At 40.9% G+C, this 72,089-nt stretch overlaps 1 protein-coding gene across 1 annotated transcript; it reads left to right on the top strand.

Annotated features, from left to right (window-relative positions):
- Window positions 1-16,887: 16,887 nt before the first annotated feature.
- On the top strand, window positions 16,888-48,221 carry LOC148039556 (CMP-sialic acid transporter 5-like). Its single transcript, XM_087691882.1, has 14 exons — window positions 16,888-17,364; window positions 20,165-20,281; window positions 21,066-21,122; window positions 22,125-22,202; window positions 22,398-22,442; window positions 22,629-22,688; window positions 32,737-32,856; window positions 33,359-33,436; window positions 33,542-33,611; window positions 34,080-34,187; window positions 47,208-47,341; window positions 47,535-47,608; window positions 47,697-47,745; window positions 47,828-48,221. The coding sequence occupies exons 1-14, from the start codon at window positions 17,170-17,172 to the stop codon at window positions 47,879-47,881; spliced, it is 1,239 nt and encodes a 412-aa protein (XP_087548008.1). The 5' UTR covers window positions 16,888-17,169; the 3' UTR covers window positions 47,882-48,221.
- Window positions 48,222-72,089: the final 23,868 nt, after the last annotated feature.

The raw sequence follows: 72,089 nt of genomic DNA on the forward strand, positions 1-72,089 counted from the left end.
AGTTGTTTCCATGTGAGCACATTTTGGTGCCTATTTTTGCATTGATTTGGGGGTCATCAGGGTGACAAAAACAATATCCATCAAGCTAAAGGAAACAACACCATTCGGGTGGAGCTTTCATCGAACCACATAATTAAGGTACAAAAGGTTTATTATATTCCAAATTTCAAGAAGAATCTTCTTAGAATCAGTGAGCTCACTTCTCAAGCCTCTCTCCACTGCTCACTTCCTTAAGAACCATTGTATCCTCTAGCTTATTTCACCTTCTATCAAAGTCACTTGTCCCAAATTAGGGAGGCTTTACACTCTTGGTTAATCAATCCTTAAACCTTCTGCTAATGCTTCCATTGATTCCACATCACTCTCCTCCACAAGCTAAATGGCACTTTTATTTGGTCATGCCTCTCAACATATACTCTAGCAACCTATCCATAAAAGGCTTGTCTTGGGCATCCCATCATCTCTCTCTTATCTTCTCTTTTGTCAAGCTTGTGCTTTTAGCAAAGCCACTCATTGTCCTTACTCTAAATCTCACTCTATTACATCTCAACACCTTCAACTCATACACTATGACATTTGTGGTCCTATCAATCCCACTCCTCTCATAGAAGCAAAATTTCATGGTATTAATAGATGATTATTTCAGATATACTATAGTATATTTTATTGCAAAGGAATGACAAGTGTTTTCAAAGTTTTGAGGGTACAAAGAAGTGGTGGAAAATAAGCACGGCTTACAAATTAAGGCTTTATGGACATATAATGGAGGAGAGTACACCTCAAATGACTTTTAGGCCTATTACAAAGATTTTGGAATTCATCATGAACTCACCATACCATATCATCCACAACAAAATGGAGGCATTGAACCCTTTTAAGTGTAGCAAAAGCCACGCTCTCTGTGGCATGTCTTAACAAAGAATATTAGAAAGAAGCGATTGTGACAACAACTTATCTCCAAAACAAGTTGTACTCTGCCTCTCTTCACAACCACACTCCTTATGAATTATGGTTTGGCTAACCTCTTGATTATCACATCTCAAGATATTTGGATGCACGGATTTCTAATTAATATTGATCGAAAAGCAAAATCTTCACCCAAAGCCACACAACTAGTATTCACTAGATATGGTGAGCCTTATGGCCACAAATCCTACCCTCTTGACTTATCACGTCTCAAGATATTTGGATGCACGGATTTCTAAATAATATTGATCACAAATCAATATCTTCACCCAAAGCCACATAACTAGTATTCCCTAGATATGGTGAGCCTTATGGCGAAAAATCTTGTAGATTCTTTGATCCTCTCAATAAAATATTTGTATATGATCAAAGTGCAATATTTTATGAGTTAAATATACCGTTGAGATCCTTAGCTACCACTCATTCTCAAGAACCTTATATCTAGTTGCACCACTTGAATCCACCACATCTCTTACCTTATATCTAGTTGCACCACTTGAATCCACTGCATCTCTCTTTATATCCACCAACCACCGCAATCTTAATCAATGGTCTTGCGTGGCATATTCATCTCCAAAATTCCAAATTTCATCCAATGCAAACTTACCTACCCACCAAGCCACATGTGATAATGCTCTTTTACATGGACAAAAGAGTTTAAGTCTTCAAAGGTTTAAACCTACTCATGCCATGTTCACACTCCTAGTGGCACAAATCTCCCTATGCCCTATTGCCAAATCTACGTTTTTTGCTCCTACAATGCCTCATCATCATTCTTTTGAGCATAATGATGCTAGAATATCATCAATCTCTCCTTCTCCACACAATGAAACCCATAAATGGTGCCATATCCAACAATCCAGAAACATAAGGCGGCAACATACTCTCCTCTTGTTGCTATTAAAATGACCCTATCTTCAACTCAAACAAAGCCATCTTCATTAGCTTCAACTTCTAGAACCTCCATTCCAAGACTAGCAAAAAGTCAAAGTAGTAAGAGGTCAAAGCAAAAGATAGACATCTTCATGTGTCAAAGTTCCCAGGAGATCAACCCACATTGCTACCATGTCTTCTACCAACAACATTACACCGCTTGCTGCTCTCATTGTCAAAAGCACCCATCCTCCTTCACCTATTTCTTCATCTAAACCCATTGTCATTCTTAGTTCATCAGATTTAGATTGAAGAAGTGTTTTCAACACTTTCCCCGTACTTCAAAAGCTTGGATGATCTTTTAGTCAAGCAAACATTACTATTGGTCAACAAGCCAAAGATTCTCTCAATGCTAGCATATCTAAACCTCCCTTTTTCCCATCAATACCTCAAGCTCTTCAAAGTCCTAAAGCTCATCATTGGCAAGTTTCCCAGTTTAAAGCATATCAAGCTCTACTCCAAAATCACACATAGACTTTGGTTCCTTTGCCTCCTAGACAATCAACAATAAGTTGCAAGTGGGTTCTTCAAAAGAATCTAAAAGGTAAACATCTTGCCATCCCTTCTGCCTTTAGCAATCAACTTGTAGCCACTTCCATACTCTTCAATAAAATAGCCATCTCACAAAATTTTAAAAAAATGATAGCAAAAATGTATTTATTTGCACCTTCTTGAAGGTGCAGTGCTATAATGCCAATCCAGCATTTCATCCCTTACACTAGGATCTATATCCAAAGCACTTGGATACCCTCATCCAACTTCCATGGACACAAACCATATAATCTACACTTTATCTAGAATAAGTTCTTCCAATGTCCAAAGATGTCAGGCCACAAAGATTCTTCCATCTCCATCCTAGACCTAGCATGGGATGTCCCTGACCTACATGCTATTTTAGGAGCCAACCTTGCCTACTGTGGTGGTCTTCTGACCACTTGAGACCTTTGGTCAAAGTATCAAGTAGTGCCCATCTAGTTTTGCCTTTATTGGCATCTTTTCTATGGTGCAATTACAGAGGCAATCCATCCTGCATCAAACCCTCACCCCATAATCCCTCAAAGTGAGTATAGCTCTCCCACTTAGGGAATTCACAAAATTCAATCAAGAACAAGGCAAGTAACCTATCTCAAGTAGGAAATCGTCTTTTTTCCAAAACCAATACCCTAACTTCTTAACAACTCAAAAAAGACATTTTCAACATTCCCAATTGAGGAAAATAAAATCATAAGTCCTCCTCTAAAAGATAGCATGACATTGTATCAAGTACATTTAATTCCTTATTGATAAAATCCAAATGCTAATTAGCACACAAATAGTTGCTAACTAGCACATGCAATTGCTAATAGACAGTCACTAATTAGCAATTAACATATTGATGTTAATCATCATACAACTACTAATTAGCATATAAGTAAGCATACATATAACTGGTAACTAGCATATAGCTGCTTATAAATATACAAGTTACTATAAATAGAACTATTAACTAGCATTGCTAACTAGCATACATGAGATTGTTAACTAGTGTACAATGGCTTTAAATGGAAGTATTATTGATATGAGATGACAATGATATGATAGTAAGCATCTCAATAAAGATATTGTACTTTAGATATCCTACTTTGCACATGAATATGATTGGTCAAAAGTGCTCCTACTTTTCAACCCTTATTTTTTCTCAACTACTAAGCTTCCTAGAATAATACAAGCTTCCAGTGCCAATAACTTCAGATCCAACCATTAACTTATGTTGATGTTAAAAGATAAAGCATTCCTAAGATCACTCTCCATAGTATCATTATCAAGATTAAGAAGATTCTCATTCTATGCTGAATTATAGACATTCCAACCTTGGCTATCTACTTTCCCTATATCTTACGAACAACATGACATACCTAACTTGGAGAGCAAATTTGGAAAAATCCAAATGTTGGATCGAGTTGGTCTTGGTGCACAGATCGGATGTCGTATGCGCGTGTAGTGAGCGTCAGAAGGTCCCCAAGAACAAAAGAACTCTACTTTATGCACAAAAAACAATGAAGAAGGCTTGCACGACACGAAACAAGAGACTAATTGGGTGCAATCTCCCCCCATGCCTTGTGTGAGCGCTTCACAAAGCATGTATTTTATATATTATTCATTCTCAAGCTAAAAAAATAGCCCAATTTACAATTAGCACGCTTAAGCTTTTGTGTTTGCTTTTGTGCCACTAAAGAATTAAAGCTATTGAGCGCCTAAGGAGTCAGGCGGTACCCAAATACAATGTCCAATACAAATATTTAAATCATGCACCCATGCGCATACAAAAATAATAAATAAATATCAAGCGCTTTAGTAAATAAGCGCGACAAAATATGGACGTCATGCTTAAGATACGCACCCATAAAAAATTGATGATAATTTGAATACACACTATCCTCCAATGCTTCCCAATGCCACCGCTGCTTGCTCTACACATCAACTGAAGCATTCACAATTGTTAGAAAAATAATACAATTAAACCAACAAAAGTGAATACCTAGCAGTCTTCAGCTACAAAAATAAATTGGTTAGAACTCAATCCTAACCTTAATTTATTACGAATGCGCACTCTAAACTCATAAACATTTATTAATTTAAATATGTATTTTACGGAATCACTCACTATGGAATCACCCACTTACACATTAAATTAACAAAACACCCGAAAAGGATAGGTGTCCCCATCGACTTTTCGCACAAAGAATCCACCTTGTGTATGAGCCCCAGTAATAAAATTTTATGGAATCCACTGACCTCATGGAATCCACCGTGGAACATGCCTCCTGGCATCATACCCCCGGGGTGGGATAGCAATTGTCCTCAATTGCTATTAGCTCAATGTGGAGCTAACAGTGTGGGGAAAGCACTTAGGTCTCTAGCGTGCATCCATTGGGCCTCTTCAACAGGATGATTTTTAAACTTGACCAAATATCTAGAATATCTATGGCCAGTTCTAGTGGTTATAAAGTTAGTATCTATAATAGTTTCAGGCTCAAGGATTTCAGTTTCATCATCTAGCAAAGGAAGGTTTTCATAGACAGGGTGTATAGGTAATTGTCCTCTAAAAGATCATAATAAACTAATATGGAAGGTGTTGCAGATTTTCCAATGTTGTGGTAATTCTAGTTTAAATGCATTGTCATTGATTTTGTGTATGATCTTGAATGGTCCATAAAATCTAGGTGCTAATTTGACAACGGGGTGTTTATCTACACTTTGTAATTTACATTTTTCAATTCGTAACCAGACATAATCATCAACTTTAAAATTCATAGCCTGTCTTTTCTTGTTTGCTTGTTTTGTGTATGATTGCTGGGCTTTGGCAATCATATCTTTAACTTCATTAAAAATAGTAGCATTCATATTAGCAATATCATCAGCAGTTTGAATTTTGTTTGATAATGATGTAACAGGTGTAGGCAATCGATATCCATAAATAATTTCAAATGGTGCTTTCTTTGTAGCTGTATGTGGTGTGTTATTATATGCAAACTGAAGTAAATGTAGATATGTATCCCATGTATGTGGTTTTGAAATTGTGTAGGCACGCAAAAGATCTAAAATAGTACTGTTAGTAGCTTCTGTTTGACCATTTGTTTCAGGATGAAATGCAGATGAAAAATCAATCTTTGTTCCTAAGTTAGCAAACAAAGTAATCCAAAAATTATTGCAGAATCTAGAATCACGATCAGAAATGATGACTTTTGGTAAACCATGGTTAGTGAAAACAATTTTCAAAAACAATTGAGTAGCTTGAGATGCAGTTAAGGTTTTCTTGCATGGAATAAAATATGCTTGTTTGCTAAACCTATCTACAACAGTCCAAATCATATCATGATTAGCTTTAGTGTTAGATAGACCAGTGATAAAATCCATTGAAATCTGTTCCCATGGTCGATGGAATGGATAATGGCATTGGTAAACCATATTGTTTACCATGGTGTCTTTTAACTCGTTAACAAATTAGACATTCAAATACAAAATTAGATACATCAGTGTCCATATGTGGCCAATAAAAGTCTTCAATCAATGTACGCAAAGTAGATATAATTCCTCTATGACCTTGATATGGGGGACAATGAATTTCATGTAAAACAAATGATCGAAATGGAACAGTCGCACATAATCTTTTTTCATAAAACATAAATCCATTAGTGTAAGACAATGAATCAATAGGAATCCAATTATTTGCAACTAGTTTATTCCAATCAACTTGAAAAGTAGGATCCTGATGATAAGTATCTTTCATAGAAATAAGGAAATCAAATGATATCACAGAAATATTTTGAATTGTCGGTCTTCCACTCAAAGCATCAACAACAACATTCTCTTTTCCACGTTAATATTGTATAAGGGGATGAAAACTTTGAATAAAAGCAGCCTATTTAATGTGTCGGTCAGATATTTGTGGTTGACTAAGAAGATGTCTAATGCTTTGTTGGTTAGTTTTGATCATGAATTCAGATCCCATTAAATAATGTTTCCATTGACGTAAGGCTTGTACTACAGCTAGCAATTCCTTGTCATAGGTAGAATATTTAAGTTCACATAGTTTGAGTTTGCAGCTAGAGTAAGCTATGGGATGAGAATCTTGCATAAGGACTGCTCCTATTCCAGATCCACTAGCGTCAGTAACTACTAAGAAGAATGGTCTATTGAAGTCAGGTAATTGTAATACAAGAGCATGAGTTAAAGCATGTTTCAGCAAATCAAAGGACTTTTGTTGATTGTCAGACCAATTATACACGATACCCTTCTTTAAGAGTTTTGTCAATGGTAATGCAAGTAATGAGAAATTCCTCACAAATTTTCTGTAAAAGCTAGCAAGACCGAGAAAAGAACGTAATTCATGCACATTTTTGGGTATCGACCAATTTAAAATTGCTTCTATCTTTTAAGGACCGACTTTAATTCCTTCTGATGAAATAATATGTCCTAGATATTCAATTTCTGTTTGGAAGAATTTACTATTTTTTGGATTAGCATATAATTGATTGTCTTTTAATAACTTAAAAACTAAAGACAAATGTTCATAATGCTCATTCTCATGTTTACTGGAAACTAATATGTCATCAAAGAAAACAATGACACAATGCTGATGTTTCAAAAATATGCAATTCATCATACGACTGAATGTCGCTGGTGCATTAGTTAAACCGAAAGGCATTACCCGAAATTCACAGTGTCCAAATTGTGTTCTAAATGCAGTTTTGAATATATTAGGTTTGTCCAATCTTACTTGATGATATCCAGATTTAAGATCTATCTTATTGAATATGGCAGATCCTTGTAGCTTATCCATAAGATCATCTACCCTAGGAATCGAGTATCTATTCTTAACAGTAATTTTATTAAGGGCACGATAATCAATGCACATGCGATAAGTGTTATTTTTCTTCTTCACTAATAAGACAGGTGCACCAAATGGAGAACTACTAGGTCTAATTAATCCTCTGTTAAGCAATTCATCAATTTGGTTTCGAAATTCTTTCTATTCAATTTGGTTATGTCGATATGGTGCTTTACATGGTGGTTGTGTTCCAGGAATTAAATCTATCTTATGATCTTCAGGATGTGAAGGTGGTAGTCCAGGTGGTAAATTAGCAGCAAAACAATCTTGGAATTGAGCAAGAAATTGTGCATACCTAGGATGCATCTGTTTTTCTTTAGCTTGAATTTCATTCACCCATATTAAATAGGATTTGCTACTTTTACGTAATGCATGTTTAGCCTGAGTATGAGTAAGCAATGGAAAATTGTTGGAAGCGTGCATACCATGCAGTGTGATTTGTTTTCCTTGAAAATAAATTTTAATTGAATGCGTAGAGTAATCTATATCAGGATTGTATTGATGACGCCAAGGCATTCCTAAGATAATGTCACTAGACTGCAAAGGCACAACTAAGAAACTTCTTCGTTCAATATAATCACCAATTTTAATTTCTAAATTATGCACCTCTTGTGTTCCATTATATCTTGTACCTAGGAATGCAGCCTTGATGCGATAATGTGTAGAAACAGTATGTAAATTCAATTCTTTAACTAATTTTACAGAAATAAAGTCATGTATGCTCCCATCATCATGTAAAATAGTCTTTTCTTTACCATGCACCAAACATTTCATTGTTAATAAGGAATGGGGAGTTGGCATACCTGGAAAAGTATCAGAAGTAGTACCAATGTCGTCATCTTCTTCCGTAAAGTCTAGCATCTCTTCACATTCTTCATCTTCTATTGCTCCCAGATAATTGATATGAACAGATGGCTTTTTGGATTGACAATTGGCTGCTAGATGTCCAGGTTGATGACATTTGTAACAAACTATAGGTTTTGCTTTAGATACATTATTGGTAATGGCAGGAAGTTTAGGAATGTTGGGATTTGATTGTAGAGATGGCTTAGGGTTCGAATTTGTGTTTGATGGCAAGGCAGGTGGTTATGTCCAAGATTTACAGAATGAAGATGGAAGAAAACGACTTTGATTGAATCTTCGAAAATTTGAATTGAATTGTTTGGAACCAAAGTTACCATTAGTTGGGAATTGTTGTGGTCGCTTGTCTTGTCCGCGAATTTTGTCTTCAGGGTCATGGGCCAAGGAAATTGCATCTTCAAGGGTTATTGGCTTGAACATATTGACCTCCGCATAGAAATGTCCAAGTAGGCCAGACATAAACTTGTGTTTATGAGTTGCTTCAGGTACATCTTCGAGCATTCGTAGTTGCAATAGAGCATTCCAGAAACGTTCAGTATATTGTGAAAGAGGTTCGCGATCCCTTTGTTGTAGAAGATCCCATTGTTTGATTGCTTTTTCGTGGAATTGGGGAGGAAGGAAATTCTGCAAAAATTTCTTTTGGAAAGTCTCCCAAGTAGTGGGACAATCAACGCTTTTGCGGACCACAGTCCACCATAAGGATACTCGGTCAACTAAATGGTTAGTGACACATTTAATTTTGTCTTTCTCAGCATATGTTTTTTCATGGAAATAATCATCAAATTGACTAATAAAAAGCAAAAATAGTCTTTCCATCGTATGATCCATTGAAAGTACGAAATTTGAAGTTTCTTTTACTTATCTTTATTTATTTCCGAATAGTTTGGGCTTCAAGTGTTGCATCGATAGTACGTCGTATAAGATCTTTAGATTGCAATCCATCTTGGTCGGTGGTAGATCGTTGTAGATTGGCCAATTAAGCTTGCAAAGCTTGTCGTGCTCTTCGTTCCTCTTGTAGCTGCATCATAATCAAATCTAACTTTTGCTCCATTGTTGGTTCGGGTAGATCACCTTCAGCCATAAAATCTTCCATGGTTTGATCAGTCATCCTGCAAAATTCCAAAAGACCTCACACACTCGAAACGTTGTTAGCGGGATGAGCGTAGCTCAAAGGCGGGTTTACAAGGCTTGTGTATATATATATATATGCATGCATGCATGCATGCATGTATATATATATATATTAGTTTGGCTTTTGTAGTATATCTTCTTTACCATTGCGAAATTCGATGTCACAACCGTCTTCCAAGAAAATAATTGTGCGTATAGACTGCGTATAGTCTGCGTGTTGATGATTGTTTGCTATAATCTGCATCTGTCAGTTCACAGGTGTGAACAGAGGTTTAATTCGACCTAGCAGTTCTCCATTCGGTGCACCTGTACTTTTAGTCAAGAAAAAGAATAATACCTATCGTATGTGTATTGACTACCGAACTTTAAATAAGATCACTGTAAAGAATAGGTATCCTATACCTAGAGTTGATGACCTTATGGACAAACTGCAAGGATCTTCTATATTTAGTAAAATTGACCTTAAGTCTGGATATTATCAGGTGAGGCTAGATAAATCTGACATATTTAAGACTGCATTCAGAACACAGTTTGGCCATTACGAATTCTTAGTCATGCCATTCGGATTGACTAATGCACCTGCCACCTTCAGTAGAATGATGAACCGTATCTTTTTGAAATATCAGTACTGTGTGATTGTTTTCTTTGATGATATTTTGGTCTTTAGTCACAATGAGAAAGAGCATTATGAGCATTTGTCATTAGTTTTTCAATTACTGAAAGAAAATCAATTGTTTGCAAATCCTGACAAGAGTGAATTCTTTAAGACAGAAATTGAGTATTTAGGTCATATTGTATCATCTGAAGGAATTAAAGTTGATCCTAAGAAAATTGATGCAATATTGCATTGGCCTGTTCCTAAAACCGTGCATGAGTTACGCTCATTCCTTGGTCTTGCTAGTTTCTATAGGAAGTTTATACGTAATTTTTCATTACTTGCTTTACCATTAACCAAACTTCTAAAGAAAGGAATTGTTTATCAATGGACCGAAAATCAGCAAAAATCCTTTGACTTACTAAAACGTGCATTAACCAATGCCCCTGTTCTACAGTTGCCTGATTTTAATAGACCATTCTTTCTAGTTGTGACCGATGCTAGCGGATCAGGAATAGGAGCCGTACTAATGCAAGACAATCATCCTATAGCATATTCTAGTTGTAAGCTGAAACCCCCTGAGCTGAAATATTCAACATATGACAAAGAACTACTAGCAGTTGCACAAGCATTCAAACAGTGGAAACACTACTTAATGGGTTCAGAATTCATGATAAAGACCGACCAGCAAAGCATTAGACATTTACTTAGCCAACCCCAAATTTCTGACCGTCATATCAAATGGGCTTCCTTTATTCAAAGTTTTCATCCTATCATTCAATACCAACCTGGAAAGGAAAATGTAGCTGCTGATGCATTGAGTAGAAGACCTGCAATTCATAATATTTCTATCATATCTTTTGATTCTTTGATTGCTATGAAAGATACATATCACCAGGATATCACTTTTCATTCTGATTGGCATAAACTAGTTCAAAATAATTTCATTCCTGTTGATTCATTGTCATATAATGATGGATTTATGTTTTATGAAAAGAGACTGTGTGTTACTATTCCATTCCGATCTTTTGTTTTGAATGAAATTCATTGTCCCCCATATCAAGGTCATAGAGGTATCATATCTACCTTACGTATGTTAACAGAAGATTTTTATTGGCCGCATATGGATGCAGATGTATCTAATTTCGTTTCTGAATGTTTGATTTGTCAAAGAGTAAAAAGACATCATGGTAAACAGTATGGATTACTAATGCCTTTGTCTATTCCATCTAAACCTTGGGAACATATTTCTATGGATTTTATTACTGGTTTAACAAATACTAAATCTAACCATGATATGATTTGGACAGTTGTAGATAGATTTAGTAAGCAAGCATATTTCATTCCATGTAAGAAAACTTTAACAGCATCACAAGCAGCACAGTTATTTTTGAAAACTGTTTTTACTAACCATGGATTGCCAAAAGTTATCATTTTAGATCATGATTCTAGATTTTGTAACAATTTTTGGATTACACTGTTTGCTAATCTTGGCACAAAGATTGATTTCTCATCTGCATTTCATCCAGAAACAAATGGACAAACAGAAGCCACAAACACCACCATTCTAGATCTTTTACGTGCATATACTATCTCTAAACCTCAGACATGGGACACTCATTTGCATTTATTACAGTTTGCATATAACAATACACTGCACACATCTACAAAGAAAGCACCTTTTGAAGTAATATATGGATATAGATTGTCTACACCTGTTGCATCTTTGTCTAATAGAATTCAGAGTGCTGATGATATTGCTAGTATGCATAATACTATTTTTGATGAGGTTAAGGATATGATTGCTAAAGCCCAGCAATCATATACCAAACAAGCTAACAAGAAAAGACAAGCCATGAATTTCAAAGTTGATGATTATGTTTGGCTGAGAATAGAAAAACGTAGACTGCAAAGTGTAGATAGACATCCAGTTGTCAAATTAGCTCCTAGATTCTATGGACCATTTAGAATCATTCATAAAATTAATGATAATGCATTCAAGTTAGAATTACCATCTCATTAGAAAATTCATAATACATTTCACATTAGTTTATTGAGACCATTTAGAGGCCAATTACCTATCCACCCTGTTTATGAAAACCCACCTTTATTAGAAGAAGAGACTGAAATACTTGAACCAGAAGCTATCCTAGACACTGACTATATGACCACTAGAACTGGCCGAAGGTATTCTAGATATCTAGTAAAATTTAAGAACCATCCTATAGAGGAAGCACAATGGATGCACGCTAGAGACTTAAATGCTTTTCCCACTCTGTTAGCTCCACATTGAGCTAATAGCAATTGAGGTCAATTGCTATCCCACCCCGGGGGTATGATGCCAGGAGGCATATTCCACGGTGGATTTCGTGCCACGGTGGATTCCGTGCCACGGTGAATTTCATGCCACGGTGGATTCCATGCCACGGTGGATTCTGTGAGGTTTTACGGTGGATTCCGTAAACTTAGATGACCGGGGCTCATACACAAAGTGGATTCTTTGTGCGAGAAGTTAATGGGGACGCCTGTCCTTTTCGGGCGTTTCATTAATTTAGTGTGTACATGGGTGATTCCATAGCGGGTGATTCCGCAAAATGCATATTAAATTAATAAACGTTTATGAGTTTAGAGTGTGCACTCGTAATAAATTAAGGTTAGGATTTATTTCGAACCAATTAATTTATTTATGTAGCTGAAGACTGCTAGGTATTCACTTTTGTCGGTTTAATTGTATTATTTTGCTAACGATTGTGAATGTTTCAGTTGATGTGTAGAGATAGCAGTAGTGGCGGAGGAAAGCATTGGAGTCTAACGAGTATTCGACCTTTGGATTATATTTTGATAGGCGCCACGCCTATATTTTGTTATGTCTATTGAGGCATCGATTATTGATTATTATTTTGTATGCGCCTATGTGCACGGATATGTTATTTCTATTTGGACATTGAGACTGGGCGTGCCAGACTCTATGGGCACCGTCCATTAGCTTTATTTCCTATTTTTGTAGAAAGCAAACTCAAAAGCTAAAAGCTTGTCATATTTTTGTAAATTGGGCTATTATTGAGCATGAAGATGGAAATATACATAAAATATATGCTTTGTGAAGCGCTCACACAAGGCATGGGGGGAGATTGAACCCAATTGGTCTTTTGCTTCTTGTCGTTCATGCTTTTACATTGTTTTTTGTGCAAAAAGGTAGAGTTCATTGTTCTTGGGGACCTTCCGGGATTCACTACGTGAGCATACTGCGACCGATCTGCGCACCACTATTAGCATACGACTTACTCTATGCTAAACAACACTCTTAACTAGCATACAAGAGACTATTAACTAGCGCACATTGGCTTTAAATGGAAGCATAATTGACATGAGATAATAATGATATGATAGTAGGCATCTTAAAAAAGATATTCCACTTTAGATATCCTACTTTACATGTGGATATGATTGGTCAAAAGTACTCTTACATTTCAACCCTTTAGTTTTCTCAACTATTGAGCTCCCTAGAATAGTCCACCAGCGTTCTAAGGCCAATAACTTCTGATCCAATGATTTAACTTTCGCTCATCTAAAAGGTAAAATGTTCTAAGATCACTCTCCACACTCTTACCATTGGGATTAAGAATATTCTCATTCTATGCCAAATTATAGGGGCTCCAATCAACTATCTACTTTTCTAGTATTTCAAGGACTATAAGACATATCTAACTTAGAGTGCAAATTTGGAAAAATACAACCATTGGATCAAGTTATTATCTTCTACAAAGTTGTTCTTCTACTCATGGTCTATATCTTAACTATTGGGATTGTCAAGATCTTACTCTAGATAAGTTTGAATCAATATTTACTAATCTACAATGTTCATGTAGAACACTAGTTTACCAAATTTACTGCTATATATATTGAGTTAGTCTCAATGCATTGTATGAGGGGACTATATGTGAGAGATAAATAGTGATGAATTGTGAGTAGACCTGATTCATATTTCTTATCATTGTGCTTCTCATATTCCATCAATACATTATCCCTTTGAGTGTGTTCAATCACTTGTATTGTCACTACATTGTTTGCTTCTATTGCTATCTACTTCATTGTGAGTTCATTCCAATCAACTATCTATGTCACCTACTTACCATCTACTTTGAACTACATGAGTTGAAGTGTTGGGTACCTCATTCCCAATGTTTTATCACTTATCACAATTGTAATGCATAAACCTTTAAGGATTTTCTTGGTTTTTATTTCATCATTGGACTACTGACTCCCTTGTAGTCTCATCTCATGTTTTCAAACCATAACTTGATGACATTAGATTCTAGCTATTGTTTAAGATATTTCCAAGAGAATCTAGGATTTCTTCTCTTTCCAAGTTGAGGTTCTAAACTAAGGATATTAGGATGAGAAACATTATCATAGATTCCTTTTGAGATTAACAAAATGATCATTTCTTAAGAAACAAAGTAGTTAAAAGCTCTTTATTTTCCTTTTTTAGAAGACAAATAATTTAACTTAGCATTAGAAGTGCATGCTAAACCCAGTACAAGTATTTTGATAGTTTAGCGATGTAATCAAACCCCTTATACTAGATAATATACATTTCTACATGATTATATTATCGAGTTACATCCCTTACTCAGTATTTTTAAAAAAACTTGATGTGAGAGCACTTGGTGAGATTGAATAGGATTTGGGGTTGTGGATCTTACTCCCATTGCATGTCTCAAAGCCAAAGCACATCTCTTGGGTGTCATCTTGAATTTGGCCTTTATCCCCTTTGAGGAGTGCTCCCATCATTGGTATTTATTCCACTTGAGCAGTGCTCCCGTGTACTTAATTAAAGCTTCGAGAGCTTGTATGAGCAAAAATCCAAAACCTCGTGTATATCACTTGCCCTTCTAATCCTCTTTTTGTTGGATGAATGAGTCTCAAAAGAGATTGACACATTCTCTCTCTTGCTCTTTCTCTCTTCTCTTTCCTTGTATCTCTCCTTCAACACACACACACACACATTTTTGTAGTGTGTTTGAAGAGAATGATTATAAAAAGGGAAGCCAAAAAACTTTCATTACTAAAGCTTGTAAAGCCTTAATTGCCTCACACTATTCATTCCTCTCTCTCTCTCTCTCTCTCTCTCTCTTACTATCCTCTCAACTTGTCTCTCATGGCTTCATCACAACCTTGTTTGTATTAGTGAGATAGTTTTGATGTACTCGAGGAAGCATGGAGATGATGTCAAGAATAATGGCCTATTTGTCACTCAATTCTATGAGGATGACATGAAGATGATGATTAGTCACAGCAAAAATTTGTGATGAGAATGAAGGTTTTTTAAACCTTTACTTTAATTTTTTTTAAAAAAAAGCCCCCATTATTATGCAGTACTTGGGGATTTTCAGCTCAAGTTGTTAGTTCTTATGTCTCCAAATTGGGATGAGGCCTATCAAAAGGGAAGAAGCCTATGGGTGAGAGTTCAGAAAATGAGTCTATGGATTATGAGTTTGGGATACCTTGACTCCAGGTATTAAAAGTGTAGGAAATAAAATATGTACCACCCCATGGAAGATCAATTGAATTACCTTCGAGTGCACCTCGATTGAGAATATAAAAAAGAGTAAGACATCCAGTTGATAGGTTGACATAGAATGGCTTTATGAAATTCATTATGCTCACATGGTATCTTATGTGCAACATGTAGAAGTAGTTGAAAGCAAAGATCGAAAGAAAGCCATGGACGAGGAACAATATGCTTTGAACAAGAATAAGACTTGGGACTTAAATGGGCTACCTTATAGCAAAAAGCAAGCAATTGGTTGCAAGTGGGTGTATAAGATCAAGTGCAAAGGATAGTTCATTGGAAAGATAAAAAGCAAAATTTGTTGCAAAGGGTTATGCATAAACATATGGATTTGGATTATTAGGAGCATTTAGCCTTATTATTATAAAGATGACTACAATTAGATGAGTGATTGCCTTGGCTTTGATTTATGGCTAGAATTTATATCAAATGGATGCCAAGGATGGCTTCTTGAATGGAACTTTGGAAGAGGAAGTATTTATGGAAGAGCCTGAAGTGAAGCATGGTTTGCATAAGGAGTTTGACATCAAAGATCCTGGATTGTTGAGGTATTTTTTGGGCATTGAAGTAATTGACACACCACATGAAATTTGGTTAGTGCAAAAGCAATATCTTGGGAGAAGTATGTAATGACACCATGTAAACCAATTATACACTAGTGGACCAAAATATAAAGATGGTTAATGATGGAAAGTATGTTGAGCATATTACCATGTTCAAGAAGATGGTTGGTAGCTTGATCTACTTAACCATCGAATAATTACTTTTTGAATGAAATACACTTCTAAAGAGCGCATTACAAAAAAATAACCGAGAACGTTGTGATATTCAAGGCTTGGAAAACGTTATGCTTTAAATTTGAAAGGTCTTTTCCATTTAAACATTTGGCAACTTAGGGTGGGTTCAGACTTTGACGGCTGGCACAATTGGTAATCCTTGTGTTTTCCAAGAGTATGGTCAGATTAAAAGGAAGTCATCTTCTTTTCAAGGATATGGTTCTTGGCAAGGTGGCTACGCGGGACTTTCTTATTGGTTAAAGTTTGTTAGCGAGGGTTCAACCCGTATGAAATTCACTTTTTAAAGTTGTCCATCGGCCCAACCAGTGCGAAACTCATTCAAACAGCTAAGTTTCACAACATATTTTATGGGGTGAATTGAAACTAGACACATCTACAAGTGTGTCCTTTTTCTCATTTCCGAGCGTGGAGCCTGAACCCACCCTTCTTTCACGATAGACCCCGGTTTTCCGCGAATGGGGAGTGGGGCTTTGGGATTTGGAGATCGACGCGCAGCCGGTTGCGACGACGGGGTGACCGGCACGGCGGGCGAGGGACCTTGCGTTTGGGACTTGCGAGTCGGACAGCGGAGTTGGTCGGCGCGTCCTCGCGGCACCGAAAAGTGCTCAAGTGTCGATAGAAGGAAGGAGCCAGCTGACAGGCGATCGCCGGTAGCGCCTCCCGTCACAGAAAAAAAGAAACAAACTGAAGCACTGTGAACGAAGCTTACACACACGTCTAGACTCTAGTACCTAAAGGCTCGAGCTCCCATTCGATCATTTCCTTCTTCCTTCACAAGGTCGTCTCGTCGTCGCCGCGTTCCATCCCCTCCCTCAGGAGCACTCGCCCTGCCACCATCCATGCCTGCTGGAGCCCAAGACGGTGCACCTATCCCTGGCGCATCCCTCAGATCTGCGCGCTGAGGATTTTGCCCGTGCCGCCGCTTTTTGCGTAGATCTCCATGGCCAAAACCATGAGAAATGGCGTTGTCGAATGCCAGGTCTGCGGCTCCAAGGTGGATCCTTCCGCTAACCACCGGACTGTGTCCAAGGCCTACGACAAAGCTTACGATCGCCACAGGAGCGACTTGTCCTCCAAACTACGATTTCTCAATGTGCTGCTTGTGGTCTCAGATTGCTGCCTCCTTGGCCTGCAGGTATACTTTTATCTGCGATCCATGTCTTCTCCTATTTTTTCTCCCGAGAGAACAGTTTGTTATTGCGTTACTTTCCTCGATTGTCATAGGACACAGTCTCTAGACGTCATTGTTGTGAACTTAGTCACCATGGACCTGCGGTTTGTTACAAATTGGCGTGTAAGTTGACAGTTTTCAAAGCATTGATACACGAGAGTATGCTGTATTTCAAGGTTAGAGTCGATAGTGCCCGGAAAACATGTCCATCTAATGGCTTTTTGTGGAGCTATTGAAGGTGCCATGAAGGTCATGTGATAAATGCTTCCATTTTACAGCTGATCAATCCAGAAACTGAGCTCCGGACTTTCCAAATGTGTATCACATCTGCAAAGATTCTTTGTAGTGAGGACTGAAGCACAATCGCCTTGGAAATTGACTAGAATGCAGAGCTGAAACAACCGTTGGATGATTTGGCGACAAAATTTCACAAGGATGCTACCTTGTATTAGGCATAAACTGTTAAACTACAAAGCTAAAGCACTGCAAACATATACTCGATATGGGGTGTGAGTTGTGCAAGCTGACCATTTTGTTCACCAGCCTGGACTTCTTGAAAGTCTGTAATGCATGACAAATGGTTCCCCACTAACCTGTTTATAAACTAGGTGTGGAACTAAGCAATTGACTATGGCAACCCATTGTAATAGATCACGTGGACTATGGCAGTCCTTGCCTAATGTCGAAAGCACCATTGAAGAGCATAGGCATGGGTTTATTTATGCTATACGAATCTGCCAGTGACACTCCAAAAGGATGATGCCAATAAACTAGAGTCTATTGTGGATAGATCCAGTAGTGTGGTATGCTAGGTTTGACAAACAAAGTCAGTAGATGGCAAACATTTTCTGGTGCGTCAGAGAAATTAGAACTCTCACCTTCTTATGTGGACTCTCTAAGTGCCCTGTGTAGCTTCCTCTGACTTCACCTTTGTAAGCAAGGGGTAAGCTAGGATCCTCAAGGCTCATGTAAGTTCATGGATCAGCTCATCATCCACATGGATTGGCATGGGCATCTTCCAGGAATGGTGGGAACAGTGGATTGAATCAGTCTTAGGATTGATTCTGTATAGAATGGAGGATGGTTGACAACATGAGTTCTGGGAGCATTGAAGCATGAGTTTGTGTCTAGTGTCTGGTTGCCAAGTCACTCTCTTTCATTTACTAGGTAGTTCTTGAATTAATTTATCCTTGAATACGATGGTCATTGTCTCTCAACCTTCTAAATATGCTAGCTAAGGCTTAAGCTCTAGTTGTATTAATGGTCCGGGAGCCACTTTCCTTTATTCGGGCACTGTTTCTAAGACTCTAGACCCCCAAAAATGCACAACACAAAAGAGAGGAGATCCTTACTGCTCCCATATAGCAACAATTATGAGTTATGCAAGGAAAACTTAAAAGGCTGCACAACAATGAACCCTTGTTGCAATCCACCCTGTATACAATCCTGCACACTTGAGCACTCCATATCTATGGAATATGCCCGTTCTCTGTCCAGGATAGATCGCCAGTGTGAATTCCTGTTACTAATGTGAATACCTGTCAAGGAAGTGCAGCAGAGGTTGAAGAAACTGGTAATGCTGACTTGGGTTTGGGGGGCGGGTGAGGGGGGGAAAGAGAAGAGTGACCCTTTGTAGGAGTATGATAATCCAGTCTGACCATTTAGTTTGATTGGCTGTTTGACTGGGACTGTTGCTTGCCACATGGTTGTTACTTGCATAAATCTCGACTGTCTGTTGCAGTTTGCTTGAAACTCATGCTGTGCACACCTGTCATGCTGCATATCTGCAATGTCATTGGCCCTTCCTTCACCTTGGCTGATGGAAGACCACTTTGGTATACGTGGTCCTGGTCCATTAGACCATTATTTCCTTCGTGCTTCAATTTTTCAGCCCTGCACCAATTTCAATCCTCATCATATCGGCTATTCGAGGCAACCTTTGGACCTTGGAAAAAGAGTCAAAGCTAAACAAAGGAGAAGTTTCCAGCTTGAAAGGCCATAAAGCCTATCTAATTGCTTGTAGCTGTTGACTACAGTCAGTGTGATGGATGCTGGTTATTACCTGCTGAAGGCAGAATCTCAAAATCTAAAATCTGAGTGAGATTCGGGCTTTGACTGTTCTTAACCTGAGTGGTGCCTTTTGTAGGTAGTCACGTTATATTTTGTTCTACAACTTAGCCACTATCTTCCTGCACTCTTGTAAGGTTTCTGTTGCATGTGTGCTGGGTTATTAAGGATTTTCCACAGGCACTGGAGTCTGGCCTGTTGTTTTAGATATGTAAGAGACCACCAAACTGCATGCCTGTGTCCCAAAGACTGCCCGACCCTAGAAATTTTGAAGCTGTCACAGTTGTAAAGATGAAGGTTTTCTGTGACCTGTTGGGATTGTGAAAACTAAGACATGGATGATAGATTGTACATTCTGGGTCCCTCCTCTGAGAAAAGGATACAAGAGGTACTGAGCAGTTTTGGGAGGTGGTTACAGTAATCCTATACATGAAAAGTTAATAACACCCACTTGGTCTCATTAATAAGCTTTTGAAGCTTTTTTGAATCATTTTCCAAATTCTTTTTAAATAAGTTTAAGGCAATCTGCATGAGTGCTTTTTGCTCAAAGGTGTGAGTTTATTTCTTGATCTCCATCGTGCTTTGTTTATTATGCACATTCTGTTTTTATCCATTTAAAATTCAGTTATACTCGGGATTATGATGGCATATTCTCTTGTTACTGTAAACTTATACTGAAGCTCTATATCTGATCCAGCCGATTTTGGTCTACATGTCGAAAGTAGATGGAAAGTTTTTGTTCAGTCCAGTCAGTGTGAACCTCCTCACAGAACTAGCGAAAGTGACATTTGCAATATTCATGCTGCTGGTTCAGGTTTGTATTCACTATGCTTTCATTACTTGTGCTTCAGTTTCTTTATTTATTTTTAAAAAATTACCCCACAGGAAATTTTTATTAATTAAAAATAAAACAGCACAACAAACAAATGAAAAAAAGAAACAACTAGGACACTCCAGGTTGGCTGCTTTATGGGGTGGTTGATATATGTACAAGAGTGCAAAGGCTATACAATAGGTGGAGAAACATCCAGTGGAACAATAATCCTAATGGAAAGCATAATCATTCTCTACCAGCTATTAGACAGCCAGGAGGGAGGGAGAGGTTCAGGAGTGGGAGAGGGAGCAAAGCTGGAATTATGGCTCAAAACTCTCTGCAAATGTAGTAGTTAATGAGTGTAGAAGAGGGCGAAAAAACCATGGGAATGCAGTCATGATCCACCACCGATCATGGTGGTTGGCAAGTGTGCTCACTTGCATTCTGTCTTGCTGGAGAAGACCTGCTGAAAGGACATGAAAAAAGGAATGCATGGAACGTTTCCCTGCTACTATGCTTTACCGGCCATGGTGTTTTTTATACTGTCAATGTGGATAGTTTTGTATCGGACAACCATCCTGCATAAAACGGTTGACTACATTGTAGAGTGTGGCTGTTTAATGGTTACTAATGGTCAATTCATTAAGGATGTTCCATAAGGTTATTGCAAACATGCCAGACAGCTATGATTTTGATTTTACTTGGCTTGTCCTTTTACAAGCACCTATGGTTTTACTCATGGATTTTTGAAGTTCTTTCTCATTGTTCATGTGGTAATGGACAGGCCCGAAACCAACGACCTGGAGAAAAATCCATTATTTCTATTCCTACCATTGTACAGGTGAAAGATGGTTGCTTTTAAATAGCTGTTTTGTGTGTTTGACCTTGCAAAGGATTGTACTTCAAATTACTACCGGTATTGCATGTTGATTACAATGTGCTGCATTTATTACACTGGAGAACAAATCTAACCTGTTATCTCACCTGTTTTGGTGAATGCCTATCTGTTTACTGAAGCCATCTTGTTTTATATCTGTAGTAAAGAATAAGTCTAACCTGTTTTGGTGAATGCCTATCTGTTTACTGAAGCCGTATTGGTATTACAACATTATTTTATGGTAGCATAGTTGAGCCTTGACCACATTTTGCTGTTATTTGGAAGCCTATATTCAATGAACAGCACAAAAAATTTGCTGTGGAGATCTGGCTATTCTCTGATGTTAACTGCATATTATAGGTTGTGGACATAGTGGGCTACAAATAAATTATCTGTGGACAAAATTCTTGACTCAGAAAATTGCATGCATCTGAAACTATCATTGTATGATTGGACTTGTGATCTGTCATGTAAGTTTTTGAAACATTCTCTTTTTGATCCAGTCTGAATGAGTGCATGTTATTGTGTTAACCTTCTCTTTTCTGCTTATAATGTCAACACCTCCTGCCCAAGCCACATAGAAATTTTTGCCTGAATGCATTATATTTTTTGGGAGGCTAACTGGCTCTTAGTGTTTGGCCTTGGTATAAAGCTATGTAAACTTCATGTCAATCCTTTGCCATCCACTTCTTTGAAAAATAATTATCTATTGTAGATGTCTGCACTGTAGCTTGGCATAAGGTACTGTTGCTGTGAGCTGGTGGAGACAATTCACATCATTTTGATGAGATATATGGGCTCTAATTCATTTTATTGACTTGTATATATGTCAAGAAAGGTCAATAGATAGCAAGCATGGGTCATTAGCTTTTGTCTTGACCTTTTGTACTTGTTTTCCTGAGGGATAATTTCTTTTTAAAAAATTCTGTCTGTCTGTCTGTCTGTCTGTCTCTCTCTCTCTTGCAGGCAGCAAGGGCTAATTCTCTTCTTGCTGTTCCGGCTTTCTTGTATGCAATCAACAACTACCTCAAATTTGTCATGCAGGTTTATTTCTCACCTGAGATTAAGTAGCTTTAGTTGTTTCTGATGTCAGAAGAGTAAAATATTGGATGTGCAGTATATGTTACGTGTTAGGAATTTAAGAATGCTTATAGATTTTGCACATGCAACTGTGTGGTTTTGTTTGCGGAAGAAAGGGTGGTCTTGCATGGCAATAATTTCTGTTCTCTTTGGTTGCAGCTATACTTCAATCCTGCTACAACGAAAATGCTCAGTAACTTGAAGGTATGAAGTCTGGACTATGCCAGATCTCGTCTATCTTTATGTCAACTTTCAGGTTGATAGGTGCACTTTGTCATGATAGAGTTGCACTGTGTGGCATACATGCTTTGGGCTTCAAAATATTTCTGGCCCATACTCGCCACTTGCATCCAAAGGAGAGAGGTAAAATTGTGCTTGTTGTTTCTGCAGGTTCTTATGATAGCTTTGCTACTGAAGTTTATAATGCGGCGGCGATTCAGTGTAATGCAGGTGGTGTACTCTGCATCATGGTTCTCTTGTTGATAGTCAAAGCCATTCTACTTAGAGGAGGCTTTAAATCCTTCTATCGTAGATCTTGATAAAGTAAAAGTTATTCTATTTTGTATAAATCTTACTTCCCAATAGAACTGCACATGATTCAAAACCTCAATGACGCACTGAAGTTTTTGTTTAATCACTCTGAAGCAGTGTCCAGCCTTAGAATGTTTCAACCTCCAAACAAGGTGTTGCACCCCAGTGTCACACCCTTGGTCAAGGACTTCGTGAAATCTTGATTGAAATGCAGATATACACACTACATATGCACATAAGTGTAATATATCTGTGCTAAGTAGTAAGGTTTATAAGTCAACTCATGATGCTTGTGTGCCTTCTGGGGTAAGGTTGGACTTTTCATTTGTTTCTTAGTAATGATGTACCAGGGTGAGGTTCGGCTTTCTAGTTTAACTTATCCGGAAGGTTCTAATGTGAGCTCATTGTGTATCATCAATGCTGATGGTTCAAAAGTTCCAATCCTAGGCAATGGTGGACCCTCATTAATTAGATGAATGCTGAAGCATGTGCCTCCTAATAGAGGATGTGGCAAAAACCCTGAAGTAAGAAAATTCATTTTATTCTTCATTTAAAGTCATGTTTTGTTGGGTGTTTTTTTTTTCTGTCTTGGATATCACTGAACTTGTCCTTTACAAAGGTAGATCTCTGTGGTTCCATTCATTATATCAATGACCTTCCTTAGTGCAAAGGAAATGTCTGTTGTTTGCTATCTCTATCCTTGGGCATTTACTTGGGAGATAACTAGATCCTTCTACTAGTGCCTAATGTTAATCTTTTGGAGTGTTCTCATTCATTATTTTTCTATCAGCAGTGGTGGGCTGGGATAGCATATGCCACCATGTGTGGAGTTTCAAGTTCAGGTGTGTAATACTAGTTGAGATGTGGGGGGGGGGGGGGAGGGGGGTGTTTCTTATACCTTCACAAGAATGAAAAGAAAGGTTGGTCTTGTGATTTTTTTTTTGAGGCGGGGGGTGGGGGGGGGGAGCTCCTATTCTCAGCTGCTTTTAGTATAGCTGAGATAGCCTATAGGGAGTGTTTCTTATACCTCCAACTAGATGACAAGAAAGTTTGACTTGTAGTGTTCAGGGTTCCTTGTATCCTATACCTTTTTGGTTAGATTTCATTCACAAAAATTTTGATAGAGCCCTTGCTTTAGTTATTGTGAGCTAGGGGAGTACTATTGATGTATCTAGGAGCTTTTAGGCATGAACATGAAACTTTACATATCATGTGCATTCAAGCCTCTACATACAAACTCTTGGTATATAGTGTTTGGTGTTATTTGTATCTCATATCTTCTTTGCTTAGACTTCATTCACAAAAATTGGCATAGGGCCCTTGCTTGTAGTTATTGTGTGATAGAGTACACGATTGTAGCAATATATCGATGAATCTAGATGCTTTCGAGAACTACCATGAAACTATCGATTTCAGTTGCATTCTAGACCTTGTGTAGAAACCCTTTGTATACATTTTTAAACTAACTTTAATATCCCCTAATGGAGAAATTCCCTTTTTATTAGAGGAGGGGTTTAATTGAAAAGATGATGCTGATGGACAAGCGTGAGGCCCCTCATCTTTCAATGTACAAGCTTTGTGAGGAGGCTTGTCACACGTATGTGCCATGTATTCAAATACAAGGTGTGAAGATATGCTAGGTTTTGCATTTAGAAAACACAGAATGTACGAATACACAACACATTAACTTAGGCAGTAATGCAATCAACACAAAAACCCTAAATGCAGAAGGCAAAAACACAAACATAAACAAAGGAAGAAAGAGAACTTTGAAGTGATTGAATCAAATTTGTAAATGATGGAAAGAGTGTACAGAATGCTCAAGGTGGAGCAGTGAATCTAGTCATAGTTTGATGTCCACCGAAGACAGATTCCGAATTCTGTAACCACTAGTCAAAGTCGAAAGAGTGCTAAATGTGGAAGGACAACAGGCTAGTCACCAAAATGCAACAGTGTGAAGCTTAAATCTGGCAATCGCAAGAATGTACCACCCACCAAAGTTTGGAAACTTGATCATCAAGTCTGTAAATAGCAAGTGACAGTAGGCTGAAGGTGTGCGGATGCAGGGTGGCCCAGAGAACCAAAAAGCTACAGATTGAACTAGAGAAGAACCGACTTTAGCTGTTGGCAATGATAAGTTGGTATCAAACACAACAGTCTGGCACCTCCTAACAGTAGGGTGATAGCTGAAACACAAGCACTAGGGGCTAGAGCAATCGTGGTGTAATAAAGGAGACCTAAGAGAGAGAGAGAAGGGAGAGACTGTAGAGAAGAGAGAAAGAGGAAGATGAGAGAAGAGAGAGAAAGACAGGAAAAGAGAGAGAAGGGAAGCCATGAAAGCTGGGAGGAAGGGTAAAAGAGACTCGATTCTTGATAATTGATGCCCTAATTGGGTCTCTCAATACCTTAAATACCGTGTTAGTATAACTGGGTATTCTCGTGCTAACCCGTGTCCTACCCGTCTATCCCCACTCTTTTACATTCCATCCTGACCTTGAAGGTTTTTTGCCCTCAAAATAAAAAAAGGGGACGTATTGGTGTGGCTCACAGAGAAGGGGTGTTGCAAAGTACTACTCTGTTTAGCATTACAAAGGAGAATATAGGTATGGGGAAGTACGATCTCATGTGGAATTGGGGTATACAAATGTGTATATGATGTATACAACATGTGCAAGTTGATAGCATATGAGTTTGGCCACCAATTCTTGACAATTAGGGGCTGACAAACAGTGAACAGCATGCTGTCCAAAACAAGCTTACTGGAGAAAATTGGTCATAACTTCCTATGGGCAGCTCCGATTGAGGCGTGTGACATGTCGAAACGAAGTTCATGAAACTTTCAGCCCATATAGGTGACACTTGACTATCATTAATGCAGGGTAAAAATTGTTCTAAAATAGTGTGTTGTTTGTAGTGCAGACTAGGGCAAAGTTAGCTAATTCTTAGTCAAAATTGCACCCTTGAAGTAGGGGGAGGGCTGCATTGGTGAAATGTTGACCGGGGTAGGGCTTCTCCAAAACCATTTCTTTCCTCGGGATCGAATGGATAATCTACATGATAAGCATCAAGAGCATAAGGGTCATCCATACAAGCCTGGATCACCATACTACCACCAGGGTCAAAAGGATAATTGTGATCCAATGCATCCTCTGTATCATAGAAGTGATTCATGGTGTCATCTTCAAGCACTGATGGTGGCATAAGATTCTTAATGACCCACATGGTAGCACGCACTGACTTGTCCATAAACTCATTGGGAACCATTGTGCCATGTAGAACTAGAGTAGATGAGGCTGCAATCACTATTGCATTCATTGTATCAACCCCTAGGCATTGCATGTCTATGAGCCCCACATTCGTGGTTACTATTGGGCATTCCAAGTTAAGGGCCTTGGGTTGATGGGGCACTTGCCCATGAAGCTACAGTGAGATGCTCTCATCATGGCATTGTTCGTGAGAAGTATCATGTTGCTCATAAGGATGTGTATGCTGCTCATAGTAATGATCAATTGTTGATGATATCGAGCACTTGTTGCTGATAGTGATGTTGCTCCCCATGCTACTCATAGTAATGATCGAGTGGCTAATGATATTGAGCACTTCATTGCTGATAGTGATGTTGCTCCCCATGTACATACTCGCATACATTTGCATGATGTTGCCCATGGATATAAGTGTGCCCAAATGGTTGTGACCATAGTGTAGCTCATAAGAATATGCATAGTTATCAAATGCATGATGTTGCTCATAATAGGCACAATCGTCATATGCATGCTGACCTTAAGTAAGCATGCTGACCTTAAGTAAGCATATGATGCTGCGTTTGCTCATCCAAGCCATGCCAGTGTTCATGGTACTCATAATTTCCATGAGAATGTCCATGTTGCTACTCATAATCATACTAATCCGTCCTTTTAATTGTAGCCATTTGAGCAACTTGAGTCGTAAGGGCTGCAAGTTTGTCATTGATTGCCTTGGCTTGCATGTTTGTGACTGAGAGGGTTGAGATCACTCGGTCCATCTTACATGAACTAACGATGTTGCTCAATTAGTTGATTGTGGCTCGCAGCTTGGAGAGCTTCTTGTGGCCATAGAGTAGCATTCAATGCATTCATTTAGTAATGCTAAGAGTGAGAAGAGGAACTGGAACTAGGAGTCATGACTACCTTATCTAGTGGATGCTCACTACTGATCACCACCCCATGGACCCCTTAGATACTTGTAACAATGTGCTTCAATGTCTGCGTGTTCTTGCTTCTTATTCTTACCTTTGATGCATAAAACCCTGCTGAATTAACCCTTCAGATACTGCATGACAGCTCGCTTCAATGTTTGCAATTGTCAGTGTTGTAAGCCTGGTAATCTTCCACAAACACAATTTCCTTCACTTTGTGTAATAATGCAAGTGCCTTCACTATATAGTGTTGGAATCATAGTAACATCCACTGCATCCACTTTCTATTCACTATTGCATTTAGTGTTTATTGTTTTGTTCAGTACCAATTGTGTCAAGGGTTTTTTTGAAATAAAATGAGTGTAATCAGGCCTCACAATTGCCTTCACAGTTCAGACGTTGAATCACTATTGCATTCACCTCATCCATAACTGCATTCCTCTGTTGCATTCAGTGTTTTCTGCTGCCACAAGGCATTGACAAATGGAGACCATCATGATGAGCCAAAGTCTTTGGGCAATACTTCTAGGAGTATGCAACCTCAAACATGCCAATTTGCATCAAGAGCTTTTGGATTTGGCATGGGTCCAAGAAGCATTAAAATCTCAAACATCAAGTTCTAACTTGGTTCAAGAGGGGTTCTTTTAGCCTCTCTATGATGCGTTAAAGAATGTTGAGGTCATAGCTTTAACTCTGTGCACCATTTCCTCATCTCTTCAATAAACTCTTGTTATGTGATCTTCTAATTTGCATCTATATCAGACTCCCGCATGATGGAATCAAGGGGACTCTCATTTGGAGCACTTGAATGCAAGTATTCAACACAGTGACGAGCCTATCATATTAACTGGGTATTCTACTCTGAACAAGTTAATGGGACAATAATTCTGTAGCTCCCAGTGGCAGTTTATTGTTCAGATAGGTTCTTATTGCCATTATAGCAGCAGATATATTCGAACAATTACTGACATCACAACTAGAGATGTAGAAGCATATGGCAAGACCAGGGTGATCCAAACGCCCAAAATCTGTAAAGACAAGTCCAGTACATCTGATTCATTGTGTAGCAAGTTCAGCCTGTGTCTCAAGTGCAAAGGTAGCATATATAACTTCCAAGATGTTGGGCATTTACTGAGGAGGCCATCAATCCCATTGAGCAGGATCTTTCATTAGTAGGGTGGATGAGTACCACACTCAATTGCAATCCCTCCAAGATGCTAGGAATACTCAAGCTCTTGACAGTAGCTACAATCCTACCACAGCTGGTGCATAATCTCTTGCAGCCATTCAGGCATCTTCTCAATATTTGTCCTCAGTTTGGTGGACTGAGTCTGTCTAGCTCTTCGATAAGCATACTAGCAATCCTTAGTTTCACGTCTGAAATGTCTATATTAGCATTTAACTTTGAAAATCTCAAGTTGCCACATTTTCAATGATTACTAACTTTACCCTATGCATCTCCTCTCTTTGATCAATCTCCATGTTGTCACATGAATAATCCACATTGTACGATGTATTTCTCTTGTATATCATGCTAAGAATCCCCTCATACATGGGTTGTCAACCAAATGCCATCTCCAAGCTCAAAGGTAGCACCACCAACTTCTGTATGCAGGTGATCCACACAACTTCTCAACTACTTTCAGGAAGCTTCTCAATGAGATAATGTGCAATACACAGGACCAGGGAATAATGGCTATGTTCATGGGCCTCAGGTCTCCCAGCTCCCTCCACAGGCATATTATCAGCAAGGTCCTGTTGGTGGGCAGTACATTGATGCCACAACTTCTGGAGTACCCGCAGGAGGGATGGTGCTACTAGAAACACAAAATCCTGGCCTGGTTGTCCACTTACTATTGTACAACCACCAAATGTGGCTAAGACAGAACCTATTCCAGTGGCAGTGACTTACCCTACTCACACTCTTAGGGCATCTGTTCCTGCTTGGATTGAACCATCCAAACCCAAAGCAACACAGAAAGATAGTGTTCCTGTTGCACCTCAGTCGGTTCCACAGCTCAATTCACCTGCTGTTAGTTTTCCTCTACTTAACAAGTCTGGGAGTTTAAACCCTGATCCTTTGAATGGGTAGTGGTGAGAATGTATTTAAGAGTATACAATATGGTGTGTGGGCCAGTACTCCAAATGGCAACAAGAAACTCGATGAAGCTTATGAAAGATGCTCAGTTGACTGCTGCAAATGCCTGTGAAGAGGAAGAGTTGGAACCTGAAGCACAAGCAGTTTCAGGTGTATCTATGGCTTATCTCTGGAGAATCAGAAGCTCCACGAAATTTGGTCATCAGAATGTCCTCTCTTCTGCAGCAGGGCTGCCCTTGAATGTCAGATTGAAGCTTCTAGTGATGGTGATTTCTGAGGTCCTTCAACAAGCAATCCTTCAAGATAACTCGGACAACTCTTCAGAGTCCTGGACCTTCCTCTCTTGTCAAGAAGCATGCAAATGCACATGAGAAGCTCCAGAGATTTAATCAATCTATGTGCATCAAAGAAATTTTCTTGATAAATACGGAATGAGACTACTAGGTCAGACCCAATTGATTGCACTGATTCCAACTCGGTGTCTAGCTGTTGAGTGCCCTTCTATTCCAAATTAAGATGCCATCAATGGCATTATGACCATTGCTGGTTGAGACTTCCTGCATTTTTAGCCAATGATCAGTATGCTGCCCTTGGAATCAACCTTTATCATCACAGCTTTCTTCACAAGCAGCAACCTTGGTGAATCAGCTTAGTAGTGCTACCGTGTATACCATAGTTACCTGGAATGGGACCCCTTGGAACGGGGGGAATGTTCAAGGTTAGGGAACGGGGGGAATGACACGTCATAAGTGCCCCAAATATGCCCTGCATGACCCAAATTGCTCCAAATTGTCCCAATAGCCCCCCAATGCTACAAATCGCTCAAATCACCTTAAATGCCTCAATATTGCCCCAAATTGCTCTCAACACCCCAAAAATGCTGCAGATTTCCAAATGCCCTGAATGTCCCTCTAAGTGCCCCAATACCCATCAATGCTCCAAATTGACCCAAATGTCCCAAAATTGACTCAATTACCCCCATAGCTCCAAATTGCCTTGAATTGCTCCAAATGCCCCAATTATCCCAAATTCCCTTAAAAGTAGACAATATAAATGTATGATTACCTTGGAATTGAGGATAGATTGAAATTTGGGAGTTGATAATGCATCAAATTTGAACTTTGCATGGACTCATGATTGGCTTGTGGCTTGTCTTGACACTTTGAATCTTTAACCGGAGAGAGAGAGAGAGAGAGAGAGAGAGAGAGAGAGAGAGAGAGAGAGAGAGAGAGAGAGAGAGATTAGTGTGTGCACATTAGGCAATGGAGATGGGTGAACATGTGGTAGGAGTGTGACACAAGCAAAAAGAAAGAACTAGAAAAAACATCAATTTTTGGTCAGTAGGCTTGGAACAACCATTCCAAATAGGGAATGGTAGGGAATGGCCTTGGGAATGGCAGGGAACATTCCCTAGCCATTTCAGCTCCTCGGAGGGTTTGGAATGCGTTATGCTATTCCTACAAGTTGGAATGTCTGTTCCTTGTTTCTATGGTGTATAGAGGACAACACTATGTTGAGATTCCACAGGATATGGAGAGACAAGATGATGGATCTGGTATTGAAGCTAATGAAATACTTGTAGACAACGTGACTTCTTCAATATATACAGATTCTATTTTAGTAGCTTCTATAAAGTTGCAAGACTTGAGTCTCTGAGATGAACTGGTCATAATCTCAGACTGTTTGAGAGTTTCAGATGTGGATTGTACTAAACCAAGCTTTGGAAGCTTTGAGTTAGGTGTGAAGGGTCTTTCTATGAGCTTTGCATTCGAAAGTAAAAGCCCTTCCTTTTTTGTTGGTGAAGTTATAGTCGATAATGAATCAATATCCCTAGTGAGGCACCCACATTGAGGTTGGCTAGTTTGGCCCCTAGTTCTCATGCCCAGGTTGACCTACTAGCCACAGTGAGCAATCTTGAATCACATGCAGCGAGTATAACACAAAGTGACTCACTTGGCCTAAAACCCGAGGAAGCCATCCATGGAAGACCACATCATGAGTATCTTGTAGCTACCAACTATGTGGAGCTAACCTTGCAAGTCAGAGTTAAGAAAGCCAGCACGAATCTCTTTGAAGATGTCTCCCATGTGGTTGAACTGATCCACCTTAAGAGGGTGCTTGAATGATAGAGCAAAGCACAAGGAAGCTTTCCCTCAAGATGATGTAGATGGTTTGGAGCAAGGAATGAGAGATATAATCAAAAGAGAGACCATGGCAGCTGGAAGCAAGCTTGAGGGAAGAAGTGAAAGAAGATCTTTCTTAAAAAATAGTAGTGGTTTTACTCTTTTCTAATTCCCTCAGCTTCAACTAGGAATCCCTAAATTTTTACCTCAAAATTTGTGATGAGCTACTAAATTTGACTTGAGTGCCTCCAACTTGGCTATAGCTTTGTGAGATCTCCAAGAAAGGCTGTCAGCATCGTGTGGTACTCCATCATTGCTTCTTACAGCTCCTATCCTTGTTGTACTTATCTAACTAGGGTTTGTTTTGTTTGTGAAATATAACTGGATATGAGAAAAGAGAAGGAAGAAGTGACCAAAGACCAAGTTTTTGATACCAACTGTAATGAAGGAGACCTAGGAGAGAGGAGGAGAGAAGGGAGAGATTGTAGAGAGGAGAGAGAAAGAGGAAGAAGATGAGAGAAGAAGAGAGAGAGAGACTAGGAGAAGAGAGAGAAAGATAGGAAAAGAGAGAGAGAGAAGGGAAGCCATGAAAGCTGGAAGGAAGGGTAAAAGACTTGATTCTTGATAACTGATGCCCTAATTTGGTCTCTCAACATCTTAAGTACCCTATTAGTATAATTGGGTATTCCCGTGCTAACCTGTGTCCTACGTGTCTATCCCCACTCTTTTACACATGGCTACAGTTGATGATGGCTGGACAGCATATAGGTGAGGGCTGAAGGCTGGAAACAGGGCAGCAACAGCAGTGGAGTGTATATGGACTGATGTAACCTGCAAAACAAGGATGGGCTGACTGGTGTGCAGCTTGTCTATTTATAGATGGAGAAGGATCCTCCCAAATTAGGGTTTTGCTTTTGGGACATAGAAACTCTCTAGGGCCGTGCACCGATTAATCTATAAGGTTCTTGAATAATGAGCTAAGAAATTTGAGATGACAAAGAGTCATGTTGCATGTGGATATGACTTTGACAAGAGTCCATTGGAGAGTCTATCACATGTAGGGGGTGTCTACATATTTCGATAGGACTTGGTGTCAGTCAGTTATACACTGCAGATGTATGCATTTCTAGAGTGAACCCAGATCTTCCATTTACTTTGCTCACTGGCTTCAAGCCTCAAGGGCCAAGGACTTTAGATCTTTATTAGGTAGCAGATGTCTGGACTGCAGCTCCCACATTGACTAGGAGCTACACTGATTAGTGGTGGAGCCATTGGCTCTTTTAGGTACTTTCTGTAACTTCTATTTATATTTGGTTTAGTAGGCTTTCTGCACTCTCATGATCTTTCCTTCCTTTGTTCTCTCTCTTTGCTTTCTTGAAACTGTGATCGATATGGAGTGTTTGTACTGTTGTTATAACTTTTAAGAAAGGCCCTAAATGTGACAGTTTTCTATGTTTGACCTATCTCCAGTTCCACAAGCTTGGCACTGATAAATAATTTAGGGTAAATGCAGATAATACTTTTGTGTAGAACCTGTATGTTGCTGATATATTTATTTTCTTTCTTTGTCAGTGGGAGGCTTTAGGGCTGTTACTGATTGGGATCAGTGTGAATCAGCTGCGTGCAACACCTACAGGGGCATCATTTGGATTACCAGAAGTACCTATTGCCTACATCTATACATTGCTGTTTGTGAGTATTATTAAACTTCTGGAAGTACAATTAGATGTTGTCAGTGAACCATATCACACAATCCCTGAATAATTAGCATCCTTGCGGTTTGTTGAGTTTCTTCTGCATATGTCATTTGCCAGTATCTGAAAATTCTAGCTTAAGGCTACCGGAAATCATGGTGAGTCCTGAGGTTGACCCTTGTGTAAGGTTCACACAGTAATGCACAACAATCCAACAGCGTTGATTTTATTGTGAATCTGAGAGTTGGTTTCTGTAGCTTAATGCAATCATCTTTTTGTTTCAGTTGATTTTCTGTGTCTCAGGGTACATGTTTTATTGGCATTAAGATAATGAGACTGATATAAAAGCTCTTTAACATACATCATTATTTTTGAGAGTCTGGAGTTACAAGATTTAAAATGCTATTCTCACATTTCTTGGTGGTGGCTTTGGTCCATTTTTTAGCATTGATAAATAACAATTGTTTTCTAAATATTGAAATTCCCTTTTATGTCTATAGGTCACAGTTCCATCCTTAGCTTCTGTATTTAATGAGTATGCATTGAAAAGCCAGTTCGATACTAGTATATATCTACAGGTGAGGAGCAGGTCACATTTATTATCACAAATATACAAGAGCATGTTATCTTATAAAAATCAGACTGGCAGTGCCTAACTAAGTTACCAATATTCTCTCTTGCAGAACCTGTTCCTTTATGGTTATGGAGCCATTTTCAATTTTGTTGCTATCCTTGTCACAACAGCTTTTAAAGGTCAGTAATAGTTGTGGTAGTAGATCTTTTTTTTGGCCGAATCATAAATGAGTACCATATTGGAAGGTGCTAAAGGCCCTAGTGATTGTGGTAACCAAACCACACTCTCTGATAAAGCAAACATTACGTCGACTGTTTCTATACACAAATGAATTTATTAGTGTATGTGACACTGTCCTTACTGCATGGATGTGTGCATTAGGTAGTTTCTGCATGCCTGTTTGCAATCTGTGGGTGCTATGTTCTGTGATTGATGCCATAAAAACCAAATGCCATTTATCTGCTTTTTGTGCAGGCAGTAAGTCCTGCAAGCTTGGCAGTGCTTTATATGCATGCAATCAGCTTGAGAAATCAGGATCCTCTATGCTTGTTTGTAAAATGTTGGTCCTGGTATTGGCCTTTGTTGTCTGATTTATCTTGAAAAACATGTAATTCTTATCTGAGATGTTTGCTATTTCTTACTTTTAGGAGGCAATAGTTTAGACATTTTTCATGGACATTCAAGAGCTACAATGCTGCTTATACTCAACAATGCTGCTCAAGGCATACTTTCATCCTTCTTCTTCAAGTATGCAGGTACGCACTTGCTTTTGCAGTAAAGAATGGACTAGCACTTTTTCATGTTAATTTAGAGGACAAATATTGAGAATTGTAAAAGATCTACTTGCTATTTTACTTGTGTGTATATGATTGAAGCTTCCCATAAAATCAGAACCTTAGATACTAAGCCTAGGTTTATTAACATCAGTCTTTTCTTGTACTTGCATTCAGCCATGTCACTAGATAAATTCCTGTTGAATGTTCTTTGGCTTATTTTTACTCGTCTGGCTATTTTTCAGCAGGCATTCAGGATATTTATGCCCCTTTTGGACCCATTTCTTCAGAAGATTTTCTTTGCATAGGCACAAATCTGATGAGTTTTTCCATTCTGTCACAACTACTTTTGCACTCATGTTTGTGCTCCTCTTGGTTAGTTCCCTTGAGGATAAGTATGGGCAAGTGGATTCTACGACTATTTCTTGTTGTGAAAAGGATGTGGCTAATTATATTACTCAGAAGAATTTTACAAAGAAGTACATATGCTCAAGTGTAGTTGGAGCTGTCTGAAAATCAGAAAACAACCATATATACGCACTTGATGTGCCACCACCCTGTAAGGCTCCCAATGATCTCTTGGACTTCTAATCGTGATGCTATAGGCTCCAATACCTGGCGATTGGGCAAGGCCTCTAGACCAACCATAGCGCAAGAGCTTGCCCCAATGATCTCTTGGACCTTTGATCGTGATGTTGTAGGCTCTAGTACTTGGCCATTGGGCAAGGCCTCCAAACCAACCGTATCACAAGAGTGTGCCTCAATGATGAAGATCGTATCATTGATCTCTGCCATCATACAAAAGATGGCAGCCTTGGCTAATTGATTGCCAGCAAAGGACTCCCCAAGAGATGCACCCTAGGCTAGGTGCAACTTGATGGAGTAGTCGGCATATACCTCTCCATACCAATTGGGCTGCCTTGCATGACCAAAGACAATGCTTTGGAGTCTCCAAGTGCTACTATGGGTAATAGCTACAAATTCTATCTTGTTGCATTTGGGCCAACCATACTGCTAGGCCCCCATGTGCTAGAAGCCATATGAAGTAGGACACTCTCCTCAGTCACCGGCTATCCCAAATGTGTTGCTAGAAGGTCAGGTGGAAAGCATTTGTAATGCTTTGCTTTGCCCAACGTTTGCTACATAAGGTACCCAATCCATGTTAGTCTACATCAATATGTTTGTCAATCCGGGCTGCGTAAGAGAAGGAACATAGGTGCTTTTGGGCAATTGTTGAGGCCAACCAGAGCCACTCTCCTATGTGGATCACTTTTATGGTTGTGGTTGGGTAGACCTCGGGAAGCCACCTTGCAAAGTAGGGAGTCTTATATAGCTGACTATTTGTGCCTTATTGCCTTTTAGAGTATGAACCACAATTTATAGCAAGTGTCACAAGAATTGAATTTTTAATACTTTGCTTAGCATTTGGCTTAGACATTAATTAAGTTGTGCACATTTGAGGTGCACATGTGATGCCTAAATCAAATAAGTCACAGTGATGGGCTGAGGACCTTGAGAAGTTAGTGGGCAAGCATTGAAGGCAAAAGTTGCGATAAAGTTCCATTGGTCATGTACTAGGTGGTGCCTAGTGATAGTTTGGGCCAAGGGTATTTAATTAGCCATTAAATGTCAGTGGTGACATAAGGAACTAGGCATTAATTAATTAGCCAATTCAAGGGCTAATTAATACTTAGGACCACTTTGGAGTCAAAATGGCTTAGCCAATTTAATTGTGGATGGGCACATTTAATTTCTAGGGCAAGGAAAAGGACTGAATTAAAATTTCAGACTTATTAATTCTGAAAAATGACTGAAAAATCTAATTTACAAGGCTGCCACTTGGTACGCTCTTGCCTTGGGAGCTGTTCTAGCCATTTGGAGGGGGCATTTTAAGCAAGAAACAGCCAATCAGAGGTTTCAAGGGACTGGTGATAGCAGTTCTGATCTTTCCAAGGGCTGGTGACTGCATTGGGCTCTTGTGTGGATTGGGCCGCAGGTTATCAACCATTTTCATCAAGGCAGTAGTGAATTTCAGCCATTTTTGGCTGTAGAAATCTGAATTTTGTTCGTGTTTAGCTTTCTCTCTCATTTTTGAGCCATTTCACAAAGTTCCTCAGAAAATCTCAGCCATTACAGCCATTGGAGGTGCTAAATTCAAGAATTTTCTGCTGTAAACCAGCCTTATTCCACCCTTTTGAAGGTTGGGGGGAGCAAGAAAGAGAATATCGTGTAGTAGGCACCTGCATTGGGAGCTGTTTCAGCCATTGGAGGGGGCATTTCAGCAAGAGACAGCCGATCAGAGGTTCCCACAGACTAGTGATAGCAGTTTTGATCCTTCCAAGGGCTAGCGATTGCATGTTGGGCTCTTGTTTGGATTTGGTTGCAGGTCCTCAGCCATTTTCAGCAAGGCAACAGTGAATTTGAGCCTTTTTTGGCAACATAAATCTGAATTCTCTTTGTGCTCAGCTTTCTCTCTCATCCTCCAGCCATTCCCAATGCTCCTAGCAAATCTCAGCCATTACAGCTATTGGAGGTGCTGAATTCAAGAATTTGTTGGCACATCATCGAGAAAAATACGAAAGATGAAGAAGAAAGGGGAGAAGGCTAAATCGTAGTCACCCCCCAAACTTTACAAACATAAAGGTCTAAGTGTTCACTTTGTGGAAAGACCTTGCATCTCGAGAAGTGTTGGAGTATCCTCACTTTGTCTTGATGTGAAGGATGGAGAGAAGGGGATGCCTCCTACATCTACATCTACTTTTGTGACATATGAGTCAACATTCCTTCATAGCCATCAGATATAGGATTCCTCAATGGCTGTCTCATATTTCGAGAGGCCCTAGCTATGGATAGCAGTGTTATGAGTCACATGGCATTGAGGTTTGATGGGCTTGAGGATCTTCATTCCCAAGAGGGTACAGTAACCATAGGTGAAGCATCATCAACACCTATCAAAGGTGTTGACACCATGTTAGCTTTATGTGTCCATCCATCATCTTTGAGTTCATAGTAGAAGTCCTTTGTGTTTCGTATTTATGCTTCCATCTCCTTGTAGTCTATGGCGTTACTCGTCTCGGGACATGTCTTGGGACACGAGTTGTCTTTATAGAGCAAGCTGTCTCTGTTGAGGATGCAACCTCAAGAACCATACTTTGGATGTGTCTTTAAGAGTGTGGGCTTTATCGGCTCCACTCCCCTTCTATGGTGTAGGGTCGAGTTTGATATTTCCCCATTGTCTCACCCGTTAAGCTTCCATCCATCCCACGAGTTACTACCAATCTTCTACCATCTCCTTTTGTAGTTTCCTTGTCTCCTTATCCCTTTCAAAGGGAGATACCGACATTGGAGATGCCATTGTGGATTTTCCCCATTGTCTCACCCGTTAAGCTTCCATCCATCCCACGAGTTACTACCAATCTTCTACCATCTCCTTTTGTAGTTTCCTTGTCTCCTTATCCCTTTCAAAGGGAGATACCGACATTGGAGATGCCATTGTGGATTCCTTGTTTAGTTTGCTAGCTTTGGAGGGGATTTCAGTGTTGGGTGTAAAGGCCATTTAAACTCTCCCATGTATATATTACTTCACACACGTGAACTCACCCTAGCAGGTGTAAGTGTACCGTATCCTAAGTATAAATGCATTCTTTTATTCTTTGTGTGTACCACACTGGTACACACCTATCCATCGACTCACTCTCACTCTATCTCATTGTTCAACATTGTTCAGTTTTGGATCATTGAGCACCCCGATTAATGCACTTGCTCTCTGCTCTCTGCTCTCTCTCTCTCTCTCTCTCTCTCTCTCTCTCTCTCTCTCTCTCTCTGTGCTTCCGCTTCAACTCTACAGTCACAAGATTGTGAGTTGTTTTAGGGATTCACATCATTAGAGAGTCTTTATCTCATGTAGTCACTGTAAAATATTACATAGCCTAGCGAACAGAATCTGAGAAAGAGATGGAGAGTACACAACAGATAAGAGGAGAATCAGTAAATTCTTTAACTCCAAACAACTGATACAAAGATGGCTCTGTCCACCCGTGCGCTTCCACTGTGTGAAGCTTAGATGGCGATCTAGACAGAAGATAGGTGAAGAGCTTAAGGCTAGCTGGAACAACAACTCTGACTGGGTGAAAGATAAGTGTATGATGGCTGCGAAGGGGTTTAGCTTTTATAGCCTGCAAAGGTCGTTAGGTCGGCCTGCTGACCGACCTACCATATGAGCCTTCACTAGTCGGCCAGGGAATATTCCAGGGAATATTCCCTTTACCATCGGGCCGGGGGCGCTGGCCCCCCTGGGACCCCCCTAGCTAGGGGCCGCTTCCGCGGCCCCCGGACCCCACAATAGGGGCCCCTTTTAACTCCCTTACACCGCAACTCGATGCAATGCGCCTCGAGTTGCTACCAGCTTAACCACTCTGTCTAACCCAAAGATTAGACTCACAAGAGTCACCTTTTTGCCATCCGGTCACATAGACCTCATCCGATATACAAGTCAGGACTCAACCAATGTCCGGGCTCACATTTGGCTTCTTCTCATAATGGGGGCCTTACAACTTTGAGCACCATGGATCATTGGTAGCACCTAATGAGGGTGGGGCATTGATCATATCTAACACTCCCCCTCAATGTCCACCCATAGGTGAACTATCTCCTCGGCCCAATGCCGAGTCTCTGAAGATGAACTTGAAGCAGATCCTTCGTAAGTGCTTTGGTGAAGATGTCTGCTCCATTCTCCTCTGTTGGACAGTAGACCAGTTCCACTATCCCATCCTCCATCAAATCACGCACATAGTGATACTGGATCTCTATATGTTTGGTGGGTGCATGAAACACTGGATTTTTGGCAATGGCGATGCAACTTTGATTGTCACATCTCAGCACAGTTGGTTCTTCATCCTGCACTCCCATATGCCATAGAATCCTTCTCAACCATACGGCCTCACATGCAGCAAAACAAGCTGCCTTGTACTCTACTTCGGTAGAAGACAATGCCACTGTTGGTTGCTTCTTACTAATCCAAGAGAAAATTCCTGAACCCAAAGAGAAACAATAACCAGAAACTGACTTCCTGGAATCAATGTCTCCTGCCCAATCTGAGTCACAGTTCCCCACAAGAGAAGTTCCGAAACTGTATGTGATACCATAGTCAAGAGTTTTCTTCAAGTATCTGAGCACCCGCATCCCAGCCTTCCAATGACTCTCATGAGGTTTGTTTGAGAACCTGCTCAAAACACCAACAGCAAAACTGATATCTGGTCTGGTGTTACACAAGTAGATCAGACTGCCGACCAACCTCCTATACCTCCCAATGTCTGCTAGTGCTGATGTATCCTCGACGGATAACTTTGCATTCACCTCCATAGGTGTAGCTATCTCCTTGCACTCGGTCATGCCAAATGCCTTCAAGATCTCCCATACATACTTCTTCTGAGAGATGAAGATCTTTCCTGGCTCTTGCCAGACCTCAATCCCCGAACAATAGTGCAGCAAGCCCAAGTCTGTCATTTCAAACTCAGAACTCAAAGCCTTTCGAGTTTGGTTGATCATATCTTCATAGTCACCTGTAATAAGAAGGTCGTCCACATGTAGGACAATCACTACAGACTTTTTACCATCCCTGTAAACATACAAGTTAGCATCTGAGGCACATCTTTTGAAGTTTAGGTTTAAAAAGAACCTATCTATCCGCTGGTACCATGCTCTGGGGGCTTGTTTCAGCCCATACAATGCCTTCTTCAGTTTACACACTTTGTTCTCAGAATGGGGGGCCTCAAACCCTGGTGGCTGAGCCACGTACACCTCCTCCTTGAGGTCACCATTTAAGAACGCTGACTTAACATCCATTTGGTATACTGGCCACTTCTCATGGGCAGCCACTGCAAGTACCGTGCGAATAGTGGTCATTCTGGCAGTTGGGGCAAATGACTCTTGAAAATCAAACCCTTCAACTTGTGAAAATCCTTGGGCAACCAGTCTAGCTTTGTACTTTTCTAAGGTACCATCAACCTTATACTTTACCTTCCAGATCCACTTGGTGCCAATAACCTTCCACTTTGATGGTCGATCCACTAGCTCCCAAGTGTCATTCTTCATTATGCTGTCATACTCCGCCTGCATAGCAGCCTTCCATGATGGATCTGCAAGTGCTTCTTCTAAGTCAGTTGGCTCCTTTACTTCTCTCATAATCTCAACCATCAAGGCCATATTGACTATGTGAGCAGAAGCCCTCATTTGCTCCTCTATTCTCTGAGACCTCCTTGGTCCGTCTGCCTTCTCCTCAACAGATGCAGGCATAGGATTATTGTGGTCATAGAGCTGCTTCACCCAGCGCGGCAATGGCTTTTCCGGTGGGGTGATGTCAGGTTGGTGAACTTTTTTCTCATCATCTGAAGATGATATGCTTCCTTCTCCTTAAGGATAGGGATAGCTCTCGGGACAGGTTCATAGTGGACTACTTCTTCGCTTGATGATAAAGTGGAAGAACTTGCCTTCTCCTCCTCCACTGTATGCGGCTCCTCCTTGAACACCACATCACGGCTCGCGATGATCTTCTTTGCCTCTTGGTCATATAATTTGTAAGCCTTTTGCTCATCACTATAACCCAAGAAGATACATTTTCTGCTTTTTGGTTGTAACTTGTTTCTCTTCTCATCTGGAACATGTGCATAACATTCACATCCAAAAATTCTGAAATGTGAGACAGATGGTTTCTTACCAGTGTAAGCCTCATGAGATGTTTTTCCCTTGAGAGCCTTTGTATAGCTCCGATTTAGAATGTAGACTGCAGTATTAACAGCTTCAGCCCAAAAATGGTTAGGCAATCCCTTGCCCTTTAGCATGCATCTTGTCATCTCCACAATGGTACGATTCCTGCGTTCCACAACACCGTTCTGCTGAGGTGTGTGAGGTGTCGTCAATTGACGCTTGATCCCTTTGCTCTTGCAAAAGCCTTCAAACTCCTTTGAGTTGAACTCACCACCACCATCTGTTCTAAATTTCTTCACACTTTTTCCTGTTTCATTCTCAACAAGTATTAGCCATTCTTTAAACTTACCAAAAGCTTGAGCCTTATCACGAAGGAAGTACACCCACATCTTCCTACTGTAGTCGTCGACAATCAACATAAAATAAGAAGATCCCCCCAAGGCCTGTGTAGGCATCTTACCACACAAGTCAGCATGCACCAACTCTAGAGGAGCCTGTGCTCTATTCTTGCTTTCTTGTGGAAATGCCTTTCTTTGTTGCTTGCCCATCATACAAGCTTCACATGGTTCCTTCAATTCAGTTATTGTAGGTAGGTGAGCAACCATACCTTGCTTTTGCATCTCCTTCAATACTGCAAATCCGATGTGTCCAAACCTTTCATGCCAAAGCTTACTTGTGCCCACTCCAGCGGTGGTTGTAAGAGCACTTAGCTCATACAGGTTGTTCCTTCTTTCTCCTTTGCCAACAATTGTGCCAGCACTATCAATAATTTCTGCACCTGTCTTCTTGAACCTCACTTCATGACCAAGATCAGTTATGGCAGCAACTGATAAGAGATTTCTCCTGATTTCGGGAACATACAACACATTTGAAAGCTTTTTGACTTCACCATTTGCAGCAACAAAAGAAATAGTACCTGTGCCCGCAGCAGGGCATTTAGCATCATTTCCAACCGTCACAGTGATGGATTCTTGTAGAGGCTGCATAGAGCTGTATAGAACTTTCTTGTTGGTCATGTGACGGGAGGCCCCACTATCCAATACCCAAGAGTCAGTGGTAGATTCTTCTTGTGCCGAGGAGCACACTTCCTCAATGGTCGCCATGAATAATTCCAACTCTGCTTCAGCCGTATTGGCTGTCTCTTTCCCTTTACTTTTAAGGGTACCATTCTTTTCATCTGCCTTCTTGACACGACAATCTGCAATTGCATGTCCTTTCTTCTTACAGTAGAAATACTCTCCTTGAAACTTCTTCTTGCCGCCCTTCTTTTTGTCACCATCATTTTTGGTGGAGGAAACACCTTTGCCTTTTGCATTGGCAGAGAATGCAACATCTCCATTGTTGCTTCCTTCTCGGGCTTTCAGCCTCAACTCCTCCATTAATAATGCACAAAACTCCTCAAAAGTCAAAGCTTGAGGTCTCACCTGAGTATTAAGGGCAGTTACTAGTCCATCAAACTTTTGTGGACAAATCCGAAGACACCTCCGAGCTAGCTCTTCGCTAGTCTTTTGTATCCCAGCACCAGCCATCTGGTCGCGCAGATTCTTAATCCGAGTGATGAATGCTTCAACCGTCTCTCCTTCAGCAAACTTCTCCGCTGCTAGTTGATTCTCCAAGTTTTGAATCCTTGTTTGGTTTCGTGTTTCATACTGACTCCTTAGTACATTCCAAGCTTCTGACGCTTTGGTTGTATGCTGAATCAAAGTCAAAACACTGTTAGAACAACTTGTAACTAAGGCACACAATGCATCTGCATTCCTTCGTTTCCAAGCTCGTAGAAGATCTGCATTCGGAGGAATCATCACACTAGGATTTGATGGGTCGGGGGTAGGCTGTGGTTCTGCGTCAGTCCCCAGCACAGTCTCCAGAAGCTCATAAGAATCAAGGATAGTTGTAATTTTGAACTTCCACAAGGTGTAGTTTGTACCATCTAACTTGCCTTCGCTGAAGGTTGGTGGACGAATCCTCAGTGTTTGAATAGCCGGTACAGCAGCACCACCTCCTGCACCGCTTCCTGATGCGCTAGAACCGCTTCCCGGAGTCGACATAGTTTCTCTTTGCTGTTGAAGCCTTTGCCTCTTGCACGTTCTCCGATCTCTAGAGCCCCCTGGGCTCTGATACCATGTAAAATATTATACGGCGCAGCGAACAGAATCTGAGAAAGAGATAGAGAGTACACAACAGATAAGAGGAGAATCAGTAAATTCTTTAACTCCAAACAACTGATACAAAGATGGCTCTGTCCACCCGTGCGCTTCCACTGTGTGAAGCTTAGATGGTGATCTAGACAGAAGATAGGTGAAGAGCTTAAGGCTAGTTGGAACAACAACTCTAACTGGGTGAAAGATAAGTGTATGATGGCTGCGAAGGGGTTTAGCTTTTATAGCCTGCGAAGGTCGTTAGGTCGGCCTGCTGACCGACCTACCATATGAGCCTCCACTAGTCGGCTAGGGAATATTCCAGGGAATATTTCCTTTACCGTCGGGCCGGGGGCGCTGGCCCCCCTGGGACCCCCCAGCCAGGGGCCGCTTCCGCGGCCCCCGGACCCCACAATAGGGGCCCCTTTTAACTCCCTTACACCGCAACTCGATGCAATGCGCCTCGAGTTGCTACCAGCTTAACCACTCTGTCTAACCCAAAGATTAGACCCACAACAGTCACCTTTTTGCCATCCGGTCACATAGACCTCATCTGATATACAAGTCAGGACTCAACCAATGTCCGGGCTTACATTTGGCTTCTCCTCATAATGGGGGCCTTACAACTTTGAGCACCATGGATCATTGGTAGCACCTAATGAGGGTGGGGCATTGATCATATCTAACAGTCACCAGCTTCCCTCTTCTCCAAGCCACCCTCCCTCGCCACTAGTGTGCGCATTTCATGCTCTTTGATCCTTGATTTTTTCCCTTGGCAAGAGTAATTTATGGTTTTTTTGATAGCTCCTTGTTATCTCCTTGTCAAATTAGGCACATGGCTCATCCATTCCCGACTCAATAAATTTGATATGACTCATTTGTGGCCTCTCCACTCCCATTGGCATCTTTGTGCACCCATAACAGCAGATTCTCATTTGGAGAGGGGGTCATGCTACTTGGTTGGACATCTATATCAATGGACTTCATCGATGCGCATGTGGTTTGGTGTTCAATTGGATTTTCTGCTTCTCTCTCCTTTGGCCACACCCAAGATTTGAGAGGAGGTGCTAGCAAACATTTTGTACATTTCCGCCTCCTGTGTACATCTGTTGCTTGTGAACCTTAGTTTGAGTTAGACAAGGAGTTTGGCAGCTTTATCACTGTCTTAGTTTGTCATTTGTTCTGGTGTCAGTCTTATTCATTTAGGCCCATTAGGTGGAGATTAAAGGCAACACTCTATTTTCTCCCACCACTAGTCTCTTGAGCCTATTTACACAACACACTACTGTTGGCATGTAGTAGTAGGGGTTGTTGAGGACAAGACAGTATGCTTTGATACCATGTCAAGAAACCTGTATTTGGCTGTCCCCATTACGTCCTTGTCCCTGTCATTGTTCCCGTCCCTCGTCACTTGTGACTATGATGCAAAGTAAATAGAAATTAATGGAATACCATGCAGTTCATGACTTTGGTATCTCAATAGGGGTGCCCTATTTTCAGCCTGGTGGCCACATCAATTGGTAGGATTTCATGATGATGATCAGGTTGGCCTGTTTTGTTGGTCTAGCTGCCCTAGTCCATGCCTCTCACATCACATCATTTGACACATTCCAGCCATCATCATTCTTCCACATCTTCCTTGGTTAGAATTTCTGGTGACCTCACTAATGCACCTACACATTGTGCAAAGGTTAATTGTGTGTAGCCTTGTATCAATGCATTTAGAGCAGTCACTAGTGTTCCATGTTCCTTTGCGTTTCAATTCTGTTCTTTCTCCTCTCCATGTTCCTCTTTCTTTGTACACTCTCATGAGTTGGTAGCCTATGCTGAAGTAGATGGAGGAATACATTGAGGAGGGGACTTGGGCGACCTTCTTTGTATGTATTGATCCAACTCTGCAACCGTCATCTACTTGAACTTTGGATGGGTAGGAGTACGAGGGAAAAGGGAAGAAGAGGAGGATGAAGCCATTCTCCACATTAAGAGAACCATGCCACCTTAGGTCCCCTCGTAAAGAAGAAGCTTGATTTGACATTATAGGTTCCCAAGATGGAGGTGTCTAAGACATCATGAGTTAGATGCATGTCACTCCTGCAAACCTAACTTCTCCATGATAATTGCACATGATGCTCTTTAGAAGGGCACTAGATTTGATACCATGCACTAGGATTTGCATAAAAACACAATAGTGTACGAGCACAATAACACAGTGAACTCAGACAAGAACAGAAATAAAGAAGAAAAGAAGAATGGATGCTATGATGAATGAAGGAGAGGAAGAGATATAACTGAGTGTGCTTTAGGAGCAGAGGCTGTCCAGCAGCCATTGGTTTCTGTGGGAGTGGGAGTGCGGTCCTCTGAGAACGGATCCCGAGTGCAGCAAACCACCAGGGCCAATGAAGCCAATGGCTTTTGTGGGAGTGGGAATGTGGTTCTCTGAGAACAGATCCCAAGTGCATCAAACCACAGAGGTCAATGAGGAACTCTGATGTAGAGGGGTTGAAGATAGCAGGACAGCGGGTTGGATGTCAAAACCTGGCATTCGGACTGTGAAAATGGCAAAAGATAGCTATGTGCAGCCTGGTGACAGCCTCTGAGGAGGTAGGCAGCAGCTAGAGTTAAAACACAGCAAAGCAGCAGTGCTGCAGATGAAAGCACAGGCTGCCAGGTGTATGGTAGCAGGTGGCAGCACTAAGAGATAGGGCAGCAGATGGGTGGCAGCTTGCAGCAGGAAGTGCAGCAGCTAGGATGATGAAAGCAGCTGGACAGCAGCACAGTCAGCAAGTCAAGTGGCAGCTGAAATAACTGGGCAACAGCAGCCAATGACTGGGCTGCAGCTAGGGCAGCAGGTGAAGGTATGTGAGTCAGAGGGAAGCTGGGACTAAAGGTGGTGATAAAGGATTGAGGGATGAAAGTGGGAGTGCACACTCAGTCCCTCCCAATAGAATATTCTGAGCGAATTGACCCTTTGGAAAGTCTCATGTGTTGTCTATATTGAATACTTGCTTTTTGGGCCTGTTCTAAGAGCCAGAAAGACGCCAAGAAATAATGATAATTTAAATGGCACTGTGAGGTAGCCTAAGATTCTGCACTTTCCCATCCTACATATGCTGATAGCAGCAGTCCTCATGCATTGAATGTACTCCCATTTGTGGACAAAGGGCTCCAGGGGTCTTACAATCCATAGTCTATACTCTGAAAATTTTCTTGTTTCTTATGTCTGTACCAACTTGGCAAGGCAGTAAAGTTCTGTATAACTGGCTTGCTTCTAGTGGTTACAAGTATGAATCTTCTTTGTTCATGTTGAATGGTGTTGTGCAAGTGTTCCTATCTCACATCTCGTGCTAGTTTAGGTACAAATAGATGCCCAACTGCATACATGTCCCAGTGTTGCTTTCTGGACATGAACTCAAAAGGTTAGCATGTGTACAGTAGGTGCATATATGCTTGTTGCATTCATTTTTAGCGACACCCTTGTACTCTCACACCTTTCTTCTAGCAGTTCATTGATCTTTGGAGCTCAGTGTTTCCACTTTCCTCCCTCCCTCTGCAATTCTTGATTGCCTTCACCTCATTTCAAGCTCTACACTGGGAACCCTTATCACTTTCCTCCTCTTTTTGTCATTCTGATGCTTTAGCCTCTTGATGATTTCTGTGTGACTATCATGTTTTCTAGTGCTAATGGAAGATCAGGGTACATGTTATTGTATAATCTGGCTGTAGTTCCACACTTAACTCTCTCAATGCATAATTATTCCTAGCTGCTCTAACATGGTTCTTGCTCTGACATCCTGACTTCCCAATTGATGTGCTTGCTTTGTCTAAATGATGAATATGATGAACAGTCGTCCCATGCATGTTATTGTTGCTAAACTGTTTTTCTGGTTTACAACATTGTTCTTTCCTCCACCAAATCCTGCAAGAACACAACTTTGCACTCACTTCAGTGATTGTTATGGGAAAACAGCACCACACACTTGCTCTGGCTTTTCTGTTTGTCTCAGTTATGGTAATTATAATTTTATTATATGGAGGGGATTTAATTTCTTTGTGGTTCTTTTCCACTGATATTATTTGTTTGGTGACAGATACAATGTTAAAGTGCCTTCAAATTGTTTTTGTGGTTTCTTTTGAACTGATATTGTCTATTTGGCGACAGATACAATCTTAAAGAAGTACTCTTCAACTGTAGCAACCATCTTCACCGGTTTAGCATCAGCTGCTCTATTTGGGCATGCATTGACAATTAACTTCATTTTAGGAGTGTCAATTGTCTTTATTTCAATGCACCAGGTTAGAAAACCATTCCTTGTAATTTGCACAGTTTTCTGTAGAGCAGTCTCAAATTTCCATGAGGAAATTTAAGCACTGTCTTTATTCAATAGAGGCCTACATTAAGTTCAGGTAGATTGTGCTTGGGAATAGGGGAGCTGTCACTAAGTGATTGGATGTAACTTTATTGAAGTTTTTCATGGTGGTGGTGTAGTTTTTCTCATCGCTGTCCAAGACAAAGGATGCTCACCATGAAAATTATGATCGATATGATCAAATGAATTCAGGGTATGGAGGCAATCTGAGCTGACAGCATGTTCAATTCGGGTAAAGTTAGTTTATTCAATATGCTGAAAGTTCGTTAATTCCATGGCAGGTCAAAAGAGTCATCCTTGTTAGACATGGCTGCAGGTGCTACAGAGGAAGTAAGTAAACCTTTCTCCACGGTTGGTAGCTTTTTTGTGGTTATGTGAAATCGTGTTTCTGACCTTGTCAGTGCAAAAGCAGGTGTCACATAAGATTAACATGAGATCTGAAAGGGAACCACTTCTTCCAACTTGAGAATGGAGGATCAGCAGCTGCAATTTTTTTTTTCTATAGAGCACTGCAATTGCTGATGCTTTTCGAGTATTAGAGCAAACACGATGACAGTGTTACTCGGACCCATTGAGACGAGCTATCGGGAACATTCATTTCTACATACCCTTGCAATAAGAGAAGATGCGTCTCCATCCCCCAACATTCATTTTGTAGACTCCTTTGTACTCGTGTAATATTATAAGAATGAGCAAGACCAACAATCTACGCCATTGCTAAGCTGGTGGATGGCCAGTATATGGCTCCTTTATGTTAGATCTCTATTTTGAACTAGAGAAAGTATACAGAATCTTGTTCGGCTCAATTTCAGCGTTTATTGGGCTTGTCCCTTGTACTAAAACCAGCAGGAAAGTCTTTCATTATTTGACATCCATGCAAACACTCAATTGCACACGACTGCACGCGCATGAGAGAGAGAGAGAGAGAGAGAGAGAGAGAGAGAGAGAGTTGGGGTATTGTACATGGGGATCCCAGAATATGGGGTTCTGAGTGGCATGTGGGTCGTCCATTCATTGAAAGACGTACTTCAAAAATTAGGTGGGCACTTTGGCAAAGGATCGATTGCATGCCAACTCTATGCAAGCTGAATAGCTCACGGTTTCGAAGATAGTTTCATGGGAAGGAGCTAGACCCAGACGTAATTGAATGGCACAGCTTAGATTTTGCTTTCTATTGCCGAGGTGAACATGACTAGGCTGATGTCCTTCCAATCAATTCGATGGATTTTTGCTCTCTCTAGGATAATGTGACCTATGGGACACGTGCTTGTCTTTGTGTGATTGACAGCCATTTCTTGGACTTTCTCTAGATAATCCTTGGCAGGATTGGAGACTTATGGGGTGGCTACATTTGGAGTGCTTCTTAGTTAACTAGATTTATAGTTTGCTTATTAAGGAACATCACTTGTTGGCAACTACAGGCAATTTCATTTGGGTGTTTTCTAAAAGTAGGATATGGTGGAAATTGACTATATGGAGGGATGCATCCATAAAACTCCTTTTGAATTCAAAGTCTTTCTTTGGCAAATGTTGATCGGTGGCTTGCCGTTGCCCTTTGCTTTCGTTGTCTTTTGACGAAATATCTTTGTTGGCTTTTTCTTTTGCATTACAAGTGTGGAAACTCCTTGCTATATATATCTCTTGTTCGGTGGTAAGGAAAATTTGGTCCTTTTTGTCAGAGATTTGGCGACGAATGGTGGGACTTGTTTTGCGTTCGTGAGATTGGGTGTTTGGCAAGCCAAAATGTATAGATCTTATGTGGTTGCACATGATCATGTTCCACTTTTTGCCCTTCTAGGGTGGACATAATTGGGTCACCCATTATGCTTTTATTTTTGACTCCTATGTAGGTATTCAAAGTCATATTGCTCGATTGAAAGGTCTTAACTACTAGCTTGATATTGTGCAATATGTAGGGCTTCTCATTAGTGACTTATACTTTCTTAGTAACATAATTGCTTTGTGCACACACACACACACACACACACACACACACACACACAGAGGCTATTTGTTAGCTCATTAGTCCATCTAGTGTCTTGTGGTTGGACAGGAAGGTAGATGGGTTAATATCCATTGTAAAATAAAACAATAGGGTTACTTTGGTATTGCATAAATAAGCCATGCTCATATCCTTTTGAGTTATCCAATTGAATTGCTCTAATATTAAAAATTAGGCAACCTTGTGATTTAAGCAATGTGCATGAAAGGTGAGAAGGATCGAGACTTGCACTCCAGAGCTATGGCGTGAGAGTAAGAGCAAGAAAATGAGAGACAAGAAATGGGAACTCCAATAGTCACAATGTGTGATCGGGCCTTTCTTTATTCAAACTGTCACTAAAAGAATAAAGAATAAAGTGACGGTGATAGGCGTCCGCCACCTGCAGTGTGCAGTGGCGGTGACTGTTAGTGTAGTAATACACGGGCAGCTAAGCGGAGGCGCCTTTACCCCCAATAACCTTCCATTTAAAGGCGAATCTGTCCTAATGAGGAGTGAAAAGAAAAAGAAAAAGACAGTACAACATGTACACATGTATAATAGGATGAGGAAATGCGTCATCTCATCCCACAACCATCAACCTCCTAAGGAAGGCAAAGCGCTATGTAGAGAGGCTTTTTGTGAGCAGATCTGTAGGATTCTGGTCAATTGAGATCTTGACAAGATCAAAAGACTTGTCCTCAACGACTCCACGTATGAAGTGATACCTCATCTCAATGTGTTTTGTCTTCGCATGGAAGATTGGATTCTTGGCTAACTGAATAGCACTCATAGAATCTGAATGCAGTGTAGTGATAGTATCAATACCAATGTCAGAAATCAAACAACCCAACCAAATGGACTCCTTGCAAGCCTCAATGGCTGTAATATACTCGGCCTCTGTAGTAGAAAGGGTCGTGCATTTCTGCATCCTGGACATCCAAGAAACACCTCCAACATATGTGAATACATAGCCGGAAGTGGATTTCCTACTATCTGCATGTCCTGCATAATCAGAGTCAGTGTACCCCATGACTCCTGTATCCTGGCTGCCATAGCATATGCACATATCTGCAGTGCCCTTCAAGTACCTCTTGATACCCTTCATGGCATCCCAATGCTTCTTATCAGGTATAGCCATATAGCGTACCACAACACCAACTGCAAATGCAATATTTGGACGAGTGGTTATCATGGCATACATAAGACTGCCCATTGCGGATGCATAGGGAATCTTGGCCATCTCGGCCCTCTGCTCATCTGTTTGCGGACAATCAGCCTGTGATACCTTCATATAAGAAGACAATGGACAACCAATAGGCTTTACGTCCTACATGCGGAAGCGCTCAAGGACTTTATGAATGTACTCCCTCTGTGATAAGTAGAGTCCTTGATGCATGTCGCGTCTAATGCGCATACCAAGTATGTGAGCGGCTTATCCCAGATCTTTAATCTCAAAGCTCTTCTCGAGCTGAGCCTTAAGAGCATCTAGCTCATCATGAGCTTTCCTTGCTATCAGTATATCATCCACATAGAGTACCAAAATCAATAAAGAACCATCACGGGCTTTCTTAGTGTAAAGACACGGATCCATAGCACTCCTGCTGTAGCCCTATGATGCATAAATGCATCAAACTTATGATACCACTCCCTAGGTGCCTGTTTCAAGCCATAAAGACTTTTCTTCAATTTGCATACTAGGTGCTCCCTGCTAGGTTCTGCAAAGCCCTTAGGCTGCTCCATATAAATCTCATCATACAAGTCCCCATGTAAGAAAGCCATCTTGACATCCATATGGTATAAATCCAAGTCAAGCTGAGCAACCAAAGCCAAGACTAAGCGCAGGGTGGTCATCTTAACCACAGGAGAAAAGATCTCATCAAAGTCCACACCATGCTCTTGCTTAAAACCCTTTGCTACCAATCTAGCCTTGTATACCGGCTTGGGGTGTCCAAGGGTACTTTTCAGCTTGTACATCCACTTGCATGGCAAAGCCTTCTTGCCCATAGGCAAGGAAACCAAATCCCAAGTGTCATTCTATCTCAGACTACATAGCCCTCTCCTAGGAGTGACTCACCTCTGCGCATAGCCTCATCATAGGTGAAAGGCTCTCCTGCATGTGTAACCAAGACATAATGCATCGAGGGTTGAAATATATTAGGTGGACATTTGTCTCTAGTAGACCGTCTCACGACAGGCTCTACTACCTGCCCAACTGCCTATCCAACACCCTGACCATGAGCATCTGCTGCAGCTGTAGGCTGTCCAACTGGCTGTGCGAGAGCTCTCGGCTCCTCCTGAAATATGACCTTGCGGATCTCAACAACTCTCTCAGGCTGCCGATGCATCTTATCTTCATGGAAGACTACATCATGAATAAGGATGACTTTCCGCGCCTGCGGATCCCAGAGACGATAACCCATCTCACTTGCATCTCCATAACCAAGGAAAATGCATTTGACACTCTTAGGATCCAGCTTACTTCTCTTGTCCCTAGGCACATGGCAAAATGCCTTACATCCAAAGACACGGAGATGCGCATAAGAGGGAGGTTTTCAAGTCCATACCTCCTCTGCAACCTGGAAATCCAAACCATTAGAAGGTGATCTATTTATGACATGCACAAATGTACTAATTGCCTCAGCCCAAAAGCTCTGTGGTAGGCTTGCGTATCTAAGTATACTATGTACACGCTCCTGGATGGTTCTATTCATCCGCTCAGCCAAACCATTCTAGGGGGGTGTAGGGGGCGGTCAACTGACGCTTAATACCCCTCTCATCACATAATTGCTCAAAAGCACGTGAGACATACTCACCTCCATTATCTATCCTTAGGCATTTTAGCCTATACCCAGATTGGTTCTCAACCAATGCAATCCATCTCTGAAACACAGCCAAGACATCGGATTTCAGCTTAATGGGATAAGCCCAAAATTTTCGTGAATAATCCTCTATGAACGTAACAAAATACTTTGCACCACCCATAGATTGACAAGGCATGGCCCCACAGACATTCAAATGTACCAATGCCAAGGGCTCACTCATGCGTGGCCTACCAAACTTCTTATGCGTAGACCTAGTTTGCCTGCCATAAAGACAATGCTCACATGAATAAAAACATGCATAATCAAGGGGCGGTAAGTACTGCAAACTAGAAAGCATTTTCATTTCCTTCAAAGACATATGGCCCAAATGGGCATGCCAAAGAGATACATGTGGGATAGAACCCACAAACAAAACATGATCAAGGGAAGAAGCTGATACAATGAAGGGATAGAGGCTGCCAGCCTTGGCACCTCCCGCAATCACAAGTCTGCCACGAGCGATCTTCCTTGCAGAGTCTCCAAAAGATATATAATAACCTGCATCATCAAGCTGTCCAGTTGACATGAGATTGCGTGTCAAAGCATGTACATGACGTACATCCTGCATAACAAAACTACTGCTAGAAGGAAACTACAACCTAATATCACCAATGCCCACAATATCAAGAGAGCTATCATCACCCAAGCGCACAGAACCCGAAACAGTATGGTATGAATGAAACCACTCTCGACAAGGTGTCATATGAAAGGACGCACCTGAGTCCAAGAGCCAACATTGTGCATACATAGAGTGTATCTCTGTCATCTGCGAAGCTCTAGAAGAAGTTGCAAGGATATAATCATCATCATCAATATCCTCAGGCTGCATAATATTGATCTCTTCAAATTTAACACTGGGCTTTGCAGACACTATGCTGCGATCAGAAGACTTATCATGCACTTCGTCTTTCCCCTTATCTTTGCGCCTTTCATTGCGCAATTCATGGCATTGTGGCCTAATATGGCCCTTTTTTCCACAATGGTGACAAGTAACATTTGCATTCTTGCCCACAGGATTTGCTACGTGACTTTTCACAAGACTTGGACCGAGATTTCTGAGAATCCCGTCCACGGCCACTGCCATTGCCATGCTTTCCATATCCATCATTCCTGCCTCTAACTGTCATAGCATGTGACACACGAGAGGCATCCAAATTCTTACGGTTAACCTCTTCCTGCAGAAGAGCACTCTTAACATCAGATAATTTCAAGGTAGTAGTAGAGGCATATAATGCAGTGCGGAATACATCCCATGACTCATTAAGAGTACTAAGCAAGAAAAGAGGAGTGACATCCTCTGCAAAAGTGATGTCCTGTGAAGTCAAGTTCTTGAGTATAGCATGGAACTGGCTTACGTGAGCAGACATAGTCACATTCTCCTTTATGCGCAGATCCATAAGCTGCTTCAGTCAATACATCTGACTCGCTGGACTTTTCTTGTCATAGAGATTCTTGATTTTATCCCACAACTGCCATGCACTTTGTTCTTCCTCAAAGACATTGTAATGAACCTGTTCTATGAGAGATAATACAATAGTGGACTTGCACAACTCATCAAGCTCAAGCCATTCCTCATCTGGCATAGTTGCAGGCGGATGCCCACTCAACCTCAAAGGTTTGTTCTATGATTTCTGCACCAACACCTGCAAAATCTGACTCTTGCAATAAGAGTAATTTGTACCATCAATCTTAGTGATGTTGAAAATAGCATGATCAACTCGCCATAATGCAGGTTGGAAGAGTGTAGACAGTTCACAAGTGCTTGCTGTTTATTGTAGAAAATGATAAAAAAATCACCAAAATCGAGAGAAAATGGCGAGAGAAGTGTAACCAAAGCTATTGCCCACCAAGTACTAGTGGAAGTACATCATTTCAAAATATTTTAGCATGAAAAATCCATGTCAGTTCATACATATATGCTTGCTGTAATAAATCACAGATTTCAATAAATGAGAGCTAACAGTGCCAAAATTGGATCCCAGGTCAATTAGATACTGCCAAGATGAAAGCCAACATCATGCAGGCATAACATAGGCATATGACAGTCGATAAGCATGAATCCAATACCCAAACATGTCATACAAACATATGCCAGTGTGAGTAGGCACACTCCCCAGTCAACAGGGCAAAGTGTTCCTGCCACTACCAAGACTTGACACAAGTAGGTGTTAGCTCACAAAGAGAGGGACCCAAAGTAAAGAGTCAACTCATAAGCATCAGAGGAACCAAGACATATGAACTATGCATCATCTTGAAGGGTAAAAGATCCCAAATAATCTCAAAAGCTCAAAGAGCATAGACCGCTTGCTCAATGGCTGTCAAGCATCCAAAGACGCTCCCACTGGCACAAAAGCTGTAAATATCAAGCAACAAGGCTCGAACAAAGCATGTACAAGCACCATTGACAAGTGTCCAAGATCAAGCATCAATGGTACATCCCAGACATGTGGGCGGTAGAGCATCCGTATGTAGCATCCATAAGATGTAAGATATCAAGTACATCCCAAGATACAACTCTGGCAAGCCAATAAATAGCTCAAGTAAGCTCGGGGAATCCAAGGTCAAGCCAAGACCGAGCTCTAATAGCGATAGGCTCCAAACAATGTAACTATTAGCATGCAATAATGGCATAGGCTAAGCATGTCAAGACCGGTCAGACATAAGCAACATACATGCCGTAAGTACATCCAAGACGGAGCATCCAAATACTTTGCAAAGTGAGCTCAAGCTCAACCAACGATTCCGAATCAAAACCAAGCTCTATGTCGAGCTCCAAGTGTCAATACATCACCATATATGCTCGAAACATAGCCCGAAAAGCATAGGCATAAGCATACACGAGTAAAATGACTTCAGCCCAACTATGTAAATTAGCGATTTACTATTCAAAACTGAGAATTTCAACATTAAAATCAGCTCCAAATGGTTGCCAAATAATAGGCATACATTCCCCTAACATTCGGGCATCAAACAGGACCAACTGGGCATCAAATGACAATGCCAAACAAGCTGTGGCATCAAATGTCAGTGTAACACTATCATAAACTGCCTGTGGACTGTTATGACAGTCCCAAAACAGTGTTAAATCAGTCCAAATGCTATGCCAACACATCAACCATCAAAACCAAGCATCAAAGCATGTTCATATGCTCGAAATGGAGCCTTTTCAAGTGCCAATGGAGGGGGAGAGCTACTGTTGTGAGTGTCAATGCTGAACACACATATGGGAGGGCTTCGCGATTGCGCCAACTGTAAATGCTGGTCTTGGAGCTACAAAAAAATGGTGGCCAAGCTTCGGAGGGGTCCGGTTAAAGCCAAGGAAGGCCTCAAACAAGCTCCAGCAAGGCGATAGCAGCCCACATATGAAATGAGAGCTGGGAGTGTAATGGCTGCCCTGTGTTCTTCTAGATCTAAAAACTGAGGTAAACCCTATAAAGAGTGAAGCAATACCTCTGTGTGAATGCCTTGAGGATGCCCAAAGGGGTCGGGAAGGTGCTCGCGGGAAGCTCGGGAGTAATGGGAGCTCGAAGGAGTCGGATATGGCTGTCGGGAAGGAGACCCAATGCGAGTGGGGAGTCGATGGAAAGCTGAGAATGCCATGAACCAAGCTCAAGAGTCAGGAAGCCGAGCTCTGATATGAGTTGAAAGGTGAGAAGGATCGAGACTTGCACTCAAGAGCTATGGCGGGAGAGCAAGAGTAAGAAAGAGAGAGACAAGAAATGGGAACTTCAACAGTCACAATGTGTGACCGGGCCTTCCTTTATTCACATTGTCACTAAAAGAATAAAGAATAAAGTAATGATGACGGGCGCCTGCCACCTGCAGTGTGTAATGGCGGTGACTGTCAGTGTAGTAATACACGGGCGGCTAGGCGGAGGCAGCTTTACCCCCAATAGTGCATTCTCTTTGCATTGATATATTTTAGGGCTAACCTAACAAGTCTAGAGCTATCCATAGTATATCATAGTATATTAGTTCTTCCTATGTCACACGCACATATGCGCATGCATAGTCCCTCTAAGGGAAGTAGATTGTAAGGTAACTTTTGGCCCAAAAATTATGGCACTTGATCTCCTTTAATATTCTAGACAAGAATGAAATACTATAGTAACCCCAATATCGCTTCTCAAAACCGTAAGAGAGAAGGCATTGTCCTTGAGGATTGTAGGTCAATAGTAAGGAAACTATTGTTTGAATTGTAGGTTTCTACATTACAAAAGTAGTGTCACAATACTCTCTCGCAATAGAAATATTTTCCTATTAATGATCCATATGTATTGCAATGGGCTTCTTGGTTTAGTAAATCTTAAAGGCTGCTTTAAGGAGTTATTCTTAATTAGCCAAGCAATACTTGCATGTGTATGATGAGGTTATTTTTGGACAATTCTAATACAATCTCCTTATTATCACATTCCTTCTAGGGCCTTTAATGCTGATGAAGCACAATGATCCCTTATAATTGGATTCGAGTCCTTGAGCATAATTGACTAGAAAATGTTCAAATCTTGCCTTGATTTAAGTGTTCTCTCTCTCAAAAACTAGAAATGGCTATCAAGAGTTGATCTACCATAGATGGAGCAACCTTGCCCAAGATATGTGGCATAATTAGTTGAGGATATTTATATTGATGAAATCAATAAAACACCAAATATTCCAACCTTTATTTGCAAGAGGATAATTAATATTTTTTCGCCATAAGAAGGTTTCATGGAATAGATTTTAAAAATATCAATATTATCATTAGTCTCTTTGTGCATGTATCAATAATTTCTCAAATATTTATTGTTCACATGTTGATTATTTGAGCGAGGGATTGCTTTTTTAAATAGCTATTTTTAAGGCCCATTAACATGGGTTTCAATGGCTAACAAATGTTTCAAACTTTGTATACTTTGATTGTACATCAGTATTAGCAACACTTAATTCTTGTAAAGATGTTGTAAAGGAGATTAGTGCTGAACTTTATACGAAAGTATATCTTCTCTCAAGGGTCCCTCTTCAATCCTTTGGCTTGTTGAATCTTCTCAAGAGGTCTTTATCAGTCTTTCAAACAACATCTTTAGTTTTTTCTCAACAAATATCACTAAGTGCTATGAAAATGCCATTACATAATGGCTTCATATCGATCATTGAAAATACTTAATCTTGAGCCTTCTTAAACAAGAAAAAATGAAATCTTTTCTTTTATGTAATGGTAGTTGGTGGGTCAATAATACTAAGGATTCATCTTATCTTAGAAGAGTGCCTAGAGACTAACTCTTGGATCATGGAAACACACTTCAAGAGAGAACTAAAAGGAAATCTGATGGAATTTCCCTGGGATTTATTTCCATGGAACTTTCTCTATCTTTGAATTCATATTTTGTGAAAATTTGTCCCTTGCCAACAACAAATATAATACTTCAAAACATGTCTTGCATACTCTCACATGCTATGATGATATGCTACTTGTCAATGTACCTAACATGAAAATCTTTTTTGGGGAAAATGGATCCTCAATTTTTACCATATGTAAGAATGTTCTCGTAAGTTTGGACTTTTTAAATAACCACTTCCATTTCATGGATATGAGACACTTTATTTCACTAGTTATCCACTTCTCGAACAACAACAAGATATGATGTAACCAAGAACCCCTTACCATTCACACCTAAGATAATAATGATCATCCTCTCTCTCTCTCTCTCTCTCTCTCTCTCTCCAAAAAAATGTTTGACTTATTATATTAACTTAAACAAAAACACAATGAAGAAAAATTCTCAACACTTTAGTTGGAGCAATCTACAATCAAAAGACAGTCATGTATACAAGTCTCTTAGTCTATGTGGCATGGGGGGATAGAAGCCATGGTGGAGGAGTATAACAGCAAGGCACTTGATAGTAATCCCTTCCTCACCCACCTTAATCCTGTTCAAAGTTGAGAGAGAGAGAGACATGGAAACTCCATTGTCTTGAGCCTTCAGGCTCTCACAGTCATTCCTTCATGTTCCACACACTAAAATTGAAAAGCACACACAATACAAAGATAAAGTGACCTAGCGTAAGTGTAGACTAGACAGACTAACTCTAGTCAGGTCACTAACTGACTACTAACCCAACTTATTTAATGTAGTCACATGTAGACAGCTGCACACTCTAGCTGTCATAGATGTCGGTCATAGATAAAGACACACTGACGGTGAGCTTGATTTCTAACACTCCCCCTCAAGCTCAAAAACAAAAACTCAAATCATCTGCATCACTCCAAGTAGCTGTCTAAAGTGAATGAACTTATCTTTACCAAGTGATTTGGTAAAGATTTATGCTACCTGGTCTTCAGTCTTCACATGCTCCAAGTCAATCTGATATGCTAAAACCATTTCCCTGATGGAATGGTAGTGAACCTCAATGTGTTTTGACCTTGCATGATAAAGAGGATTGCTTGCTAACATAACACTGCTCAAATTGTCACAGTACAGCTTGACTTTGCTGTCCAAGTGTACTCCCAAGTCATTCAGCAACTTCTGTAACCACTTAGCTTCACAGGCCGCTAAGGCCGCACCACGATACTCTGCTTCCGTACTAGACAATGCAACTGTAGGTTGCTTCTTACTCTGCCAATTGATCATGCTACTACCCAATCCAAATGCATAGCCACTGGTTGACCTCCTATCATATGTGCAACTAGCCCAATCAGCATCAGTGTACCCCATCAAGTCAAGGGGTTTCCCATATGCATAAAATAGCCCATGATCTGCGGTACTCTTTACATATCTCAGAATTCTCATGACTGCATCCAAGTGTGGTTTGCGAGGCTTCTGCATGAACTGACTGATTAGCCCCACAACATAACTCAAGTTAGGTCTAGTGATCGTGAGATAGATCAAGTTGCCTACCATCTGTCTGTACATAGTAACATTCTCAATCTCTGTCCCAATATCAATCTGCAGCTTGACATTCTGCTCCAAAGGCGTATCCATAGGCTTGCAATCAGCTATACCATATTTCTGTAACATGTCATGAGCATACTGCTTCTATAGCAGCCATATGCCTTGAGGTGTAGAGACAACCTCAATCCCCAAAAAATATTTCAGCTCTCCAAGGTCCTTGACCTTAAACTCAGCCTGTAAACATGTCTTTATTCCAGCAATTCCATTTTCATCATCTCCTGTAATGATTAAGTCATCAATATAGACAGCTAGGAAAACATAGCCACTATCTGTCTTCTTCACAAACAGACTATGATCAGCATCACCCAATCGGAAACCATGTTGCTGCAAATAACTGCTTATACAAGCATTCCATGCTCTGGGTGCCTGTTTCAGCCCATATAGTGCCTTTTTCAGCCGACATACATGTGCTGGAAATTCTGGATGTACATAGCCTTCAGGCTGTTCCATGTAAACCTCTTCCTGTAATTCTCCATTGAGAAATGCATTCTTTACATCCATCTACCATAGTTTCCAGCCTCTAGCTGCTGCTAAAGCAATCACAGTTCTAATTGTATCCATCTCTGCTACAGGGCTGAAAGTCTCCTCATAATCAAGACCATACTGCTGCGCATACCCTTTTGCAACCAGCCTGGCCTTATATCTTTCCAATGATCCATCTGATTTACATTTTACCTTATACACCCACTTGCATCTAATAGGTGTTTTGCCCTCAGGCAACTGTACCAAATCCCATGTACCATTTTCAGCCAAAGCTGAATATTCCTCATCCATAGCAGCACGCCAATTCTCATCTACAACTGCCTCATCAAACTTACTTGGTTCTGTAAAACCTGTTACTTTCGTCATATAAGCATAATGACGGGCTGAATATCCAGTGTAAGTATACCTGTCAATAGGTCGTCTGACCCTCTCTGATCTCCTGAGCTGTGGCTCACTGTGAGCTTGCCTCTCATGAGGCTGCACATAATGGCTCTGCCTACCACCTGGCATCATAACAGACGGAATCCCCAATTCACCGTCTAAGCTGTCACTGCTAGATGAATCATAACCTGCAGTGAGTGGACTTGTTACATCTTCAAAAACCTTTTCTTTTCCCTTATCTGTTCTCCCCCTCACTGACATATCCATGTCAGTGGATGTAGTAGTGCGACTTCGCAATCATCCTGTCCAAGGACTTACTGTAGATGATACATCACCTATCTGACCACTCATGGAAGTACTCTCTGCAGGAGAATTTTCAGCATGACTCATACTGGGTGAGCCATCAGTAGGCACTGCAACAAGATTCCCATACCAGGATACTAACTCATCAAATACCACATCTCTGCTTATGAGTGTCTCATGTGTAGAAGGTACATAACACTTATAAGCTTTCCGTTCCTGTGCATATCCTATAAACACACTTTTCACTGCCTTAGGATCCAATTTCTTCCTCTTCTCATATGGTATATGCACATATGCAATGCCGCCAAATACCTTCAAGTGTGAAATATCAGGTTTATGACCATACAACTGTTCATACGGAGTGACATCATGAATCCCTGCTGTAGGGGTTCGATTCAGCACATAGACAGCAGTCCCCACTGCTTCAGCCCAATAACCATTTGGCATACATTTTTCATTTAGCATAGCTCTAGCTGACTCCATCAAAACCCTATTTTTCCTCTCTGCAACACCGTTTTGCTGCGGTGTATAACTACATGTGAGCTGTCTTCTGATCCCATGCTTAGCAAGATACCTGTCAAAGTAGTTTGAGACATTTTCACCTCCTCCATCTGATCTCAAGCATGATATGTAACAACCCAATTCATTTTTAGCATGTTTCTTGAAGTCTTTGAATGCATCAAACACATCATCCTTATGCTTCAAAATATAAAGCCAAGTGCACCTGCTGAAATCATCAATAAATGAGACATAATACTGTGCACTGCCAAAGGAAGCATTATGTGAAGGACCCCAGACATCAGAGTGTACCAACTGTAAAGGCCTAGTGCTATTTTTTACATGTCTCATGAAAGGAAACCGTGCCTGCTTCCCAAATTGACATGCAGGGCATACATGACCAAAATCATTATACTTGAATTTAGGTAATCCAAGTACTACTTCTTTTTGCTGCATAGATATCAGCTTTTGTACATTGACATGTCCAATCCGCTTGTGCCAAATCTCTACATCCCAAATGGCACTCTCATCATGAGCAAACATGGCTGCCTTGAGTCCCAGAATGGTCGCATCCAATGTAAACATCCTGCCATCCCTTCTACCCTTGGCAATTAACTTGCAGCCATTTCCATACTCAATGAAACACCCATCTTTGTTGAACCTCACTTGCAAATTCTGTTCTGCCATTTGACCCACAGACAACAGATTCTTTGTTATGGTTGGTACATGTAATACATCATGTAGGCCTTTCTTTTTGCCATCAGACATCATAAGAGGAACAATCCCTTTATGCTTTATGTCATGTTGGGTGTCATCCCCAGTACATACATGACCATGTGTACCTGCAATCATCTCATCAAACCACTCTCCATGCGGCGGTGTCATGTGGTTTGACACTACAGAGTCAATATACCATCTGTCATCTCTATCATGTCTCGATGCATTTTTAGATACATGCTGCATGGCAAAGAGTCTATCAACTGGCTCATCATGAGCACCATTGGAAGATGCATAGTGCCCATGCTGTTTGCCCTTTGCCTTCATATCTCCCTGCTTCTTGTAACAATCCTTTGCAATATGCCCATACCGGCCACAATAATGGCAGTCCTTGTCCCTGTTGGACTGATCAGATGACTGCCATGAACCAGATCCACCACCTCTACCTCGGGGTGATCTCCCCCTACCTCTAAACCCACCAGATCCACGCTGGCCTTGTGTATTTGCACCATGCCAATTACTCTGCTGCTGCTGTCCATAAGTATTACGAGTGTCACCACGACCTCGAAATGAACCACGACCTCTGGATCCTCTGCCACGCTGGCTAGAGTATAACACAGTGTCTCTACTCTGAGATGCACTAGAACGTGTATTCAAACCAAGCTTGACTTCCTCATGCAGCAACAAAGCAACTAGCTCTTCCCAGCTAGGGGGCTCTTCTCTGACAGAAATGGAAGTGTCAAAAGCTTTGTACTCTTTGCCTAAGCCATTCAAGGCAACAATAATCATATCATCTTCTGATACACTTGAGCCAATAGTAGCAAGTTGATCAGCTATGGTCTTAATCTCTGTGGTATACGCATGGATGCTCTTGCCATTCCTAGACATGTTGTTGAACTGCTGTTTCAACTGGATCTTCCTTGCATGTGTCATGGTTCCATAATTTTTCCTCAGTATGTCCCAAGCATCCTTCGGAGTCTCACATCCAGTGATTTGAATTACCATAGCATCAGATATACATAGGGAAAACCAATGTAGCACCTTGTATGCTCTTTCATTCCATAGCATGTAGGCTCTTTTCTGTTCATTTGTTGGATTGTGTGCAGGCAACTCAGGAGCAACTTCATCTCCTGTACATAGATCCCAATAACCTCTGCCAACCAGAAAGTTTTTCATTCTGAATTTCCATAATGCAAAGTTCTTGTTGTCCAACTTCTCTCCAACTATCTGAGTGATATTGTTAGTCCCATGTGCATTAGCCATGATGCAATAAATTGTCTATCAAGTGCGTGACTCCCTGCAGACCAATAAGTATGACTAACCAAGTTCAATCCGTAACAGTTTATGACAGTTTTCTGCACTAAATTGCAGAAAAAAACAGGGTATTTCAGCCCACTGACACCCCAAAAAAACCCACAAACAAGTGGTCTCAACTGTAGATATAATTGTCAATACATAAGCTATGTGTTTGCTTCAGCTTAAGCTTCTGTAACCTCACTGCCAGGGTACATACATGCAATCTGAAAATTGTAAACTGTGAGTAACCAACAGCAATTTCAAGTCCAAAATTGAGTGGTAATCATGTCATACATGTTCCAAGATCTCCCAGGTAACTGCTAGTACATTTGGCAGCCAACACATGAGCATAGAGGCCCATAACAGTGCATAACCAACACATACAAGTGTCAACAGATTTAGTTGCAGGTTGCAGTCAACCAAAAATCAGCATAATAAGTTCCAAACCGCTTCAAAGTGTCTTCAAATCAAATCATACATTTGCTCCAGTATGACAAGGTCAGTGCATGACTATGTAGTGACCCTAGACTGTCTGTCTCTAATGGGCAAAGTCATACATTACTTCTGCAATTTGTACTCAACCAACAAGACAAGATTGCATTTGCTTTAGCTTCAAAAATTTCAGCATTTAGTAGCACTTAATGCTTTTCTCAACCCATAAACATTCTGACATACACATGTCAGTACATACATCTCATAGATGTCACCAAATGTCACACTATGCTTCAGTAAGGAACAAATGCTTGTTGTCCATATTAAATGACAGTTTTCAGCCTGTTTGAAATGCTCCACATCTGAGTATTTTAGTTACAAAAATCAGCTTGCAATGGATCACAACAAGTACATATGATCTTCAGCATATATTTATGCTCCAAGAGTGCTTCTGGGTTTGTCAGAGAGCTTCCAAAGCTCTTCAATGTATTGCATATACCATGTATACTGTGTATACAATAGTGTTGCCCTTTTTTTCAGATCTGCCCACTCTAATCTCAGCTCATGTCAGAGCTCAAGGTCAAGCATTTGCCTCTTGCCATCTCAAAGCACTTCATACCTGACCTAACCAAGCATTTGATGACCAAATGCACCAGCATTTGATGAAGTGCAACCCAACAACTGATAGCAGGAAACATGTGCAGTTCACGCAGATCTGTCCTCTACTCCAGCAGCTCAATTTGCTAAGTTTGATGCTGATGGAGCACACACTAGTGCTCAATACCCCCTTCACAAGGCTCTAAACAAGCCACAACCTGCAGCTTGACCCATAGAGTAGGCAATCACTCAATGCATACCTTCAGTTTACAATGGCATTCAGCCTATTTGAAAAAATGACACAAGTCTTCAACTGGAAATCATCTTCACTCCCTCTTGATCCAAGAGGTCCACCAAGTAAGGCTCTGATACCATGTTCCAAGTTGAGAGAGAGAGAGACAGGGAAACTCCATTGTCTTGAGCCTTCAGGCTCTCATAGTCATTCCTTCATGTTCCACACACTAAAATTGAAAAGCACACACAATACAAAGATAAAGTGACCTAGTGTAAGTGTAGACTAGATAGACTAACTCTAGTTAGGTCACTAACTGACTACTAACCCGACTTATTTAATGTAGTCACATGTAGACAGCTACACACTCTAGCTGTCATAGATGTCGATCATAGATAAAGACACACTGACGGTGAGCTTGATTTCTAACAAATCCCAAGTGGACACCCCAATCAATGTTGAGTCATGCCTTCCTTGTAAGAAAACCAATGACTTATGGTAGTTGGTTTTCATGCTTGCTACCATGCAAAACAACTCTGGTGTCAATCTCACGCTCTCTAGCATCACCTCTCCATGCTCAGTATAAAGGGAGGTGCCCTCTTGTATACTTTGATCCAACAACTTTGCCTCTATCCCCACTTGTTGCCAGAGGCCCCTTACACCACTGATTTTCAATTGGAAGAAGTAGGACATTGCCTTGAGGAAGAGATGGAAGCGGTAAGGATCAAGGAGGCAACCCTATTCAACTAATTTCTCCATGCAAAACTTTGCACCTTTCCTCCCCCTATCATCATTTGATTGTCACTCGACTTGTAGCGTGCCAAGACGTTGTTGATCCAATTCTGAGGAAAGCTAAGTCCATCCACGATACCCTTGAAGTCCTTGTCTACCCTATTGTAGGCATGTATCAGGAGAACCTTCAACTCCCCCTAGTAGGTGAAGAAAACAACTTGGAGAGTGCATACTCTCCTGGGCATTTCTCCCTATCTTGTGCGTGGAAAGTATGAAACATCTCTTGCTTAGTGAAAGATGTGAGGAGTGACAATCCCATCTCCTCTTATCACTATAGATGGATGTAGCCCCACACTTGCACCCTCCGGTGGAGTATGTAAGTTGAGATCTTCTCCTACTGGAAATAGGTGTGTGTAGAAGTTAGTAATGATCTTCATCAACCCCTTAGGACAAGATCTCACCATCTTATATTGATCTCACAAGTTATAAATCTAGTTTTATGAGGTGCTAGGTTGGTGCACCTTGGAATAAATATTTCCACATGATGACCCATTTCTACACCCAGATTGCAGCTCAGGTGTGGAAAGAGAACTCTTGTGTATGGAGAGGGTGTGATCTCCAAGGGAGGGAAGTCCTATAGTACGTAGCCTTTGGATGCTATCAAGTCTCATTGCATGTTCCTCTCTTGCTCCAACATTGTTGTCTTGCATAGAGGCTGCCTGCTAACAAATACTTCATAGCTCTCATAGGGTCTATGCCACCTTCTTTTAAATCCCTCCATCTTGCACTTGGTCCGTAGGTCAGAGCTATTTGATGCATCCATTAGGAGAAATATGGACTCTCTTTTTTGCACCTTAAGGGATTTCTCTCACCTCTCTCTCTCTCTTAAAAGAGATTCCAAAATAATATTATAATGAGAGATCATCTACAATCAAGAAAATCTCATATTTATATTTTCAATAGATTTCACCTATTATTTTATTCCCAAACTGTAGGATAATGTCACTTTTTCTCAAAATCCTTATAACTAGAAAAATACAATTCTATTTTCTCTAAAAATGGAGCCAATCATTGATATACGAATCTTTAATGCCCTCATGAATTTTTAACATTAAATTATATTAGAATCATTCTAATTCTTGCTTCTTAAAAGGGCGGAAGTTGAAAAATGATATAAAATGATGTACACATCATATTTTAAGATTTTTTTAAACCCAAAGACACATTTTTGACTCAAGAGTTTCCTTGTAATTTTTATCTTTTTTGGACAAGTATATGCCTATTTTTGGGCATTTTTTTGTTCCCTCTCAAAGCTCTAGTTTTGTCCCAAATTTCGTGTACTCTTCTCCTTCCCTCTAGAATATGGTTTCTTGCATATGAATTCTTTTGAAGCAGTACTTAGTACTATCTACAACACTCTCTACCTTGCTACAAGCAATCTCAAGAGTGGTTTTGATACCATTTTCTAAAATAAAAAAATCTCCATCTACAACACTCTCTACCCTGCTAGAAACAATCTCCCTCTTTAGTACTATGCTATAAGATATCTTCCTCTTCAATAGTCTATACTACAAGCAATCAAGTGATAATGGAGGTATCTTTATTTTTTTAATCTCCGTGATGTTATTATTCTTCATAGTTGTTGTTTAATCCTTAAGCATCAATTGAGAGAGAGAGAGAGAGAGAGAGAGAGAGAGAGAGAGAGCTTACATCAAATCATGATCAGAACGTGTTAGAGCTTTCTACGAGATTAGGATATATGAGACCCTTGTCCTACACCCGTATTTGATTTCTGGAAGGTCTTGTAAGTGATTGTAGCTCGAGCGTAGAGATTTTTGTCAAATTGTAGTCGAATGCGTGTTTCAACTGTCAGCGGAATTAGACAGGCTTCCTAGTGTCCGATTTCTAGAATCGAATGTTTGATTCTGTGTAATTGGACACTCGGACCAAAGGCCTTGTTTGATTTTGAAAATCAGACTACTAAAATCGGACCCTACCACGTCCATTCAGACCACCCTGTCATGTCCGATTCTAAAAATTGGATAGGTGAAAATTGGACTCACTATTTAGCCGACTCGTCCGATCCTCGAAATTGAACATATCTAAATCGGACTAGCCACCCTATTCGATCAGACACATCCTGTCCAATTTTGATAATTGGATACCACCTGTCTGATTTTGACAATCAGACTCACTTGAATCGAACCAGACTAAATTCAAGACAAAATTGGACCATTGGTAAATCAGACGTCCGATTTTTAGAATCGGACCTTGCACAGTCTGGACTAATAAATTTGGAAATCTAACACATCTTGGACGACATAGAGCACAACCCACACAGGGAGAATCCACTAAGAATTCCTTATAGGCAGTTCCAGACCTAGAAATCGTAGCCGAATGGCCAGGAATAGGGCTAACACACCTAGTAGCAAATTTGACCACACTTAGAACCGTAGGCTGACCAACAGACCCCAAATTGACCATGAACGAATTGAATGACGTGGTGAAGATCCTAACAAGTAGCAAGAAAGGCTAGGGACCAAGCTTAGAGCCCCATTAGGCCATGAATACAAGCGAGATTGCGGAAGCTGAATAGTCATCTTGTCTTCGCACTCGTATTGTTTTCCAGCACTTGAAGTACACTTAATAAAAGCTGAAAGCCTGATTGCGCACAATGCATGGAAAAGAGCACACACACACACACACACACACACACACACACACACACACACACACACACACACACACACACACACACACACACACACACACACACACACACACACACACACACACACACACACACACACACACACACACACACACACACACACACACACACAAAGTGACTATAAATTGAGAATTGCCTATAATTAACAAGGAATTCACTTAGACGCAATAACCTGAAGGAACCCACCAGTAGGAGAAGAACTTGAGACATAGCTGGGTGATTGAAACCTTAAGCATATGACCCAATTGAAATTGCAATAGAGAAGCTAGGTGCAGCAGCTTAAAGCTTTTGTTTTAACCATCGTAATCCCCCTGGCATCAACATCGTCGTCATAATTGACATCATCATCTTCAATGGGAAAGGCATGAACATGATCTGCATCCCCATTATCAATCTAATTATTGCAGAAAGGTTGACCCTCTTTACTGCAATTTGTTCAATGTGGATTGGTCGACTCTCTTTACTACAAACAAACAAGATGTTGTGGATAAATTGATGATGCTCAAAGTATGTTGAATAACACGAGGAAACAAATGCTATAGAAAGCCTTAGTTACTAGAATCCATCGGAGAAGTGGATCTACCTGACCTAATTAATCTCATTGGTAACTTGGTGGAGCATGAGACCGGGGACATGGTAGAGACAAGAACTAACCACAGACGGGATGAGGAGCTCAACCTAGGTGATATTGTGACATAAATCTAGTGGCTGGTCACCAATTACAATCTATAGGCCCGGATAGACCACCACGGTAGGACTTTCACCGATGTCATAGCAGACCTAGGAGAGGAGAGGAGACTAGCATGGAAGGCCTTGCGAAGCCTAGTGACCTACAATCAGGAGCATCAAGCCAGGAGCTTGTGACATTACATGGAAGTGCAAGAAATTCAGCGGGTGCTAGCGCTAGCAAATCAGAATAGGATGGGCCCTGATGCCAAGAGGGAAAGAGCGCTAGAAGGAGATCTTACACTGAGTGAGCTTTTGATGAAGTGATTGTTAGACAATGCTTCCACCGAGCGAAGTGCCACTGCAATGGAAACCTTGTTTCTTGAAGGATTAGGGGTTACTTAGGGCTCTAAGAGCCAGTCTAAAATCCCTATAGTCGTGAGTAAATTAGATAAATACTAGCCAGACAATGACCCTTATAGCTTCATGGAGCAGTTCAAGTAGGTTTGTGAAGCCAATGGCCTCACCAATCTCGCTCAGCGATTGCAAGCCTTCGACTTACACTTAGGCGACAAGGGAAGGACTTGGTACACCAATCTAGATGCCGTAGAGTGCAATGACTTCAATGACCTCAAGAATCTCTTCATTGAGAGATTCTCAGAGGATGTGGGTATTTAGACAACCTGATAGTGCGACTGATGAATGTCAAGCAGAGGGATAAGGAAGATATCTAGGATTACATGACCCATGTGAGGAGTCTCTTCAAGAGAATCCCAACTGAACCAAGAGGGCATTGTCCACAGTATTCATTAATGGAATATGAAGTGAAGAGCTCTACAAGGCCTTGGTTGGGAATTTGAGCTTACAACGAGAGACGTTGACAGGGGTCTTTGAAGAGCCCATTAGAGTGGACGACTAGCTCAAGGAGAGAAACTCCAGGAGCTTGAATCAAGAAGAGACTACCTCTAGGAATTTTGAGAAAGCTTCAACGACAAGAGAAAGATCAGGCCCAAGTACTCAGGATAAAGGCAAGAGCACTGACTCAAGCCAAGAGCTAGTGGAGATGAAGATGGAGCTGGGTAGATTACAAGAGATGATGAGATGATCAACATGCCCTCACATGGTCCAATGCGTGGTGGAAACCACCTGCTAGCTGAGTGTTAGGACCCTCAGTCCCGACCTTGTGCCAAGTGTGGTAGGTTTGGCCACGATGCCATGCATTGCAGACTACCGAGGAGATTCCCGTACTCGCAACCATATAATCAACCATACCTAGCGAATAGACTACCAAAATTCTTCACAAGCCAACCATTCCTACAGATATAAACCCAATGACGCCAAGCCAGCCATTCCTAGGATGGATATAAACCCTACAGACATACCTAGACCACATGGACCTTATGTGACCCATCTACCAAGTGAAGCTCTAGTCCACTACATGGAGGAGCGGAATGACGAAGAGCCTCACGTGCACCCCTATGTCTCGTATGACAAAGAGGGCAATGTAGTCCTTATGGACTAGCGACTAGTACCAGTGATGGCATTAGGTAGAGGAAGAGGTAGAGGCTTAGGAGGGCAGACCCAAGAGCCAATCACATGTTGAACTTGCGGTCACCCACTAGGACTTATCTCTTTACGCTACCCTAAAAGGGAGCAAGCAAATCAAGACAAGGCTGATCAGAGATGCACTCAATTGGGAATCACACACCTCTTTGTTGATTGCCCTAGACGAAAGCCATCCTCTAATTTGGCAAACGAGCCATCAGCCCCATTGGGGTTGTTGGGTGTCAAGACACTCGATGGGGAAGCCATGCCTATCCCGTTGCATGCCATGACCTGTGCATAGACAAAGCAGCTTGGCATATTATTGCCAGGGCCTAGCAACTTAGACACAGCCTTAATCTGGAAGAGGAGCCAAAGGAGAAGAAAGAAGAAACCAGACACAAGGGTCATTTTGAAAACAGAGAGTGCCACAATGCTGCCTGTGGAAATGAAAGTGACGAATGTAGAAGCAAAAACGTCAGCCCCAAGGATGGTTGAGAAGGGAACTGCAAAGGTCGAGGAGTACCCCAAGCCAAAGCGCCAACTTGAAGCCATCAAAAAGGTGAAGGAGTGGGTGAAAGAAGCCCAGAAACACCTAAAAGATGCCGAGCCCATATTGGAGGGCAAGGTCGATGATCTCTCAAGCATAAGTATGCCAGTGTTGCCTCCACAACCAAAATCGAGAGATGTGACTGCACCATAAGCAATGCTGCATAAAAAAAGCATAAATGCTACGGGCTAGCAAATCAGCCAAGGCCATTGGCTAGGAAATGTAGGGACAGGAGAGCGGCAAGCAACTAGCAATATCCTCACCTCACTGATGACCACCCTTGTGACGCTAAGCCTAGGAGATCTGCTTAGGCAGTATTTGCCATTGTGGCAAGAGTTGAAATAGTGGGTTGAAGGGTCAATGGAGTAAGCTGCCATTGACTCACACCAACTTGATGATGATACACAGATACCGATTTTGATGCTGCACTCAGTGCCAAAATCTTTACACGTTAATGATTTTTGGGAAGACATTGAAATGCATGCTGTCTTGCTGGTCTTAGCTCTGGGCGATACCACAAGAAAAGAAATTGGACACTGGAGTAGGAGTCATTGTACTGAGCCATGTAGTGCTCCAAACCTGAGGTAACCCATCGATTGAGACAGCTAGGTTTAACGTCACACTGGCTAATGGGATGAAAGTGAAGCCATTTGGCGTATTGAGAAGAATTGGCCAGTTAAGATTGCAGGAGTCCAATTGTCGATTGATTTCATAGTCATGAAGGGAGTGGACTATGACATCCTGCTAGCGGGGACCCTAGATGCGCAATGCAAGAGTCATAGAAGACTAGGGCAATGGTCTGATCTTCCTAGGAAATCGAATGGAAGCTGTAAGAGTAGAGATGGACACCTAGAAGACCACAATGGTCGACCTAGATGCCATCTCTACTATGTTGAAGGGTAACGACTAGAATAAAAAATCTTACAAGCCATTGATTAAGTATATTCCTTGTCCTGAGGACGAGCGGGGCTGGATGCATGTCCTTGATACAATTGACCTGCCATTCTTGGACAAAGAAGAATGCAAGCAAGCTACTAGGGGCAATTGGCAAGACCCAAGGAGAGCCCTCAGTGCCAATCTGCATGATGGCTCAGAGAGAGCAGAGAAGACCCAATCCTGCTGTCATATTCCAAGTACTAGACAACAAGTGAGAGCTCCATGAGAACTTAGAGCATCTGACCGACAAGCTAGTTGGCAACCCGTTAGCAAACCTTAAACCACTCAAAGATAAATTGAATGAACCTAAGTGGCGATGGACCAAAGTGCATGATGTAAACTTGATATACAATTGGGTCTTAGTCACTAACAAGAAGGACGAGACATATCAAGACTTAGGAGATGACGAGCAACCGGAGAAATATAGCTCTAATGATGAATATGAGGACTGCTATTCCTTTAGCAATGAGAGTGAGGGGAAAACTGACATGATTGAATAGATACTGAGGGACAGGTGATAGAGCAAATATGAGCAAACTCCAAACCACGCAAGGGAAATGCCTTTAGAATTGAAAGAGGAGTCACCCACATGGATTGCGATTGCATCTTGTTGGAGCACGTAGGTGCAATAGACTTTGAGCAAGCAAGCCTAGCCCAACCAAGTGCCACGTCATTGCTCAGGATGGATTCACCATTGGAGCTTACGACCACCGGGAGAGAATTCCTCTTCTAGCAAAGATAGAGAGTTTGATTCCAAATCGGAAGTAAGCTCAGATGGTGATCCTGAGATACTTCGACTATCCAAGG

Source organism: Lygodium microphyllum, chromosome 2 (assembly GCF_053477565.2).
Source record: "Lygodium microphyllum isolate KBCC chromosome 2, Lygodium_microphyllum_v1.1.10, whole genome shotgun sequence".
Classification (NCBI taxonomy): domain Eukaryota; kingdom Viridiplantae; phylum Streptophyta; class Polypodiopsida; order Schizaeales; family Lygodiaceae; genus Lygodium; species Lygodium microphyllum.

Excerpts from the sequence above, each read along its gene's own strand:
- LOC148039556 (XM_087691882.1), top strand. The coding sequence starts at position 17,170 with ATGGCCAAAACCATGAGAAATGGCGTTGTCGAATGCCAGGTCTGCGGC. Across the intron at positions 32,857-33,358 it reads ACATCTATACATTGCTGTTT|GTCACAGTTCCATCCTTAGC; the intron begins GTGAGTATTATT and ends TTATGTCTATAG. Across the intron at positions 33,437-33,541 it reads ATACTAGTATATATCTACAG|AACCTGTTCCTTTATGGTTA; the intron begins GTGAGGAGCAGG and ends TCTCTCTTGCAG.